The 72089-nt window shown below is 38.0% G+C and overlaps 1 protein-coding gene across 3 annotated transcripts; it reads right to left on the bottom strand.

Moving 5' to 3' along the window:
* Positions 1-11659: 11659 nt before the first annotated feature.
* Positions 11660-26608, bottom strand: LOC128741455 (putative gustatory receptor 2a). 3 transcript variants are annotated; one of them, XR_008412215.1, is made up of 8 exons: positions 26236-26608; positions 25933-26171; positions 25636-25801; positions 14212-14391; positions 12708-12776; positions 12321-12407; positions 11902-12120; positions 11660-11824 (listed from the first exon to the last, which is right to left on the bottom strand). XR_008412215.1 is itself a non-coding variant. In XM_053837281.1 (7 exons), the coding sequence occupies exons 1-7, from the start codon at positions 26587-26589 to the stop codon at positions 12010-12012; spliced, it is 1206 nt and encodes a 401-aa protein (XP_053693256.1). In that variant the 5' UTR covers positions 26590-26608; the 3' UTR covers positions 11660-12009. The 3 variants fall into 3 exon arrangements, 2 of the variants coding, with proteins under 2 accessions (XP_053693256.1, XP_053693257.1); XM_053837281.1 differs by having other exon boundaries at positions 11660-12120; XM_053837282.1 differs by having other exon boundaries at positions 11660-12120; positions 26228-26329.
* Positions 26609-72089: the final 45481 nt, after the last annotated feature.

Raw genomic sequence — 72089 nt, 5'->3', positions numbered from 1 at the left:
AACCTCGATGCATCCATCGATGGAATTCCTCCTCCTGGCATGCTGATAATTGCTAGCTGCTCGCTTGATTGTGTTTACTCTAGCGGAAAAGGGGAAACCGGACCGCGTGTGAAGGTGTGCGAAGAGAGTTGGCGAATTGGCGTGGTTCAATTGAACCGGATTTCCCGCGAATCCCAAACTTGCTTATGCACGGTTTGTTTGTTGAATGTATTTAAAAATTTACATCATTGCTCTAGCTGTGCGGCAGAAACAAAATTTAAAAGTAAAATTGTGGGAATTTCCAGCCTTCTTCATTTGTCGAACGCAAACAAAATGCTGTTTTAAATAGAAAAACTATTTAATCAGCACATTTAAAGAGATTACACGACTTCACGATACAGCATAGTATAAACGTCCCATAGACAGTGACCGTGACAGTGAGGATATGAACAAATTAACGTGGGCAACGTTAATTAGACCCACATTATGAAATTCAGAAGAAAATTTGGAAACAAGAGTAAATTAGATGTTTCTCGTTTCGCACATCCACTATGGACTAGGTTGGACCAAGCATGAAAAACCTAGAACAAAAAGTCAGAAACTATCTTTCAATTCTACTGGCAGCGGGAATGATGCTTGCTTACACATTTCCCATATTCAACAAATAGCATCGAGCTGTAAAGCATAAGTCTCGACGCAACAGCTACATAACTCGAAGTTCGTTCTACGCACGGAAGCCGGTTTTCTAACTGCTAGCTAAATGGCTTGATTTTTCTCTAGGGAACAATGAAGGTAAACCATTCTCGCGCGAAGTGAGCGTTGAAATGGTTAGAATGAATAATTAAGTGCACTGAACATGCATTGTGGAACTTGTGTGGTGAAGAGGATCACTTATCAGATACGCTGCTTCTGAGAACAACAGCTCCATTCTGCGTTCCGGGAAAGCAATTCTACAACATTCCTTTCACAGGATACTTTTCGTTCTTTTTGCTAAAAGCATTGTTCAGCCACGTTTTGAAATATGCAATGATAATAACCTTGATACTATGTTTCGCTGTTTAATAAAACATTCTCAAAAGTGAAGGCTAAAGCATTACCGCCCTCAAAATAATCGACCCATATGAATGCAATTTTAACAACTAGTGCAAGCAATAACGCACTTTGCTCAATCAGCTAACGATGTTCCGGGTGAACATTGAAAGCATCCAAACCATCCAGAGTTAACACAGATACACGGTTCTTCTATTTCCAGAATGGCAGCCATCTAATGAATAATCCAATCGAAGATATCGATTGACGATTTTGCTTGAATGTAGCTCTCAACGAAGCATCGCATACGGCCGCTCGGTACTCGAAAAGTGTAGGGTGTAAATGGCGAATGATGTCAACCGGAGAAGTCAGCGAGTTTACTGTCGACAGGCGGAACTGGTATTGTTAGAGAAAATACATTTTTATCTGTGACGAAACATTCAACCCATTCGAAACATTCGAGCAGTGCTTTCTACTCTGGACACTAAATTAGTAATATAGAGTGTGTAAAGCAATTCATTTAGTAAACCAAAATCGTCCTTGCATTTTTCCGGTAAACTTCACTCCATCTAACGGTAGCGTAAGACGCGAACGGTTTGTTCCGTCTCGTCGGATGTCATCGAATTTATTCCTGTATTTCTTGAGCGAGAAGAGGTAACAGTGCAACTCATCGACAGCAGCAACGTCTTTTCGAAACGGATTAGAACTGGGCTGGCGGATCGACAGACAAGATTCGACACCACACATTATCTAATTTTCCCTCCGGGAACGATAGATAGTGGATAAGTGTGAGGCTTGCTTCACATTTAAGGACGAAGCCGTTTCGTTGAATTATTGAACGGATGCGAAGGCTTGTTTCGGCTCGGCGTTGAAACGTCGAAGCAGGAAAACTGGTAGAAGGATTAACTGATTCTTAGTGTGATGAAATTGCAACGCGATTGCATTTTGCAAACGAGGTATATTTATGAAGCCAAATTTAATGGAATTCCGCTGTTTTAATATTCAATCAAGTTTAATTCAGCTTCGTAAAAGAACTATTCATTTTACAAAGTGGACTTCTATCTTTTAGTAGGAAACTGTTTATTGTCGGGTTGTTTATGTCACTGATTTTTTTCGCACCGCTGCAGACCACATTTACTTGAAAATGTTTTGACATTTTTGAACATAATCAACTTTTTCAGGTCTGAGCAAAGTCGCAGCAGCTGTCTCTGTCTGTCTTGCTATCTTTCTGTCTTGTCAACTTTCTGTATTGCCAACTTTCTGTCTTGTCAACTGTCTATCTGGACAACTTTCTGTTTTCTCAACTTGCTGTCTTGCCAATTTTCTGTTATACCACCATTAGGTATTGCCAACTTTCTGTTTTATCAACTGTGAAAGCCTAAATTATTGCCACAAAAATCACCCAAGTCTTACTCATTTAACCAGCTGCAGACGACTGACCCAGCTCAGTAGTCAGGTTTTTGAACGCGGTCGGAATCTAGACGATACCGATGATTACTGACACGCACACGATGATGCACGATGGGTCGATTCACAGCAGTCTATTCGGTAGCACAATGTATCGTTGCCGAGATGGTATATTGCGTGTGGTATGATGCTGAGATAAGTGTTATTATATACCAAGGGCATTCAACCCTCTCTCCTCTTCTCACAAGATAAAATATCATCAAAAAACTACTTATATAATCTGAGTTTCTTGATATTTTCGGTGAAAATTAGACCAATACTGTGTTTTCAGCGGACGTGTTGATGCGTAGTCAATGACCGAAGAATAGTAGGTCGAAACGTCCGCTGAAAACACAGTATTGGTCTAATTTTCACCGAAAATATCAAGAAACTCAGATTATAAAGCGAACGGTGACTAACTCAAACAATAAAAAACTACTTAATATAAAAGCACCAAAAATGTCTAACGCACACGCTTCAAAACTGTGTTTATTGACGAATTTGAATTTATTATATTTAATTGGTGATAAAAGCAGGTTTTGTCATGCATTTAACTGGTACTTCCCAAGCGAACGAAATCCTGAAGATAGTTCTTCCTAACGAAATTGGAAGTGAGTTTATGGCGGAGGTTAATCCATATAACTGATCATCCAGAAGATACAACAGTTTCGCGCAAATACCAGCACTGGTTAGATGTACCTGGTGAAAGCAAACGGATACCCTAGCGCTTTCCCCACATGTCATTAACTTTTTTCTGATAGGAAACACAAGAATGAAGATGATTTGACTAGTAGGGTAGACCCAAGATGAATTTCCGTACGTCGCAACGTGCTCCAACCTTTGTCTGGACAAAGGTTTCTTAATACAAATGAATACCTTTGTTCAGCTCTTAAACATCTGAATCTAGTGAATTTATCAAGCTTTGAGTTTCTTAGTGGGTGTTTTCGAAGCTGCAGTGAAGCTTATCAACCGGTTTTGCGTAATGCTGTCAATTCTATTTTCAGAATGTGAAATGATTTTGCAACGCTTCAGCCACTTTATTAACGTCTCTCCAACCTTTGTGCAGCTTTAAAAGTCTATTTAAAAAGGATAAGCCATTTTATCTGCCAAAAATCCAAATCAATCAACAGCTGAAACCTGCATAACTACTTATGCTTATAATCTGGTACTTGATTCACACTGAATAAAGTCATCATTTCGATGATGATCGCACAAAACCATTTAATTTTTATCAATAGTCGTATTTCACGCAAATTTTAGTCGTCTGTGGTCTTACCGATCCATATCTTTCCATTTAACTAAATTCGTACCGAACCATGTACATCATTCAACAATGACCGTGCCGAATCATTTGATTTATCTATGGTCGTACCGAACCATGTACTTCCCCAGTAAACAATTTAGTTTGTATATCTCGGTTGCAACTGAGAAATACGAAATTATTTTCGCACGAAAAAGTTATATTTCACACCACATTAGAACATATAAGCACGAAAGTAGAGGCAATATACGTGCGAAAATTTTGACAATCATTTGTAATTCTATCGTGCATTTTAGCCATAGACAAGCTACGGTAGATAATGCACGAATACGGTTTTCCGAACAAACAGACGCGACTGATCAGAGCTACATTGGACCGAGTGATGTGTTTCGTACGCATCTCTGGGACACTCTCGAGTCCCTTCGAAACGCGGCGAGGGTTGAGACAAGGTGACGGTTTATCCTGCATGCTGTTCAACATCGCTCTTAAGGGGGTGATCCGACGAGCGGGCATCGAAACAAGAGGCACGATTTTTAACAAGGGTAGCCAACTTCTAGGCTTTGCAGATGACTTCGATATCATAGCCAGGAACTTTGCGACGGCGGAGGCAATCTACGCCAGACTGAAAGCGGAGTTTAGGAGAATTGGGCTAATAGTCCTCTTCAACAACCCCACCGGCCCCAGGAACAGGGGGGCCCAACGTGCACGATGGCTCGACCAGGTCGAAAGCGATTTGACTTCTGAGACGACTAGGAAATTGGCGACGAGTGGCTCAAGACTGAGTTGAATGGAGCCGAGTGCTTGAATCAGCACGAGTCACCCCGGCTCTATGCTGCTGAAGAAGAATAATCTTGCATTTTATACAGTGGTTTTTAGAACTCGCAACTTTATACTCCTGAATATATGATTCAATTATAACTCAATATTATATTCATCTACACTGCTTTAAAATTCACGAGCATGAGTTGTATATGAGGACACGTACAACTGCAAAACAACTTATTTATTCACTTCGGTTTGATATATTCTAATCAATATGCAATACCAACACAATATTGACATGCATACGACGTAATGTGAACTTTCTATTACGATCTTGTTTTATCTGGGTTATCAACAATGATCATACCGAATTATTTAGCTCGTCCATGGTCCTATCGGACCGTGTGCATCATTCAACAATGATCATACCGAATCATTTAATCAATCTATGGTCGTCCCGAACCACATACTTCATCAACAATTATCTTTCCAAACCATTTCAGTTTATGATCACACAGGAATATTTTTGCTACTATAGGGCGTACTGTTTCATTACTTTTTATATAACTACTAGCTGACCCGACAAACTTCGTATTGCCACAAATTAAACTATGTCGTACATAAATCATGAATCTCGGATGATCTTTGTCACAAACTCGAGTTTTGCAAGTTTCTGAGGAGTTCAACCTTAGATGATTCATTTTGGCAGTTACGTAACTATGAGAGCATCCCAGGTAGCCTATAAGCACCAATGCTATTCAAATGCAAGCCAATGAGCATTTAAGTCGCCTTAAATGCTACTTAAATGCTATTTTGGCAAAATATACAGCTACTTTACTACTAACTTTCTTATAGTGCTGACAAGGGTAATTTGCAGCTATTTACCGACACGAAGAATTTGAATAGAATTTTGGATGCCAATTTACAGCACCTATGCAGTCAAAAAGCTAATATACAACATTGCTTAGCCAGAAAGCGGATAGAAATATTCGCCGTGATTGTACAGCATTTCACCGAACACCATTTCGCGAAAAACCTTAAGTGGAATGTACCATTTCACGGAAAACTTATTCGTGGAAAGTACCATTTTGCAGGGGTGATCCTCTCCTTACTCGCTGTCGCTCATTCGGTCCCAACTGAAGGAAAGTAATAGAGGTCAGTAGACCTAGGAAAACAAATAAACCTAGACAGTGGTGATTTCTGCGGGGGGATAGCCTCCCCCCAGTGACCGGCGCTTCCGCCGGCGGGTCGCCGGCAACAATCGCGGCCGTCTCGCCCTGAATGATCTAGTGTTACTATAGATAGTTTTTGTGGTCTTGTTATTATTGACTGATGTTTTACGGAAGGGTCTTGAATTTCTCGAGTTCGATTAGTTTTCGAGTTACGCAAAAAATTCTGTTTTATTTGTATGAGCGTCCTTATCCCCATACCACAGGGGTGAGAGGTCTCTAACCATCATAAAATAAATTCATGACTCCAAAATCTCCACATACCAAATTTGGTTCCATTTGCTTGATTCTTGAGATAAGAGGAAATTTGTATTACATTTGCATGGAAACCCCCTCTTAAAGGGGAGAGGGGTCATAATTCCCTTCCTAAAGAGGGCAGGGGTCTCAATTCACCATAGAACAAAATCTTGTCTCCAAAACCACCCACATGCCAAATTTGGTTCCAATTGCTTGATTAGTTCTCTAATTATGTAGGAATTTGTGTTTCATTTGTATGGGAATAATTCAAAGGAGTCTCTAACTATCATAAGAACCTTCCCTGGCCCCAAAAACCCCTGCATGCAAATTTTCACGCCGATCGGTTTAGTAGTTTTCGATTCTATAAGGAACGTACGGACAGACAGACAGACAGACAAACAAACAGACTGACAGACAGACAGAAATTCATTTTTATTAGATGGTCGCGTCAAACTATTCGATTCTATATTTAAAATATGGACCAAGTCTTTCATCGAAAGGAAATATAATTAAAGGAAACGCAATTATAAACAACCGTAATAAAATATACTCTACAAGCTCAGTTTTCAAGTTATATTCCAGTGCCATTTGGAATGTTTCTAAAAAAACTAAAGTGGAATTCAGTAGTACTGTATCCCTTCCCTGCCCCGCAATTTGTCTAAGAGAGTGGTGACAGTGGTGGGATATCAATTATGACAAAAGAAAAATGAATTGACAGAATGGCCAAGTCATTCAATAACTCGCATCATTAAACCAACGAAACTCATTGAAGTTGTAAAAGTACTGCTAGTAGCGCGAGCTACTGAGTTACTTTGAACATTCTCTCCAGTACAGATCACCTAGAAAAAATATGGAGATTATAATTGAGAGGGATCAAAAACCATTCGAATAAATTTTAAATCACGAATCGTTGGAATTCGATGAAATGAAAGCAATGGTTGTTACCATTCAGGCACACCGCTTCATATGTCCATATAGAATTTGTAAATATATATTGTCATCTTGTTTATAAAATAATTGTATAAGTGTATAAATTGTAATCTAAATAAATATATGTTATTATAAGTAGGGAAAATTCGATATTAGCTGAGGGAAATACAAAAATACACTCCAGTCAGAAGTCGACTTTAGAAGATTAAAATGATATCGCATGGTATACAACCCTGTCACTGAGGAGGATCAATCTGAGTTGCCCGATTAAATGATTATTTTGATCGATAAGAGAGGAATTTTTGCTGAATTAGAGAGGTACCTGGGAAAGCTACTGGGTTGAGCAAATCACGAAGGTCTTTTCCACTGTAACCATCGTCGATGAAACACCGAATAGTGAGTGCTAAGAGCTATTTAGCCAGATATATCGAAGAATCGGATATCGATCCGATAGTGAATTTGATACTATAAATTATAGAAAGTGGATCAGAAGTGTACCTATAATTTGCAGCTTTGATTGATCAGGTATGCTTCGTTTTGGCTGGAGGAATTTAACGCTCCCAAGACCTATAACCCAGTAGCTCTAACGTTCCCATTTTCCTACAATGCTTCCTATTCAGGACCCGTGAGTTTTATCGCAAGTTTTCCACGTGGTCGTTCGGACACACATCAATCACTGGAAAACGGCCAACTTTTGCCTCTCGACCGTCCAGTGATACCTTCCCAGCTAGCACCAACTCGTATTTAAATGTACGAAAATTATCGTAAATATCTCCTAACAAATTCGAAATCGCAACTAAAGCTAGATAAAGTGGGACCAAGTTAATTTTCTATCGTATATAATGATAATAACTGTCATACATACGATTTTCAGCACAAAATCGTATAGTAGTATGGAGCGACTCGCGCTTAATTGGATATTATCGTATATAAATACTTATATAGTCGTAACGCTCAAAATTATTCGTAATCACGTATATCGCCTCCAAAATAGTCCGGATATGCCAATTTTGCGCATCAAATACGATTTATTAGCATGTATATCTATACGTAATGCTAATTTTTATCTTTTTTATACATATGAAAATGCTAGCTGGGTTTTGGCGGGATTTCACCTGTACCACGTGTCGATAAAGTAACCAATAGTACGCGGTGAAGGAGTTCAACGTCTGGACGATTGCTCGGAAGCATCCCAAGATTGTGAATTGTCCACCGATTATCGTCCTCGTGGCTAGCAGCAAGCCCGATAGCCGTCACTACGGGCACGGCAGCAAACATCGTAGTTATATCGACGGAGGAGAAAATTTCATACGGAAAAGTAGCAGTAGACGGAGCCGGCTGGCCCAATACTACATTGCGATTGAGTAGGTGAGGTTTAGGTAATGAATGGTAATTGTAATCGATAAGGAAATTTAGTGCCTGCACACTCATCCGAAATCCTTGATCAGCGTAAAATTGTTTGAGCCGATCCTGAGAGCAGGCGTGTTGCTCACGGTCGAGGTAGTCGTTTCGGAAAAGCGTCTGATGAATGCACACCCTCAGATCGCCGATGGTGTCTGACCAGCGATCGAGGGCTTAGACTAGCTGGTCTTCCACCGGCAAATAATATGGTACGATACGGAAGGCTAAACTATAGAAAATGTGAAAACATTAAAATAATAAGTAACCCAGCATAAGTAAACGAACATTTTAACAAATGACAATTACTAAGGAGTAAAATTAGGGGCCAATGTAGACGACTGCGCCCTGACTACACAATCTTTCCAAGCCTAAGCATCGATAGGGTGCTCATGATTCCACTGGTCACGCTGTACCAGGCCAGTCGAATCCATGTAAATTGTAAATTGTCTAATCAACTATTTGGACGGTAGAAAGACCACTACCCAATTGGGCGATAGGCCAAGGGGCCCATACTGAAGTTTGAAACCGATACGATGCCAGCGTTAGGCGCACTAGACCTAGCAGAAATCAACAACAGGCGCAGCCAATAAGACACGGGAATACGAAAAAACGGCAACAAAAGAGTTACGATGCCACGGTGACCTGATGATGAGATAGAAGAATCTGCGCTGGTCCGACGCGCTTAAAATTTCCGCCATTCCCCAAAATCCTCTGAGCTATGTTTGAGAAGACGAGCGGAATCCATGAAATTGGTGGCCTGGACCGGACGATGACAGGCTACGGTAGTAGCAATTAAAAACTAAGCAATGCGTATATTGTTAGCAAAGAAACGAACTTTTCGAAAACTTTACCCAATGAAACCCTCTAAGAGCACTGACAGCAGAAGAGAAACCATGTTATACTACAGATAGTGATGAATTAATTGCTCTAATTTACGGTTGATACGAATTACTTAATTAGAATTCTGTGGTCGCTCAGAGCTTTGCGCTTCAGGGGGTCTCGCGGTTGGTGATGACTGGAGAAAATGTTAAAAATTGTAGTGGACAATCCTTGGCTGTATATAACACAATTGGCTGCTCAGAATTATTTGCATGATTTCCATTATTTTCTTTCCTCCTTTGTTTCAATGCAGAGTGTAAAGTGTTAAGAATAAATCGATGAAATTAGGCCTCGCTGTTTTAGAATGCTCGTTACATAATTGCCAGACAACTCGACTCTGCTTGCACACTGATTCGAGTATTCGATTACATGGGCACTTAGCTCTTTGGACCCATAAAATCACCAGATCCGGATGGTATTCTACCCACTTCCTTACAGAAAATGGACAGCGTTATAATTTCCGAGCTCCTGGTTTCACTTTGGGACATATCCCGGGGAATTGTCAGAAAGTAGGTAGATACTTAAAGGCATTATCCAAGGCAGATAAGAAAAAAAAATCATCAATGCATAAGTCATTCAGAACAATAAGTCTGACATCAACGCTTTTCAAGGTGATGGAGAAAATCGCGGGTAACTATATTCGCAATGAGTTTTCAAAACGTTGCATGAAAATCACTGTTATTGCACTGCGTAGTAAAGCTAATCGAGAAAACGCTGAAATATCAAGAGACGGTATTTTGTGCTTTGCTTAATATTGAAGGCGCTTTCGATAACATGCCCTTTACATTAATTATTACGCTTGTAGTGTAATCGTGTGTGGCTCTCTTTCAAAATGAAATCGCTCTCACTACAATGAGCAAGATTCAAGAAATGTTTTCGAGCAGAGAAATGATTGCATCATTGGGAGAGACGTCACTCACGATTTTGGCAATGAAAGGAAGTCCACAAGTAGTACTGGTGGCTGATACATTCATTCACAAACTATCGCAGCTTGGTTATGAGACTATTGCTTATGCCACCAAAGGAAACCACACAAAAATAGTCGTTATATCATTCAATAGGCGAAAAAAACATAATGTTACTCCCCCTATAGAACGTGCTGCTCGAGCCAGAGATGCTGATACCTGATACCCCCTATACTGATGTCTAACTTTCAGGCTGAGCTTCAGTAATGTAGTGAATGCAGTCCGTAAACCGTGACACCAATCGACGCCTGTCCCAAAAGATGATCTTTAAGACTGTCGCAGTGGCGTTTTAAGCCAATTACCTTCTGGCATGCAAACAAAAAAGGCCTCGTGCGCTGTAACGCCGGCTCCGGCACGACGCGCACATGAGCGATAGCATATCTGCTCGACTAGCACTAGTCGCTCCCGGAAGCGGTAGCGTTCCCCACCAATGGTAGCTAAAGCCGAAAGAAGCAGCATTTCCCGAAAGCGAAAGCCAGCTCCAATAGCAGTCACTTGTAGGTCGAGTTGTTTCCCCTGCGCAGATCCAGCAGAAGCAGCCGGCAGGGACCGACACACTAACCCACACATTGCAAGTTAGGTTTAATAAAATTAATTAATTAAAGTGAGAGTTCTTTTTAGGTCGCCGTGTGTCCCTGTACGGTATCCTAAAACCGACCTCGAGACCGATCTGTTGGTCTTCCGACCTACAAATATTGCCACGACAGTTCACTATTTTACTTACACTAGCAGCTGCTTGCAATATTCTTTTGAGATGACTTATAACTCTGTAAGAGGGGGGAGATGTAGCGCCCTTACCGTCGCCGTCGTATTTTCAACATAATCTGAACCTAGATTTTATGGTCCGCACAGCAATGACCTAATTTGTCACTCTATTTAAAGTCAACAAAGCACTTACGGTCGCGTTTCATTATTTTTTCGCTTCTTAAGCAGCGCGACAGTAAAAATGTTTTTGTTTATAATGCCGAGCCACTGTTCGCACGTTCCTCATATGTAACGTAAGTCATAAGTCGCTCATCAACCCCTAAGGTTGCTCGGACTAAAGGAAATCCGCCTTTTCTTTTCCTAGTCGATGTTTCTGAAGGGGAGAAACCCCCCTAAGTACTCTCCACGGATGTCTCGGAGTCGGTTAAACTCACTGTGCTCTAGAATATATCCGGAAAATTATGCCAAATTCGTTAAAGAACAATCGGATGTGGTTCTTTTAAGACTAGTTACATACAAATCTAACAGAAATGAATGGAAACAGAGAGGTAGTAACCTTATTTCTGATATCGAAAGCGTAACAGATGGGCCTCCAGCACATTTGATAAACTGGCAAATACCTTAGCGCATATTCAGTTTTTCAATACCATTTCGAAGTTCTCCCAGGCTTCCGATAATAAATCATTGTTTCGGGTTTTAATCCAGCTGAATTGGTTGTTTAGCTGTAAACGAATTTTTGGCTTTGGTATTTCTTACCTATTTCAACCTTTATTTTTCAGGAATATGAGTGTTACAGGAAAAGAAAACAGAATCTTCTATTATTTATTACACTTTATTTTAATAAAAAGTTATCCAAACACCAAAACATCGAAGCCGATACACTTATTAACAGAAACAAGTACTTTCTATGTACAACAGCTCGAACATGCGGCGGTTTTCGTTTTGCCAGTCAAATTGTCACCGATAGTGTGCCGAACATCACTCCCCGCAGGGGAGTCGACCTAAACGTAACAAAAAACAAAAACTACATGACGTTGTTTTCACAGGTGTCTGAAATTCAGTTCAAATTGAAACGAACGTATCCTCTGTTTGACAGTTGCCGGCTGGCTGGGAATCTTCCAGCTGCGGTATCGATCGTTTAGTTTGTGGATTCTGTAACAGAGCCACGTGTGTACCGAGCCTTTGTCTATGTTCCGGCAGATCCGTTCGATGTCGTTCCATTCACGTTCACCAGATTCGGGAATGATACGTCGAACTGGATTAGAATGATGAGATACGTCGCGGTGGCACCAATCATCTGTAAAAGGTCAAAACAGATAGCGCGCTGCTGTTAGCGGGTGGAGTAAATTCTCGTTAATTTTAATTAGGATATCAAAAAGTCTGAGAGGTAGTTTGTTAGCGCAGTTGTCACCACTTGCATTACTCTCGGCGGATTTCACTTTGGTCATTTGTCAGTTATACACGGGTCCAGGAAAAAGAATCCAATTATTATCTCACCGTGTACAGCAGCGTCCAGTCGTACACGAACAAACCACACGTAATCACCGGACTGCGGTGCAGTAATTGCTGGGAGAAAATGTTCAACTGCAAGTAGAGAGTTTGAAAAAAATATAATAATAATAAAAAAAATTCACGTCTGTCAAGTCCGAGAACAAAACGGTTCTGTGAAAGGTTAACGGTGGGGTAAAAACTGTTCACTCGGCAAAAAAGAAAGGTTAAACGAGTCGGAACTAAGCTCAAGGTTTATACCGCAAGGGGGTTAAAACAAAAGGGTATCTATGGAGCTCTAAGGATCATCACTAAACTGTGACGCGCTGACGACGCAACGCGGGGGGGGGGGGGGGGTGACGGGTGCGTTTAAGGACTCATGGTAATGATACCTACCTCGTTTATGACCGCACTCGAGGTAGAGCAGTTGATGGCCTTGTGGACCAGCACTCCGATGCGTTTGCCCTAATGATTGTGGAAAGTTGGTGAAGTTTAAAGGAGAAAAAAAAAGAAAAACGAACAGACGGTGCGCTTTAGTGAGTGTTGTAAGTTGAAGGAGAAAGTTTTTTTTATCGTTTTGGTATTTCGGAAATAATTGATTTCATTTTCAACTTAGACATAGGTGGTTTGTGATGTAGATCCACTTTATAATGCAGCAGTGAGGTGAAATTTAAACTTTTCGATCAACCGAATAAAACTTACTTTGTATTACCATAGCAATACACGGAAAACTCAATAATCATTAAATGTATTGAATATATTATTAAAAATAGAGAACTAAAAGTTGATGCAGACCTTCCCTGTATGAATATTTCTACCATCTCCGAGCAATTCTAACACAATTCTCATCCCGCCCATAACAGTTAGTCTAAACGGTGAACTTTTGTCCGGAATGACTCGTCCGGGTACGGTACAACCCATATCGAATTAATTAACACGTGTCAAAGGATCTGTCGCCGCATCGGTATAATTGCCTCACAGCAACTAAAACCATTCTATCCGCTCAAAGTAATGATTGTTTTGCCTGCGGTTATCAGACAGACAGCGCACGGAAAACTCAGACGACGTCGACCGACAACGTGGCCGTCCGTTCGAAAGTGTTCCTACGTCCTCAACAATGACTATATCAGTCTTTTGAACACAATGCGGACCAAGTATAGCTACAATCGTCGCTCTTGCCTCCCACGTGGCTGCCCACGATCGAGCTAGGAAATTAAAACCACTCCGAGCCTGCTTTCAATGTCTGGAAAGTCCCACTAGTGTCGTTATCCTGCCGTTCTCGGAACTATCCTGGCAGCGACGCTGCTGCTGCTGCTGCTGCTGGCAGCAGTGGCAAGGCAACTTCAGAAATACATCACCGACAGCAAGGAAAGGCACCGTGTTCCGTCACGTCGATTTTAAATTTCTCTCTCGAGAACCACCAATCTAGCAAAACAAACATGACACTTAACCCTTTGATGCCGTTGGGTTTTCCACATTCCAATTAACATTTTGAAGTATGCCATAATCGTTCTTTAAAAAGTTGATTATTGGACTATGCAATAAATAATGATTTTCAAAAATGTTTAAATAAGTTTAAATAAATAACGCTTGTTCAATCGGTCAGGGTTAAACCAACAGCAGAAAAAACCCCGCCCGGGGTGAACCGGAATCCACAATCCAGGTACAACCCGCAAGGATTATGACAGCAACGACCGTAATGACGATGATGCTTGATAAATATCACTACACTGCGTCTGCTGGCAAAGTGGCAAGAATTAGGAGAGGGTGGCTGCTCAGCTCAGCCACGGCAACGTAGCTGTGTAGAGTGTAGTGTAGACACAGCAGACAGCTACGCCCTCGTCGCTGCCGAGACCCGAGACCTGAATCGAAAAGCCATGGGCCGTGTGTGTGTACTTACCTCCCGTGTAATTTTACTTCCGACGGCGATGAAAAACAGAACAAAGAACAAATAGTACATGTACCAGATGAAGTTCAGTACTCCCATGTAGAACAGCTCGTTGCGATAGATGAAAGCTCGGAACAGCCCGAACGAGCAGACGACGCCGATGACGAAGCACAGCCCGACGCAGAATGTTATCTGTGAGGAAGGAATGGAACAAAACAAAACGACGGTTGTGATTAGGTTTAGACAGGCTGTGGATGTGTTTTCTTTTTTTACGCAAGTTGGTCATTAAAGTGAAGATACCACCAGTTGGATAAAATGGTTTTAAGCAATTTGCAAGCTTATGACTATAGCGGTGGTTCGTTCACTAGACTTTTGATTTTAGACCTACGGTAGACCAGTTTCAACAAAAATGGTTTAGAATTGTCTTGAAGTAGATTTTTTTTTCAATTTTGAAAAATGAAGATTTTAAAAGCTGAGAAATATTCGATAAGATATACGATGAAATAAATATTGTCAAAAAAAAACTGCCATTTTTTCAGCTGCTGAAGAGAATCACCACCTCGCTACTTTAAGCGTCGCTACTTTAAGACGTGTGAGCGCTTGCGTCATTTGAAGTCATGGTCACAAGCTTATACAGGTGATAATTTGGAACTGCTTAAGAAAGCACTTGGTGATTAAAAAGCGTACCGGCTGATTGAAATTAGTTCCAGCACCTCAATTTTTAAAGTAAATAATCAGAAGTTTAGCTTAATAATAGTGACTTTTAATGATAATAGCTTGAAGAACTAAAGTTAACGAGAAGGTAGGTACCTATGGTGATCTTAGTCAACTCATCGCTTATAATAATGAAAAACAACCAGACGCTTAGATGGCTTAAAATAGGTTTCCTATCCTAGTCGCATTAATTATAAATTCAAAATTCAAAATTCAAAATTCAAAATTCAAAATTCAAAATTCAAAATTCAAAATTCAAAATTCAAAATTCAAAATTCAAAATTCAAAATTTAAAATTCAAAATTCAAAATTCAAAATTCAAAATTCAAAATTCAAAATTCAAAATTCAAAATTCAAAATTCAAAATTCAAAATTCCAAATTCAAAATTCAAAATTCAAAATTCAAAATTCCAAATTCAAAATTCAAAATTCAAAATTCAAAATTCAAAATTCAAAATTCACAATTCAAAATTCAAAATTCAAAATTCAAAATTCAAAATTCAAAATTCAAAATTCAAAATTCAAAAATCAAAATTCAAAATTCAAAATTCAAAATTCAAAATTCAAAATTCAAAACTCAAAATTCAAAATTCAAAATTCAAAATTCAAAATTCAAAATTCAAAATTCAAAATTCAAAATTCAAAATTCAAAATTCAAAATTCAAAATTCAAAATTCAAAATTCAAAATTCAAAATTCAAAATTCAAAATTCCAAATTCAAAATTCAAAATTCAAAATTCAAAATTCAAAATTCAAAATTCAAAATTCAAAATTCAAAATTCAAAATTCAAAATTCAAAATTCAAAATTCAAAATTCAAAATTCAAAATTCAAAATTCAAAACTCAAAATTTAAAATTCAAAATTCAAAATTCAAAATTCAAAATTCAAAATTCAAAATTCAAAATTCAAAATTCAAAATTCAAAATTCAAAATTCAAAATTCAAAATTCAAAACTCAAAATTTAAAATTCAAAATTCAAAATTCAAAATTCAAAATTCAAAATTCAAAATTCAAAATTCAAAATTCAAAATTCAAAATTCAAAATTCAAAATTCAAAATTCAAAATTCAAAATTCAAAATTCAAAATTCAAAATTCAAAATTCAAAATTCAAAATTCAAAATTCAAAATTCAAAATTTAAAATTCAAAATTCAAAATTCAAAATTCAAAATTCAAAATTCAAAATTCAAAATTCAAAATTCAAAATTCAAAATTCAAAATTCAAAATTCAAAATTCAAAATTCAAAATTCAAAATTCAAAATTCAAAATTCAAAATTCAAAATTCAAAATTCAAAATTCAAAATTCAAAATTCAAAATTCAAAATTCAAAATTCAAAATTCAAAATTCAAAATTCAAAATTCAAAATTCAAAATTCAAAATTCAAAATTCAAAATTCAAAATTCAAAATTCAAAATTCAAAATTCAAAATTCAAAATTCAAAATTCAAAATTCAAAATTCAAAATTCAAAATTCAAAATTCTAAATTCTAAATTCTAAATTCAAAATTCAAAATTCAAAATTCTAAATTCTAAATTCAAAATTCAAAATTCAAAATTCAAAATTCAAATACTTAGGAGTGAAAAATTTGAGGGTCCATTAACTCGAGAGTCAAAAAACTAGAGGGACCAAACACCCGAGGGTCAAAAAATTCGAGTACCCAAAAACCCGAGATTCCAAAAACTTCGAAATACAAAAACCCAAGTCCAAAAACTTGAGGGCTCGAAAACTTAAGCATCCAAAAATTCGAGTGTCAAAAGCTCGAGGGTCCAAAAACTCGAGGTTCCAAAAACACTAGAGTCCAAAAACTTAAGGGTCCGAGAACTCGACGATAAAAAAATAGGGTACAAAAACGGCACGAAAACTCGATTCTAAATTTCCGAACTCTGATTCCAAAAACTCCAGAATCCAAAAATCCGGGAGTCCAAAAATTTAAGGGTCCGAAAACTAAAGGGTTCAAATATTCTAGTGTCCATGTCCAAAACCTATAGGGTCCCAATATACGAAAGTCCAAAAATTAAAGTGTCCGCAACTCGAAGGTAAAATAAACTTGAGGGTTCAAAAACTCGAGTGACGAAAACTAGACAGACCACACACTCGAGGGTCCAAAAATTCGAGTGCCCAAAAACTCGATAATCGAAAAACTCCAGGATAAAAAGCGTGAGGATTCAACCACTCGAGACTCAAAAAAACGATATTCCAACAAATTGTGGGTCCAAGAAACCGACGGTAACAAACCTCGAGGTGTCAAACACTCGAAGGTCCAAAAACTTGAGGCTACTTGATTCCAAATATCCGAACTTCTATTCTAAAAACTCCAGAATCCAAAAATCCGCTAGTCAAAAACTTTACAATCCTGAAGCCCGGGTGTCCACAAATTTGAGAGTTCAAAAATTTAAACGTCCAAAAATTAGAGAGTCAAAAGCTCGAGTAACTTTAAACGCGAGGGTCCAAAAACACGAGAGTCCAAAAACTTAAGGGTCCGGAAACTCGAGGGTCAAAACTTGAGGGTTCAAAAGCTCGGGGGTCGAAAAACTAGAGGGACCAAACACTCGAGGGTCCAAAAATTCGAGTGTCTGAAAACTCGAGGGTCCAAAAACTCCAGAAACCAAAAACCCGGAAGTCCATAAAAACGAGAATCCAAAAACTGGAGAGTTTAAAAACTTGTGGGTTTAAAATATCGAGGCCCAAAAGGCTTGAGAGTCAAAAACTCGAGGGTCTAAAAACTAGAGGGAGCAAGCACTCGACGGTTCAACAATTCGAGAGTCAAACAATTTTTGGGTCCAAAAACTTAAGGGTCCGAAACCTCGAAGCACCAAACACTCGGGGGTTAAAAAATTCGAGTGTCCAAAAGTTGGCGGGTCCAAAAATTTGACAGTATAGAAACTTGTGAGTCCATAAACACGAGAATCCAAAAACTAGAGGGACCATACGCTCGAGAGTCCAAAAATTCGAGTGTCTAAAAACTCGAGTATCCAAAAACAAAAAATTCGAGGGCCCCCGAAAAAACAAGAATCCAAAAACTTGAGGGTCCGAACACTCGAGGATAAAAAACTTGAGGATTTAAAAATAACTCGAGGGTCAAAAGGTTTGAGGGTCCAAAAACTAGAGTGAGTAAGCACTCGAGGTTCCAACAACGCGAGAGTCAAAAAACCCGAGAGTCCAACAATTTGTGGGTCGAGAAACTTAAGGGTCCGAAAACTCGAGCGACCAAACACTCGAGGGTCCAAAAACTCGAATGCCCAAAATCTTGCGGGTGCAAAAGTTCCAGAAAATAAAAACTCAAGTTTCCAAAAGCTAGCGGGTCCAAAAACTCGAGAGTATAGAAATTTGTGAGTCCAAAAAATCGAGGGTTCAAAAATTTGAGAGTCCAAAAATTTGAGGGTCCGAAAACTTAAGGATCTGAAACCACGAGTTTCCGAAAATTCGAGGGTCAAAAAACCCTAGGGTCCAAAAACTTGAGGCTCTAAAAACCCGAGGGTCCAAAGGCCCGAGAATCCAAAAATCCAGCAGTTCAAAAACTTGTGTGCTCGAAAACTCAAGCGTCCAAAAATTCGAGTGTCAAAAACTCGAGGGTCCAGAAACACGAGAGTCCAAAAACTTGAGGGTCCGAAAATTCGAGGGTGAAAAATTTGAAGATTAATCCCGAGTAATCACCTTTTAACCTTCGAAAGGTTTTAAAGTCCAAGGGGGCTCTAGTGTATAAAAACTGGAGGGAACAAAAACTCGACGGTTCAATAATGCTGTTACAAATAGTTTATAAAGTTTTTGTCCTTCTAGTGTTGGGCAACTTAAGGGGGGGGGGTCAAAAAAATAACAAAGAGATGCTCGATTAGAGCAAGGAAAAATCATGCGTTTAAGTATTTTTACTTTAAGTTTAAACGTGAAAACCAAATGTATTGTTGCTTTTCATATATACGTATAACTATTTTGCGGGTGCAAAAAATTCCAGAATCCAAAAGCACGGTCCTAAAAATTGAGGATCTCGAAATCGAAGAAAAAACTCGAGGCTCCAAAAATTAGAAGAACCCAGCATAGGAGGGTCCAAAAATTCGAATGTCTGAAAACTCGAGAGTCCCAAAACTCCAGAATCCAAAAACCCGGCAATCCAAAATATCGAGAATTCAAAAACTGGAGAGTTCACAAACTTACGGGTGCAAAAACTCTAGAGTCCAAAAGCTTGAGAATCCAAATGGTCGAGATTCCAAAAGGTCGAGAATTCAAAAGGTCGAGAATCCAAAAGCTCGAGAGTCCACAATCTCGAGAATCCAAAAACTCGAGAATCCAAAAACTCGAGAATCCAAAAACTCGAGAATCCAAAAACTCGAGAATCCAAAAACTCGAGAATCCAAAAACTCGAGAATCTAAAAACTCGAGAATCCAAAAACTCGAGAATCCAAAAACTCGAGAATCCAAAAACTCGAGAATCCAAAAACTCGAGAATCCAAAAACTCGAGAATCCTAAAACTCGAGAATCCAAAAACTCGAGAATCCAAAAACTCGAGAATCCAAAACTCGAGAATCCAAAAACTCGAGAATCCAAAAACTCGAGAATCCAAAAACTCGAGAATCCAAAAACACGAGAATCCAAAAACTCGAGAATCCAAAAACTCGAGAATCCAAAAACTCGAGAATCCAAAAACTCGAGAATCCAAAAACTCGAGAATCCAAAAACTCGAGAATCCAAAAACTCGAGAATCCAAAAACTCGAGAATCCAAAAACTCGAGAATCCAAAAACTCGAGAATCCAAAAACTCGAGAATCCAAAAACTCGAGAATCCAAAAACTCGAGAATCCAAAAACTCGAGAATCTAAAAACTCGAGAATCCAAAAACTCGAGAATCCAAAAACTCGAGAATCCAAAAACTCGAGAATCCAAAAACTCGAGAATCCAAAAACTCGAGAATCCTAAAACTCGAGAATCCAAAAACTCGAGAATCCAAAAACTCGAGAATCCAAAACTCGAGAATCCAAAAACTCGAGAATCCAAAAACTCGAGAATCCAAAAACTCGAGAATCCAAAAACACGAGAATCCAAAAACTCGAGAATCCAAAAACTCGAGAATCCAAAAACTCGAGAATCCAAAAACTCGAGAATCCAAAAACTCGAGAATCCAAAAACTCGAGAATCCAAAAACTCGAGAATCCAAAAACTCGAGAGTAAAGAGTAAAGAGTAAAGAGTAGAGAGTAGAGAGTAGAGAGTAGAGAGTAGAGAGTAGAGAGTAGAGAGTAGAGAGTTGTGAGTGGAGAGTAGAGAGTAGAGAGTAGAGAGTAGAGAGTAGAGAGTAGAGAGTGGAGAGTAGAGAGCAGAGAGTGGAGAGTAGAGAGTAGAGAGTGGAGAGTAGAGAGTAGAGAGTTGTGAGTTGAGAATGGAAGTCTTAAAGCTTCGTGTGTCGTAAATGCCCAGTAAGCCGTAAACAAGAGTTTAGAAGTAGATAAAATTAAAACCCGAAAAACCACAAAAGTCGGAAGAGTCGGAAAAAGAAAAATGTAAACTTTTCATAAAAACCGGAGAGTCATGTGATTGAAAACTCGAAAAATTGAAAAATGGAAAAGTGAAATGTCTAAAGTCTAAAGGTAAAAAAGTTGAAAAGTTAAAAAGTCGAAAAGTCGAAAAATCGAAAAACCGAAGTCGAAATGTCGAGAAATCGCCTGGTCCAAAATAAGAAAAGTCGAAACTTCAAAAAGCCGGGAAGTGGAAAAGTCGAAAGGTCAAAGAGTTGAAAAATCGAAAAGTCGAAGTGATGAAAAGTCGCTAGGTCAAAAAGAAATGAAAGCCGAATATTCGAAACGTCGAAAAATCGGAAATTCTAAAAAGTGAAGGGTCGAAAAGTCGAAAGGTCGAATCGAAAATTTGAAACGTCGAGAAGTTCGCCATTCGAAAAATCTAAACGTCGAAAAGTTGAAATGTCGAAAAGTCGAAATATTGAAAAGTCTTAAAACCGTAAAGTCATACAATTGAAAAGTAAAAAAGTTGAAATGTCAAAAATTTCAAATTATGAAACGTCAAAACGTGGAACATGAAACGGCAAAAAGCCGCCAAGTCGAAAAGACAGAAAATCAAAAATTTGAAGCGAAAAGGCGAAAAGCCGATTGTGAAACGTCAAAAAGTCGTTAGGTCGAAAAGTCTGAAATACGGAAAGTCTAAACGTGGAAAAATAGAAGTGACGAAAAGTCGAATTGCCGAAACACAGAAACGTCGAAAAGTCTAAAAAGCGGCAAATCGTAAAATTGAAAAATAGAAATGCTGGAAAACCGAAAAGTCGAAACGCCGAAGATTTGAAAAGTCGGAAAGTTGAAAAGTAAAAAAGCCGAAAATTTTAAATATCGAAAAGTTGACAAACGGAAAGCCGAAAATTCGAAGCTTCGAACAGCTGAAAAGTCGAAAAGTTGAAAAATCGAAAAACCAAAAAACCGATACGTTGAAACGTAAAAAAGTCGAAAAATCGCTAGGTCGAAAAGACAGAAAACCGAGAATCAAAAAGTCAAAAAGTCTGAATTTCGAGAAGTCTAAATGTCGAGATATTGAAGTTTCGAAAAATCAAAAAGTCGAAAGAACGAAACGTTGAAGCGTTGAGAAGTCTATAAATTAAAAAGTCTTAAAATAGAAAAGTAGAAATATTGAAACGTTGAAAAGTCGAAAAATCGAGAAAACGTCGAAATGGCAAAAAGTCGAAAAATTTAAGCGTCGACAGTAAAAAGTCGAATGCTGTCAGGTCGAAAATTCCAAATATCCAAAAGACGAATAATCCAAACATCGACAGGTCAATATAATTTGAAGAAACCAAAAGTCAAAGTTGAAAAACTGACGGGCCAACAAGTCAAAAAGTCTAGAGGTTTGAAAGGCGAATATTCGAAATTTCTACGACAGGTCGAAGGCACAAAAAGTCTAAATGGTCTAAAGGGCAAATGGTCGTAGTTTTGATTAATTCAAAAAAGAGCTTGACACGTTAAAGATAAAGTCATCTTCATAATTTTTTTTTGCTGATATAAGAAAATTTTCTGATGCGTTATTGTATTAGCTGTAAATTAATACAGACGTCAAGGTGTTAATAGTTTTGTTAGAATCGTGGAAATAAGGGTGTTAATACTTAAAACTGTGAGAGTTGATACATACAAATTTTGTAATTACGGCGGCCACCAGAACGTTAACAGCGAGTTTTTATGATCATTGTGTGAGTCGATTTTATTAATTCGGCGTTTAAATCCAATTCCAATTCAACGTAGAGGTGAAGAAGTTACAGTTACAGTTCGATTAGCTTTGCATGCTGCTGAAGTGATTAGAAGCGCGCTAACTGATTAAGGAGCAATTCAGGGGTAGAGTTTTTCTGTTTTTGGATTCTGATTAAAAAATAGTTTTGGATTGTATTTACCCGAGGATCTAAATAGTTGAATCTTTGTGACCAACTTGATTTCAATTTACTGATTACAACAAAATTTAAATCAACTTGAATGCATTTAATACGTGAATAACACCAAAACTTGATTTTTTTTAAATCCATTCCAAATGTAAAGTTATTGAGATGCACTTAGAACTGTTTATTTCAGTATTTTATTGTTTTGAATAACCTTAAAAACAAAAAAGCTCCGTACTAAAGTCGTACTGAACAAGGGGACTCCATTGATTTTAACGAAAAAGGAGACGCACGGTCGTTTTGCCTTTCTACTATATAAATATATAGTATAAAGGTATAGAAATCACTTGGAAAACCGGAAATGGAAAGAAGGTCCTGCGGGCCGAATGTCATATACCATTCGACTCAGTTTCAAAAACTGAGCATTTTCTGTGTGTGTGTATGTATGTGTGTGTGTGTGTATGTGTGTGTGTGTGTATGTGACGCTTTTAATCTCACTCACTTTTCTCGGAGATGGCTGGACCGATTTTAATGTTCTTAGTGTCAAATGAAAGGTCTAGGTGTCCCATTGGTCGCTATTGAATTTCATACTGATCGGACTTTTAGTTCAAAAGTTATGTATAAAAATACGAAAAATATGGGACTTCATTATCTCATAGGTCTCTTAACCGATTTGAACAAAATTGATTGCATATGAAAGAGGAGCCTTGCAAACCCTTAACTTCCAAATTTCATGACGATTGGACTTGTAGTTTGAAAGTTACATAAAGAAATGTGAAAAAATAGTATTTAAAACATATTTATGAAACATATAAGCATTAATTTAATGAAAAACATCACACATTTTATGATTATTTGAAAATTACTGCTGAGATCTATCAAACGAAACCGAGTTATTTAAAATCGGACGGTTCATTCAAAAGTTATTCAAACTTTAACACTTAAGCACCGTATATTAAACCGTTAAAACGTTTGAAATCAAAACATATCAATCAAATGTTGATTGTATTCAATGTATGACATGTGTGTGATGTATGTGTGTATGTATGTATGTATGTATGTATGTATGTATGTATGTATGTATGTATGTATGTATGTATGTATGTATGTATGTATGTATGTATGTATGTATGTATGTATGTATGTATGTATGTATGTATGTATGTAGGTATTTATGTATGTATGTATGTATGTATGTATGTATGTATGTATGTATGTATGTATGTATGTATGTATGTATGTATGTATGTATGTATGTATGTATGTATGTATGTATGTATGTATGTATGTATGTAGTATGTATGTGTGTATGTATGTATGTATGTATGTATGTATGTATGTATGTATGTAGTATGTATGTATGTATGTATGTATGTATGTATGTAGTATGTATGTGTGTGTATGTGATGACAATTTGCATTTTTTAAATTTGCAATGAAATTCAAGAAAAGTGAGAAACATGTCAATTGTCTGAAGTTTTTGAAGCCTCTTTGTGGAATACGAACTCTGAAATCAAAGAAAAGAAAAAAAAACTTCGATACTGATGAAGCCTGCACGTCGTAGGCGAACTACGTATCTGTTGCAAATAAATATTAAATAGTGGGATTCAATTGAAAAGTGTTTTCTTTTCTTTGATTTCAGATTTCAATTGTCATTTTCTTCAGTTGCTGTTATTCACAGTTGTACAAGAAAAGCAAAAAGCAAAGAACAGAAGTTAATTTAAGCATGTAGATATAGTGGTATATTGGATTAAAAATACTAGTGAGTTGATTTTTCCAAATAAATTTATACAAATTTCAAACAAATTTTGCGCATCAATAGATACTCTTTTCAATCAATAGATACTAGAGCTTAGAAATGTTACATGAAAAATAGGAAGTAAACGTTGCACGGTAGTAATTTTGTAAGATTTGTTTTCGTTAGTAACATTTTAAAGGACAGATGTCTTATGTCATGTATCATGTTTTAATAAATAAATCAAAAATGACAAGCACTGGACATCATATCGATCATATTTCCCATTCTCAAGCATGTTTATGGCGCAGCTTTTGCACTATTTTTCGACCTCATCTTGTTTTCCTAACCCTCTAACATTGTAAAAACGATGCGATTAAGCTAATCAAGACTATCTTTTCATGAAAGTACATTCAAAAGAAGCTTAAGTTTTGATTTTCATGCAAAAATAGTTATTTGAAGGAGCGCCAGCTAAGAAAAAGTTCAATTTCTCTTTTTCATATCTAATGCTCTATTCAGTTATTTTTTTCTAATTCAGATATATTGAAAAATTCAAGCCAAGCAAACTAATAGTAAAATTTTGAGATTAATCATTTTGTTGTCGATATCCTTTTTCTTCAAAAGCGAAGTATAATAATAATTTTTCTGAACTCTTGTTTTTCAAAGATGCTAACTTTTGAACGCATGGTATTAATCAAAATATCAAAAAATCTGCTATGAACACATATTTCATATTGTCAATTCAAAACAAGTTTCGTATGTGGCTCTGAAGCCCGAAAGTTAAGGCCAACCGATTATAAAAAACTAAACAAGGTGTTCATCAAGTAACATAAATGACGCTTACAAGTATTTACGCACCCAAGGAAAGAAAATATAATTATTCTACGCAATACGTTGTGAATTTTACTGGCAAATAAGGATTTTGAGGAATACGGAACGGATATGTAAAAATATAGACAAGTTAATTATAGATGTTCCTGCGAAATTAAATAATGATTATTGTGGCAGTAGAAAGGCTAGATCACGCCGCTAGGTGGATTAATTCGGGTTTTTCATTTTGTTGGGACTCATTTTGTTGAGAATAATACTTGTCGAAAATAGTAAACTAGATGATGAATTACAGATGAGATCGGAGATGAGTGCAAATGAAATTAAATAACCTCTTGGAATGACTGTATTGAAACGCGTCGTAAATTACTAGCTCACGCAACATACCCGTGTTACCCTCTCATTATCGTTCAATTTCAAGAGAATTCATCACCTAAGGATATTCACGCTGCATAAGTGTTGCACCATCTGATGAACCTGGGCAAACGTGGCTTCTGGTGAGATGCGCCGCATCTCGAGATGATTTTACGCCCTAGTGAATCAGTGTAGGTCTGACTTGTGATTCAGTAAACAAAGAGGTTGAACAGCTTGAACAGTGATTCAAACTGCTGCACTACATAGAGTGTCTCTGGATGCTGAATCTCAAAACTATGGCATTTGACTAGGCGCACCGTATTTACCCTAGCGTATAGTACACCGCTGCACTGGATGAGAGTATGTTTGTTCCTGTTAATGTCATTCAAATCTCGTCCCCATGTTCGTTCCCACCACAGCATAATTTGTGATCACACCGATTGCAACTCACCTGCACCGAGAAACAGTAATTAACCAACTCCACCACATCGTTGAGTTTGTCGTGCAATATTTTGATCTGTTTGAGGACGGTAAGCTGTTCCTTCTCACTGCACACGGTCGTCTCCGTGTGGACCGACGGAAACCCGCTGCAGGTTGGATTCGTCGGGAAGTACATTCTGCAATGAAACCAAACCGAGATTTGCGAATGAAAGAAACGGCCTTGAACGGTTTCGGTTGAATGATTTGTAATTCTATCAAAATCGGTTGATTGAAGATTTACTCCAATGCTAGTTTAGAATTAAATTACCTAAATACTTCTACTAAGGCGCGGTAGCGTTGCAGCAACTGTAACGCAAGGATGATTGCATAATTGCATAATGTCACATAATGTAATAAGAAGAAAATGGCTCCTACTATGTATCGAAAGTCGTATACGACTTCATACATTGCGACCACAATCAAAGAAGCAGCTATACTGAATATCGTCAGACTGATGGTTACTTTCCAATGGTCATTGTAATTAATCCGGTGACCCAATGTCCCAAGCTAGAATCGTGCAAATTACAACATTTAAAAAAAAAATCTTATTAAAGTAAGCATACTTCTAAACCTTCTCGTCTGTTGCATGAATGCTTGCATAAACCCGATTGATGTGTTTGTTATGAAATCGATTACCAACTGTTCCACATATCGGCTGGAAGTAATACATAAAAATCGAAATAGCACCACTTTGACTCATTACCAGCGAGCCTCCTGAGGGAAGTTCCAGATCAGTTTTCATGCAAAAATAAGCCATCCAAATGATAATAACAAACGTTGCAATCAGCTGCAACTGGTTGAACAAACGGCGCCGAATGTTTAGATCTTCGTCACTATCGTAGGGCGGCACCAGCCCCAAGCACTTGGCCATTACCACACAGGGGGCGATTACTGCGTACACGTCTCTCGAGTTGGTCCGACACATCTCGGGACAGACTGTGGACGTGGTCGAACCGGTCCGTTCGGATGCAGGTTAGGTACTGAGCGGGAAACGTTTTTTTTTTCAGTCGAGCGATGAATTACTACTACTTCTGTCGTTGCTGATTCACACCCACGTTTTATTCCTGCTTATAGTATCACGTTGCGAATTAATAAGTGGAGTATAAATATTTATTTTTTTCCATTGATGGTGCCCATTAGTGTTAATTAGATTAACAGCACTATGCAGCGAGGGGGTGGAGTTTTACGCGACGACAGTTTTATTGTTTTTGTTTCATTTTAGTTGGCGTATGCGCAACAGTTTCGCGAGTTACTATTTTTCTGATGGGGGCTTGTTATAGTTCGTTGGATTCGAATCCAATATTAATTGGCTCCTTTTTTAAGTGAGTCCGACGAACTACCAATGTAAAAAGCGTGCTTCATATGGACTTTGCTTATACTTTTCCCTTCATGCCTTTGCCTTACTCTAGGGTAAATCAATTGGACCAAAAATTTTTCCGTCTTCTCGATTTTTTTACATTTTAAATTTTAAATTTTAAATTTTAAATTTTAAATTTTAAATTTTAAATTTTAAATTTTAAATTTTAATTTCGAATTTCAATTTTCAATTTTCAATTTTCAATTTTCAATTTTCAATTTTCAATTTTCAATTTTCAATTTTCAATTTTCAATTTTCAATTTTCAATTTTTAATTTTCAATTTTCAATTTTCAATTTTCAATTTTCAATTTTCAATTTTCAATTTTCAATTTTCAATTTTCAATTTTCAATTTTCAATTTTCAATTTTCAATTTTCAATTTTCAATTTTCAATTTTCAATTTTCAATTTTCAATTTTCAATTTTCAATTTTCAATTTTCAATTTTCAATTTTCAATTTTCAATTTTCAATTTTCAATTTTCAATTTTCAATTTTCAATTTTCAATTTTCAATTTTCAATTTTCAATTTTCAATTTTCAATTTTCAATTTTCAATTTTCAATTTTCAATTTTCAATTTTCAATTTTCAATTTTCAATTTTCAATTTTCAATTTTCAATTTTCAATTTTCAATTTTCAATTTTCAATTTTCAATTTTCAATTTTCAATTTTCAATTTTCAATTTTCAATTTTCAATTTTCAATTTTCAATTTTCAATTTTCAATTTTCAATTTTCAATTTTCAATTTTCAATTTTCAATTTTCAATTTTCAATTTTCAATTTTCAATTTTCAATTTTCAATTTTCAATTTTCAATTTTCAATTTTCAATTTTCAATTTTCAATTTTCAATTTTCAATTTTCAATTTTCAATTTTCAATTTTCAATTTTCAATTTTCAATTTTCAATTTTCAATTTTCAATTTTATTTTGTTTTCTGTTTTCTGTTTTCTGTTTTCTGTTTTCTGTTTTCTGTTTTCTGTTTTCTGTTTTCTGTTTTCTGTTTTCTGTTTTCTGTTTTCTGTTTTCTGTTTTCTGTTTTCTGTTTTCTGTTTTCTGTTTTCTGTTTTCTGTTTTCTGTTTTCTGTTTTCTGTTTTCTGTTTTCTGTTTTCTGTTTTCTGTTTTCTGTTTTCTGTTTTCTGTTTTCTGTTTTCTGTTTTCTGTTTTCTGTTTTCTGTTTTCTGTTTTCTGTTTTCTGTTTTCTGTTTTCTGTTTTCTGTTTTCTGTTTTCTGTTTTCTGTTTTCTGTTTTCTGTTTTCTGTTTTCTGTTAACTGTTTTCATTTAACGGTTGGTGGGGCTCACTCCCACGTTCTTTCTGTTGATACCCGAATGTTTTACTCACTAAACTACTGCTGCACTCTTATATTAGTTTGTCTCCAACCTAGTTTTGTTTTACCTAATTTTATCATTCACACATGCACACATGCACCGCACACCCGCTTCGGCGACGATAATTAATTTCTGTTTTCTGTTTAATGTTTATGATAAGTAACCATGTGAGAAAATTGTGCAATCCCTTTGGAATATGAACAGATTTTATTCACACATAGCAGAGTTGCAATGTATAATGGCACAATGTAGCGTAAATCATTACCTCAGACCAAAATTTATCCTCCGAAATCGAACGTAAATCAGCTGTCCGGTAGAGATAAATTGACCACTAACTGCAATCATATGTAATGCATCGTAAAAATAGGCAACGCTTTCGAGCAAAACTATGTTGCCGCCTAAAATTTCATATGAAATTGTTAACATTCCTACGCAAAGTGTGCAATGGCCTATCAAATAAGTCGCCAAGTACCAGCGTTGCGTTTGGTGGTTTACTGCTGGAATGGTGATGGTTTTTAGCTACAAAAATAATGTTTACATTAATTCAAACTATTTGAGTGAAATGTTACCGTTAGTACCGCGTTATCGAACGCATTCACCGTATCGATGATTGTGCGATATTTTGCTCGCAGTACTATTCCCATTGTTAGAGAAAATATTGGTTGAGAAAAGGAAAAAGCACGCAGGATGTTGTTAACTTTCTCGAGAACCAACGGTAGATCCCCGAGAGGTTTAGGCCATAATAATTTTAGAACTGCCACTATCGTTGTGTAGTTAAGAAGCACCACGATCCAATTGATCATTTGTTGCACCAGTAAATGATTTCGCGTGTTTTTCAGCAGCGGAAGGTTCATTGGTAACAGACCAAGCCCTTTGAGCAACCATTCCTGCGGCAGTAAACTATCGTACACGGTTTGTTCGTAAGGGTGCATAACGGACTGACTGCGGAAGGTATTACAAGTAGAGGGGTTAGCATATGCAATAAATTTTCATTAGATGTCCAACGTCTAATTGTGAAATTTATTGAATTATTAGCTGTCAGTTTGGAGTGCCTTCATGTGAAGCATGAGTGATGGCAAAAGCAGCCATGTTTAGCCTTCATAGCCTTGCAGAACAACTTAACTGCAATAGCGCAGTTAGTAGTATTGGTCATTACCAGATTACAATTTTCTGATAAAGTTTAACACTGAAATTGCTTCGAACCGAAACTTTATCAATTGCACAGTCTTTCATAATTACCTTAAAACATTGTTGACCTCACGGAAGCGAAACAAAATTAGCCAAACGGTTGCAATAAATTGGCCACTGGTCACAATCAGGTATAACGCATTATATAGGATAGTGATTACGAATGCTACCAATGATCCTTCGAAGCTTAATTTAGTTAACACCAAAAGACCGACAGTAACAGCTTCGTAGCACAACAGATACGCTAGTATCAATCGACGATGAGCGTTGTGGTTGAGTGTTGTTTGAATGGTTATTTTTTTAAGCTTAAAAATACATTTTAAAATATATTTCAGCAAGCACTAACAAAATTAGAAGAATCGTTTACAAAAAAATACCGTTTTATCAACCCCATCGAGCACGTCAATTATCCTTCGATGCTGGTTTTCCATGGCTAGACAAAGAGTGAACGTGACTACGGGTTGAAAGTACACAATAGCACGAGTAATGTAAGTGCATTTTTGAATAACAAATGGAATATGTTGATCGCCAAATGGTTTCAGCCACATTGAATTCAGTATCGTGCCCCATATTAGAAAAATCACTAGTATATAGGACCAATTCACAAATCGACACCGTAGGGAGGTAGTTGCCGGAATAAGACGAAACATGCCACAACACTTTAGCAGCACTTCAAGCGGCCGATAACTATCGTACACGTCAACGGCTTTCGGAACCATATTGTACCACATGCAATAAGCATTTGCACTAAACTGACGGGCGGGAGGCAAAAGATTTGCCTTTATGCAGGATAAACTGCATTGCTGCCAGTGTTTAATTAGATAAATTGCAATTCAAATAGCAGGAGGTGTGCGGTTTTAACATTATCATTCGCCAGTGACGTAATATGGGTAGGACTGTGAACTGTGAAGTGCTCTGATAACGCATATTAAGTGTAAATATTTAGTTATATATAAATAACAGAAGAAAATTTTGTTTATTTTTTCACAACCGATATTCTTAGTTATGCTGTTTGTTTCCGCATAACCAGAATGTGGCTTTTCCATATAGAAGGAGGATTTAACATGTGCCCTAATGCTTTTGGTATTCAGATCCCGATATGGGAATTTGAAAAATTATCGTACAAAACGAGACGAAGAGTTACAAAACTTCATGAAATATTGTACGCGAGCATCGTTGATGGGTTCTAGCCTAAACAAAGTGATGGCATCATTTACACTACTACACATCATGGCAGAAACGCCAAGAACGTTTCTAGTATATTGAGTAAAATAGTAAATTAATTACATTACCGGTTTATTGGCAGCACTTGAAAAACGCCAACAAATAGGGTAACGACACCAGAAATCGCCACAGCAAACAAGAAAACCGAGATTCTTTGCTATATAGTTCCATAACGATGGGAATTGTTTAGCCTACATCAAACAGAAACATGTTTGCTACGTTTTCAGCACAAAACTTAAGCTTAAATATTTGAAGAAGTCGGTTTAAGCGTAAAATTTGTGATGCATTTGTGTTGAGGCACCAGTTTTCGACCTCCAAGACCCAGTTTTCGCCATTTCTGTGCTCCAGTTTTCGCCACCCCCAGAAGCATCGTTTGTATCTTGTTCTAGTCTAACAATTTATTATAATGTTTTTTTTTATTTGGAAAGTGTGGACGTGTCTGGTACGAAGAATGATAAATTTGATGAACTAGAAAACATAGGCCAAAACCATATTGGGTCGTTTAATGGCGTAGGTGTGGCTCGCTCCAACGTTCTTTCTGTTGGTACACGAATGTTTTACTCACTAAACTACTGCTGCACGCTTATATTAGTTCGTCTCTAACCTAGTTTTGTTTTACCTAATTCTATCATTCCGCACACATGCACCGCGCACCCGCCTCGGCTACGATAATTAATTTCTGTCTTCTGTTTAATGTTTGTAAATTGTGCAATCCCATTGGAATACGAACATACGATTTTATTCACTCATAGCAAAGTTGCAATGCATAATGGCACAAAGCAGCGTAAATCATTACCTCAGACCAAAATTTATCCTCCGAAATCGAACGTAAATCAGCTGTCCGGTAGAGATAAATTGACCACTAACTGCAATCATATGTAATGCATCGTAAAAATAGGCAACGCTTTCGAGCAAAACTATTTTGCCGCATAAAACTTCATTTGAAATTGTTAACATTCCTACGCAAAGTGCGCAATGGCCTATCAAATAAGTCGCCAAGTACCAGCGTTGCGTTTGGTGGTTGACTGCTGGAATGGTGATGGTTTTTAGCTACAAAAATAATGTTTAAATTAATTCATACTATTTGGGTGAAATGCTACCGTCAGTACCGCGTTATCGATTGCATTCACCGTATCGATGATTGTGTGATATTTTGCTCGCAGTACTATTTCCATTGTTAGAAAAAATATTGGTTGAGAAAAGGAAAGAGCATGCACAATGTAGCTAGCTTTCACGAGAACCAACGGTAGATCTCCGAAAGGTTTAAGCCATAATAATTTTAGAACTGCCACTATCATAGTGTAGTTAAGAAACACCACGATCCAATTGATCATTTGTTGCATCAGTAAATAATTTCGAGTGTTTCTCAACAACGGAAGGTTCGTGGGTAACAGACCAAGCCCTTTGAGCAACCATTTCAGCGGCAGTAAACTATCGTACACGGTTTGTTCGTAAGGGTACATAACGGACTGACTGCGGAAGGTATTACAAGTAGAGGGCTTAGCATATGCAATAAATTTTCATTAGCTGTCTAACGTCTAATTGTGAAATTTATTGAATTATTAGCTGTCAGTTTAGAGTGGCTTCATGTGAAGCATGAGTGATGGCTAAAGCAGCCATGTTCTGTTGAGCCTTCATTGTAAAGTTATTATCTCATTGAATTGAACAACTTAACTGTAATAGCATAGTTAGTAGTATTGGTTATGCTAATTAAGGCATTCCAAATATAAATAAAACATTTTTGAACCCTCAGGGGGGCGAAAACTGGTGCCGTTACGCTAGACGAATTGACATCATTTTAGCAATGTGCCTTCCTTTACTAACACACCAGAATTCCTACTTTTAGCAGTCAGAGGATTTTTTTTTCATAGTCCTGGTGATTCCCTTACTGGCTCTAAATTGCTGAAGAATTTTGTGTGTGCAAGCTGAAATCATACATTTCAATGGAGCAGCATGGCTTATTCCCAAGCCTTGTTGGCTTGTTGTTGCACCCAAAGTTAATAGCACAAATTTGTTACAGTTTATCTCGTTTTGTTCTCGTCATATGGAGAGAGCTTCTAAAATTGATATTGATCGTAAAACTGCTTTCGATCGCATAGATCACCAAATGCTGCTACGAACACTAAACCGGCTAGGGGCAGGGCTGTCATTCGCTCACACTATGCGCCCAATGTTCCAATATTATGCCTTGTCGCACAGAGCGATTCGGAAACACACCTCTACAGCTAATATGCACACAGCGCATGAGCGAAACCGGAGTGGGAGCGAACGACAGCGCTCGGTAAAAATCGCCCAGTGAGTGATCATCCAAACAGCACTTGGTGCTGCCGTTTGCCACACTCCGTGCGGAATTAACGCAAAAAAAATGTTTTGTATTTACAAATTTTCTGCCTTTTTAAAAGAGCAAATACACGCTGCACTGAACAACTAATATGGTCTATGTTAAGTTAGTACGGATCAGGCGACGCAACAGTAAAAATGTTTTTTTCAATCACATCGCTTCAACTGACCCAGCGCAGGGTGTACAACCCATCCGCGCAGAGTGCGGCTCTTGGTGTGGTAAAGCACGCAGCAAATTTATCACACTGCGTTTGCGACTGCCTTTTCTTGGTGCGCGTAAAACATGAAAGAGCGTGTTTAGCAAAAGAGACACTGAAGGGAATTTTTGGGCGAACACACACCGCATGGCGAGTGTTGTGTTGTTTAAGAATGTGTGTCTTTTGGTCTGCGCTGCGGTTTATGCCATCTCTGGCTAGGGGCTTCTGATGAATTTGTTTACTGGCTCCAAACATATCTAACGAACCGCAGTTAGCAAACCGAGCAAACGGTTCAACCGAACCATTTATTGTCAGCAACAAGTCCGGTACTCCACAAGGAAGTAATTTAGGACCGCAATTTTTCATCATATATTTCAACGATGTTTGTTTCGTAATTTTGCCACGATGCAAAATACTATATACGTGCCTTTTGCACGAAACTGTACCAATGAAAAGAAGAAGACGAAGTAAACATAGTAAATGGCCTGTGTGGTTCAACCCACATCTAAAAAATCTTAAAAATAGAAAACAAAAAGCACACAAAAAATTCAAAAATGAAAACAATACCATTAACTTGAATAATTATCTCAATATTAGCGAAGAACTCAACTCGGCCACTAAAATCGCGTATGAAGAATATAATAGTAAAGTCGAAAATGAAGTCAAATCATGCCCAAAAAATTTCTTTAACTATGTAAATACTAAATTGAAAAGCAGTAATTTCCCATCCCAAATGAAACTTGACGGGCTTATTGGAAATAATACTAATGAAATCTGCAACCTTTTCGTAAATTTCTTTCAAGAAATATATACAACATTTACCGAAGAACACCGCGACCAAGAATATTTCTCATTTATCCCCGAATTTTCTAACGACATATCTGTCTCTCAACTATCAGAAATTGACGTATTTGAAGCACTCAAAGGCTTGAATGCGTCAAAAGGGCCGGGGCCTGACGGAATAGCACCCATATTTCTCAAAAACCTGGCCGAAGAACTTGCTACACCATTACAACGCCTATTTAACATGTCTCTGAAAAATGGAAAATTCCCGAAAATATGGAAATCTTCGTATTTAGTCCCTATCTTCAAATCAGGAACAAAATCAGACATCCGAAACTACCGTGGAATTGCCATTATCTCTTGCATTCATAAACTATTTGAATCAATTATAAATGAAAAAATTTATCAACAAGTAAAACACAAAATTACAAATCAGCAACACGGCTTTTTTAAAGGCCGCTCTACTGCCTCAAATCTTCTGGAATTTGTAGCTTTTACTCTTAATGCAATGGACATTGGCAACCACGTAGAAGCTATTTACACGGACTTTAGTAAGGCATTTGACAGAATAGACATACCATTATTAATCTTCAAATTAGGCAAAATTGGAATAGAACCGAAGCTCTTGAAATGGCTTCAATCATATTTAACGGAACGTAAACAAATTGTTCGCTTTCAAAATGTCCTCTCGGACCCTATTCAAGTCACCTCTGGGGTTCCCCAAGGTTCCCACTTAGGGCCACTTCTTTTCATTTTGCACGTAAATGACATTTCCTACATACTTAACCACTCAAAAGTACTTGTATATGCAGGCGACATGAAAATATATATGGAAATAAAAAATGCCCATGACGTCGCAGTATTTCAGAATGAAGTCAATGTATTCAACACTTGGTGCAACAAATCTTTACTAAACCTCAATGTAAAAAAATGTAACTCAATAGCATTTAGCAGGAAAATTCAAACTCCCTCTATTGACATAATCTTAGGAAACAACATTGTACCAAAATGTAAAATTGTAAGGGATCTAGGAGTAATCTTAGACTCAAAACCAACATTTACAGAACATTACAATACCATTATTAACAAAGCAAATAGAATGCTGGGCTTTATCAAACGCTTCAGTCATAATTTCAAAGACCCATACACAATAAAACTTTTATACATTACATATGTAAGACCTATTCTGGAATATTGCAATATTGTAAGGCACCCACAGACTGCGTTACACGAAGGACGCATTGAATCTGTTCAGAAACAATTTCTACTATACGCGCTTCGAAAACTTAACTGGACAGTACTTCCATTACTATCTTATGAAGCGCGCTGCATGCTCATCCATATACAAACACTTAAAGAACGTCGCGAACAAGCAATGCTTTACTTTATCAATGACATTATTTCTCAACGCATCCAGTCCGCAGATTTGCTTGCTCAATTAAACTTTTATGCGCCGAGTCGTAACCTTAGAACTAGAAAAATATTTATGGAAAAATCATATAAAACCAATTATGCGAAAAATGGACCAGTCAATAACATGATGCGCCTTTATAATCAAAATTGCGAAAGAATTGACATCACTATGTCCAGAATCCAAATTAAACTACGACTTAGCCATAGGAATAATGTATAGTATATAAGTAAACATTGTAATAATATTATTGTATGTAGTCTACAAATTCTTGACGAATAAAACAACAACTAAGTATATGCGGTTGATTTAAAAAATATTCCTGTACAAGACAGCAAATAGCTACACGCTTTTGATAATCGATTTGCAGATTGGTGTCTCATGAACTATTTCACTACAGGGTACGTGACGAATTTTTGCAGTAAGTGACATGTTTCAGAAAATTAACACCAGTTGGTCATATATGCGAGGAATGTTTTGTGGTTTATTTTCTTTCGTCGTTCTTTCGACGCTTCCGGAAGCTACCGCATGTACGTTTTACCATGTTTCGATCCATAGACGTCATCACCTCGATGATCTTAGCTTTGAGCGACCTAAGCGTAGTGTGAACCATCCTATAGGTACCCCGCTCGACGACACCCCACACAAAATAATCCAAAGGATTGATATCGGGACTGCTAGGGGACCAAATTTCCTCCTCCCAAAACTCCGGAACATTTTCAGCCAGTCAGTTTTGCGTTTTGTTGGCATTATGAGCAGGTGCTTCGTTTTGTTGGAAGATGAAATGACAGCCAGCAACAACTTCCTTTATCCACGGTACAACAACAACCTTCAGAACCTTCAGGTATACATAAGGCAGTTACCTTTAGTCCTTGTTCAAAGAAATACGAAGGCATTATATCCCCTCGCTGGAGACTACGCCTACAACCATTGAGCATGGGTTGGAAACTTTGTTGACATGACGATAGGAACCTGACTACGATCTGGTGCAAGCCACCTCCCAAGTCCTCTTGGTATTGCGCAACACCACAAAAAACGAAGGTTTTACCACAATAAAACTTTTATGAAATTCATGTAAAACCAAGTGGCTTATGAATTGTTACTTGGGCTGTTATTCGATTCACCTTTTGATCCTGATTAAAGTTTTTTTATTCGAGAAAAAGATGACAGAATCATTATGATGAGGGTGCTTCATTCGATTCAGAAGTTTTTCAGTTTTCTCTAATCACCGTGTGTGAATACTCAATGGCATAACAGGTTTCATGCCAGACGCCATTATAAATCGCGCTGTAGAAATCACTCGACGTGGAGAAGCGCTGTGTGAACAAAGTACGTCTTACCTGTCCAAGGGTCTGCTGGAAAAGAGGCCGATACGCGAGCAATGTTGCCAATGATAATCGCGCACTGTGACGGCTTCACATGACAGCGTTGCCAACACTTTCGTCGTTAAGGGGGAAGTAAAGTGACTATATATAGAGTCCTGCATGCACCTCACATACATGTATCTCACACCGTGATTTAGTCGCAGCATTCATAAATTGATTTCTGCATAGCGCATAGGACTTATAACCAAGGTTTTTGACCATTACTATCCGGACTGAGAAATGCGAACACCCGATTTCCCGAGACTTAGCGCTCATTGACCTCGCAGGATGCTTTTAAATCATTCTATCCACTTTTTTGATCCTGTTCTGTTATGCGGTAATGTAACGGCACTTGTATGTCTTTCGGGTAGGTATGTAGGATAGTTTATAACTTTCCCAAGCCTTCTGTTGATAGTACCAAAGTAGCACACTTTTGGTCGATTTAGTTGAAGCAACTGGATTACGACTGAAATTAGTCATATTTCGGTTACCACAAAGTTGTAACAACCGTGCTAGTAGGGTATACTGTTCTTTCCGACACTTTTACCGACCGAACTATCTCCTTTACGCTTGCATCGGCGCGCAATGAAACGTCGACGGCTGATCGATTATTTTCTTGTTGCGAAATCTTTCAGTTTACACAACACTGTTTACGTCTGACACCCAACGGTATAAACTATTCAGTGCTGCCAGATATATCTAAATATTGTTTCGCAAACATCAGAAATTGCTATTTGAAATATCCTGCAAAAATTCGTCACGCAGCCTGTATAAGCGTCATTAAATGTTCAGTGTATACTTCAGTAGAAGCTAAACTCCAATCATGTATGAATCCGTTCTTCAATGTCTCTCTACTGTAAACCCTTTGTCTGCACCTTGGGCTTAATTTGACCCCAGGCCACTTTGAGAAGCTAGAAATTTTTTATTTTTTAATGAATTATTCTACTTCTTTCGCGACTTGGTGTGTCTACCGGAGATATTTTATTACAGAAGTTGTTTGATCAAAAAATTCTGAAAACCTACGTTTGGCAATAATTTTATTGAATAACTTACGTTATTTGTACATTGGGGCCAATTTGACCCCAAAATTCAAACTGCTATATCTCTGCGAAAACTTGGCGAATTTCCGAATTTTCAGGTGTTTTATTTGCATGCAGGGGTTTTTGGGGCCGGGGAAGGTTCTTATGATGGTTAGAGACCCCTCCCCCCACTAAGAGGGGGGTTCCCATACAAATGAAATACAAATTTCTGCATAACTCGAGAACTAACCAGGCAAATGGAACAAAATTTGGCATGTGGGTTATTTTGGAGATAAGAGTTTTTTATATGGTGCATTGAGTCCCCTCCTCTCTTTAGGAGGTGAATTATGACCCCTCCTCACTTCAAGAGGGAGGGGGGGCCTCCTATACAAATGAAATACAAACTTCCTCATAACTAGAAAACTAATCAAGCAAATGGAACCAAATTTGGCATGTGGGAGATTTCTTAGGCAGGATTTTTTTATGATGGTTTGAGACCCCTCACCCCTGTGGTAGGGGAATAAGGACTCTCATACAAACAAAACAGAAATTTTGGCGTAACTCTAAAACTAATCGAACTCGAGAAATTTTAGACTCCTCCATAAAACAAAACAGACAATAACAAGACCACCAAAAACTATCTGCAGCCCTCGCACAAATCACCTCTGTCAAGGTTTATTTGCTTTCCTAGGTCTACTGACCTCTATTACTTTCCTTCAGTTGGATCCGAACAAACGACAACGAGTAAGGAGAGGATCACCCCGAGGATCGAAATTGTACTTTCAACGAAAAGGTTTACCATGAAATGGTACATTTCGCGTAAGGTTTTTCGTGAAATGGTATTCGGCGAAATATTATACGGTTAAATGTTATCAGGGCGAATATTCAAGTGCTATCCGCTTTATTCTATCTGGCTAAGTAATGGGGGGGGGATTGTTTTCTACTTTACTGTGAGGAAAAATTGAAAATTTGTAAATTAAACTACTCATGCTTTTATAGTGACGTAACTGCCAAAATGAGTTATCTAAGGTTGAGCTCCTAAGAAATTTGCTAAACTCGAGATTGTGACAGATTCACGATTTATGCACAACACATTTTAATTTGTGGCAATACGAAGTTTGTCGCGTCAGCTAGTATTTATATAATGGTACATGTACACCACCTGGTGGATGAAATCTGATTCACCAAGGTTTTATCTTCCATCGCACCCTGTTCACTTGATATCTTGTCAATCTAATCAACTTGAACGAGAACAAAAACGATTTACACGAGTAGAACCCAAAAACTTGTGATCAAAAAAGATTGATTTTTTCGGATAAACGCCTACCGAGCAAATCCTGTAAAATGCTACACGTAACCTTAGAGATCTCGTGTTCGCGTATCTTTTTGTAATAGGAAGCATTATTCTAGATGGCAAGGATTGTGTAATATAAACGTCTCAAATATGAAAAAATTCGATTTTGTCGTTCTAGTTTTACTGCAACACCTCCTTACACCTACAGTAAAAACTGCTTCCCGCCAACTCACCATTCATAATTTTATCATTAGGTCTATTAAATTAGCTTTTTAAAACAACTAATAATTTGAAAATCCGCCTAGTTTTCGCTGAGGTATAGCAGTTTTAATTTTGGGGCCACATTTTACCCTATTGGCTAGTGAAGCTAGGGAAAAGGAATGCTTAAATAAGCGATAACTTTGTATGGATAGATCCTAGATATTTGCAATCAAAAAAAGTGAAGTATGGAAAACTAATTTTTAAAGAACTTTCTAAGAAAACGTCCTATAGCCTGGTATCCGATAGAGTTAGAAATGTAATTTCTTCAGAAAAGTTGTTTGCCTTTATATTTTATACAACTTTGCTGAAGAAACCATGTCTCTATCTATTAATAAAAAAAAATATTTTTTTATTTTTATCATAGTAAGCCATGCAAACATGCATTCATGCAAACAAAAGTGCTGAAAACCCGAAATGCAAAAAGAATCACAAAATTGGTTGGTGAAATACCGACGACCACGAACCTGAAGAGTGAAAAGTGCTAGAAAACGAACAGAGATCGGAAAGTATTAATACAACCATTCTGAGCTAATGACATGCGCAAGTTTTATGAAAAGGTAACCCAAATTCGTAAGGGCTGCACACTGAAACCTGACGTTCATAAAGACGAGGGAGTAAATTTGATCACAAACAAGCGCGAAGTGTTCGACTGATGGAAGTAGTTCCTCGTTGCACACTTTAATGGTGAAGTCGTAGAAGGAGGCGGATCGGAGGTTAACCTAGAATGTCCATGGAAGATAATAATGTCCCTGCATTGGATCTCCAAGAAGTCAAATGAGAAATCGGGTTGCTTCAACAAAGCTTAACAAAGCCGAGGACGTCGCGACGGTAAGAACCGCTTACAAGCACAGCTTTATAGACATAGCCGACAATCGCTGGCAACGGTTTTACACAACAAGTTATTTGCAAGATTCAGGGGGGAGGAGAAACCTGAATTAGCTTCGAGGAACGATGCCAAGTCAGTCATTATGTTCGAATCTCGGTTGGGGGGCCTGCTAGAGTCAGTAGGATCGTTGCACTAGCCCCGTAATTGTCTTGTGCCCTAATAAACGACTGCGAAGTCTGTCAATAAGAAAAGCAATACTTGCTGAGCGGGTAGAAACTTCATCACGACGCAGATTCCAACACAGTAGTTACCTGGCTAACCAACAACTGTTCTTTAACGAAGTATTCAGAATTGCTAGCAGACACATGACTGTTTCACGCTCGAACTATCACCCGTAGTGGAATATCCTACCACGAAGCTGACGGCACATTTTTGGTAAGGTACGCCACCGTCCGCTTTCTGCATCATCGATCGCAGAAAACAGGGTTTATTGACTAGAGGCAGTTTATGGCAAATGTGTATCTTTTTTTACATGAGAGCATCTTTCGGGTAAAAGATGAAGTTACTTAGTAGAAAAGACATTCAGTTGATCTCGCGATAGAGGGTTTCCCATCGGTGCTCCTTCAATGTCTTTATAAAAATTACCTAAAAAATAAAAAAGAATTTCCACCCACGCAAAGTTGAGTTAGTTTCATGCAACAATAAACATTGCATTAAAAATAGTTTTCACTGTGCTGGGAATGGTATTAATATGAATATTGTGTCACAAAACTGTTGTTTCGAAAACATGGGTAAAATATATAATACAACTTCGATATTGTCATTCAATAATTACCTTAAGGCTTGATTTAGTTTCTTGAACCGAAGTTGGATCAACCAAATAATAACTAGCGTTTCGGCAGTGGATATCACTAAATACAACATATGACGAATATCCAACAATGAGGCGACTATAGGGTTTGGTCTTAAAAGGGCATTGTAGATCATTAATGGTGTAGAGAATATTATATATCCAATGACTGAGGTCGCAATCAAACATCGATGCATTCGGTAGTTTTGAACGGTGAACGTAATCATTCGTATCTAAAATTAAAACTATTGGTGACTGCTTAGGGTATAATGGCCTTACACAATAAACACCTTGTAATCGATTCCGTTGAGCTCCCGTAAGATTTGCCTCATACGGTCGGCGAAAATGAATCCACAACCTTTAGCCACCAATGATTGTAGTTGGGTAGGCATTTGAACGATTTCATTACTCCATACCCTGTCGAGCATGTCACGATCATACTGGGCATGCTCGTGACAGTTGATAATTAGTGCTACGATTCCTAGAGCGAAGATTGCCGCTTGATAGGACCGGTCAAAAAGTCGGTACCAAATCCTGCCGGATTTTGCCCCAAAGCCCCAATGGAGCGGCAGTAATCCTAGCGGTTTCAGTAACCACTCCAGTGGTCGGAACGAATCGAATACGTTCATCGCAGCTCAGAGCTGATTCTGCACTGGAAGGTTGTCAAATGTGAATATGTGTAATATACCTATTACGGTACTGCATTAGTCTAATGGTGTTCTGGTTCGGTTTAAAGATGTTGACAAATGATAATTTACACATGCAGCTTCAAATGGCTTTCGATTGGATTGGTTAGCTGCACTAAACTCTGAGTTGGATTTATTGAAGGGTTTCGGTAAGCTTCACTGTAGTTTCGTGTGCTTAAAAATACTTTTTAAAAATTAATTTTCATCAACTAGACGCGATTAAAAGTGACGCACTGACAGTGTAACATGCGAAAGTTTATAAAAATATGAAATAAACAAAAAAGTTTTTGTTTAATTACCTAAACATATTATTTATCCCACGGTAGCGCCATGCTATGAGCCAAACGTTGAAACTGAACTGACCGCAGGTTATAACCAAATACAAAGTATCGTATAGATTGCAGATGAGATGTTTGACTCCAGAATGCTTAAAGCTTATATGGGAAATCACAACTAGAACGGTGCTAACAGCTACATAACAACAGAGATAGGATAATATCAACCTGCGATGGGCATTGTGGTTGATAATTTTCCGAATGGTCATCTTGTTGAACTACAAAGCACAATTAGTAGAATATTTCAGTAAGCAGTAGTGAACCTACGGTCCAATGGTCACACAATATACCGTTTCATCGACACTATGAAGCTCATCAATAATCTTCCGAAGTGGGTTTTCCATGATTAAACAAATAGTAAATGCAATTGGTGCCTGCAGATATACGACGGTATTGATAATGTAGGCAATTTTTTCCATAACCAGTGGGATGGGTTGATCGGGAAATGGCTCTAGCCACATGGCCGTTTGAATGGTGCCCCAGATCACATACAGCACTAGCACAAAGAACCAATTGAAAACTCGAAACCGAAGCGATATTTTTCCGACTTTTGCCCGAAAAGGTTGCGACATGCCGCAGCACCGCAGTAACACTTCAATCGGACGGTAACTGTCGTATACGTCTACTGCTCGGGCTACCATGGCGTGTAGGTACTGATTGCAATAGGCCACCATACTAGACTGAACGCTTGGTCGACGGGAGCGTTAAGACTACCCTCCACAGTAGGTGGAGTTTGCTTCGCCCCACCGAACCTAATTAGATAGATTACAATGTAAACAGCGGGAGTTTGCAATTTTCGTTGGAGTGGTAAACGTTGCAAGTTGGATTTTTTCGTCTACCCTTCCATATGTTTCCTAGTTTACAAATGGTGCCTATGGAATTTTCGCTACTTTATAACATTCCCTTGTGACTTTTCATAGATAAACCAATTATAGGTTAATATTTCATTACAGGTTATATTTAATATATAAATTACCTTAAAGCTCGGTTAATATGTTGAAACCGAACCCAAATTAGCCAAGTCGTTGATAAATATTGTCCGATGGATAATACCAAGTACAAGATCTGCCGAATATCGAGTATTGAGGCGACTAGTGGGTTTGGTCTGTACGATGCATTGAAGAGTGCTAACAATGCGGAGAACGCTATGTAGCCAGCCAACGCAGTTTTAATTGCACGATGATGCAACTGATAATTGAGCCCGACAAATGTAATCGTTTGCATCTGTAATGAGAGCAATAGGTTGAGCCCCTTTGATGGTACCGAAAAGCCGAGCGATGACTAGATACCTTGCAATCTATGTTTTTAAGTTGCCGTAGAATCTGTTTCATGTGATTCGCAAAAATAAATCCACAACTTATAACCACTAGCGACTGTAATTCAACGAGCCCTTGAAGAAAAGCACTATTCCATGCGCGGTCTAGTAAATTAGAACCATGGTCGGAATGCTCCCGGTGGTTAATAACCACTACTACAATGCCTACAATGAAGGCTGCTGTCTGATAAACTCCATTGGTAAGTTGATAACGAAGTTTGGTGGGGGTTTGGTTGCTCCAATAGATGGGCAATATACCGAAAACTTTTAAAGCCTGCTCAAGGGGCTTAAACGTATCGAACACGTTCATTGTCGCGAAAACATGTTTCATACTGGAAGTACTCGGTTGCTTAAAAGTAGTGAGAAAATTTAGAATGTCTCAGTTATGCATTAGCTTAATTGGGTTCTGTTTTAGTTAATGCATTATGTAATGCTAATATTTTATTTATGTAACAATAAGCTGTTTCCGTGCTGCATCTGCAGCTGCTGACGGAACCATATATTTATTGCTTCAGCGCATGAAGAACATGCGCGAGCATTGCTAACTACGAACTTGCAACATTAGTGAGCGTAGGACGGAGAACCGAGACTATCTTACAGCTCTGTAAAACAATTGGTTCGAAAAGAACTAAAATATAAAATAAAATATTTATAACACTTTGCATGAATAAAACATATTTTACCTTTCAGAGTAGTTTTATGAACAAACAGTTGGAGCACCCAGAGGAACACTATTGTCGCCTATTCTATGTAAGCGAGTTTATCAAATGTTCTATGTAAGCGAGTTCAGCAAATGTTAACAGTGTATTAAAAAAGAAGATCCATAAGTTCATTTGTTAGAAATTGAATTGGTCAATAGGTAATATTCATGAGCAGTGATGCCAGATCTACGAATTTATCCGTAGTTCTTCGGATTTAGGAATATTCTACAGACCTACGGATCAAGTGCTCAAATCTACGGATTTTTATAAACTTTGCGGAAAAAAATGAAAGTTTGATTTAGTGACAAAAAGCAAAAGTACGCTACATGCAGTGAATAATTTAATGCAGTCAATAAGAACTAGTGTTGTTTATTTTGACGGCAGATAGAAAGTTTCATCATTACATGTGTTAATGGCATAAAATTTTCCACTTCTCTGCTTTCGCTTTCTGAACGTAGTGATATTTACGTTTATAGTAATACTGATATTTTCTTGATTAGAGTTCGGCAAAATGGAAAAGTATTTTCATTTCTTTTATTCCTAGATTTTGGCAGTTCATTAAAATGATTTCTGTAGTGCGATAGAATTTCAAAATTAAGCGTTAGGTTGTTCTTTATAATCAAGTAGAAGAAATCCTTATCCTATATGTATTAATGTTTAATTTGCTCTTTTTACGCACGCGATAAATAAAAACGCTTGGACATATAAACCTTCAAAAAGCAATGAAAAGATTACTAAAATATATAGAAAATACAATGCAGAGACGGCGAAATATTGACGATAATGTGATTCAAAGTCAATGGAACAGTGATATAAAGATAGCAAAAATACGATAAAAAGACGATGAAATATTGCTAAAATTGTGACAAAAAATGGGAGACATTTAAAAACGAGGCTACCCTATATGGCATAAAGACATTTGGCATAACGCCATTTGGCATAAATCCATTTGGCGTAACGGTCATTTGGCATAATGGTTATTTGGCATAACGATTTTTTGGCATAACTGATAATCTCGCCAGATTTTGTTGTTTGTTGCTTCGATCGCCTCACAAGGAAAGAGTGATCCGTCCTTACTCGCTATCGCGCGTTCGGACCCAACTGAAGGAAAAAACTAGAGGTCAGTAAGCCTAAGCCTAGGAAAACAAATAAACTTAGACAGATTAGACAAATAAACTTAGATAAACTTAGACCGTTGCCTGCGGCCGGCTCGCCCTGAATCATCTAGCAAAGCGAACATTAGGTCATAAAATAAGTTTGAGGAATTATGCCAAATGGCGTTATGCCAAATAGCATTATGGCAAATGACTTTATGCCAAATGGGCGGCCCCCTTTAAAAACTGCCAAACAAACAGGCGATAAAACATGCCTGAATGACTATGAATTGTTGGCGAATAAACGTCGTCAAAAAGACGACAAAAGACCAACGAAAAGACAAGAAAAAGACAATATTTTTGTTGTCCTGGCCACACACAGGACGAAAGATGATGAAAAGATGACAATAAAACGAAGAAAGGGCGGCCAAATCTCAAAAAACCAAAATACGATGGAAAGATGACAAAAGGACTATAAAAATACAACTGAGAAATGATAATGATATGCCGAATATGGAGAAAAGGCAGCGAAGCGATGACAATAAGACGACGAAAAGGTTTCGAAAAAGCAATGATAAGGTGACGAAAAGACGTTGAAGGAATGATGGAAAGACAGTAAGTAGACGACGAACAAACAGTGAAATGCCAGATATGACGAAGAAGTGAAGTCATTGTCTTATGGTAAGTGTCAATATAAATCTAACATTCTAATGTTTAAAGCATTACCTCAACATACCATAGCAAACTTCCCTAATAACATACTCATTATAAAACTATACACCTGGTTATATAACTAATGTGAGTCATTAATAAATTGATATAAATAAAAGTATCGTAAGTATGCTACTTGGGTAAGTTGAATAAGTATCATGTATCTCTAGGTGAGATATGCGCATTATTCAGTTTGCCAACATTGTCTATGATTCAAAAACTCTGTTTTGGGAAAATCGCCAAGAGAATACTATTTGCAAACATTTTGGTGTTCTTTTCCAGACCAGATAAGCCATTTTACCGTTTATTCGATATAAGCTGAGATATCGCATAAAGAAATATGATTTTACCAACTGCGACATCTAACGGGTCAGTTCCGAATTTAACCAATCATTTTCAAATTCGTCTTGTCTAGACACACAACTTTGTCAAAAACTGCAACCTTCTATCGTATCATGGTCATGAAATATCATCATAAGATTATAATTTGAGCACGTGCGCCACCTAGTGAGACAGTTTCAAACTTTGTTATGCATTACCAAAGGTGCCTTGTTCGAACAAATAACTTTGTAGAACACAGTCACATTCTATCTCGTCACGACTCTGAGATATTCCAAAAAAAATCAATATGCTCGTTATAAGCGCCATCTATCGTATCAGTTCCGAATTTTGTTGTCCACAGTCAGATTGATCTCGTCCAAATAAACAACTTTGCCAAAGACAGCAACCTTCTATTTCTTCTCCGTCTCGAGATATTAGAGATTCTAGAATCATTTCTTTTGGTCGCCATTTGCGCCATCTAGCGAATCAGTTCTCAAACTTTATTGTTCGTTTCCAGATGCTAAATAGATAAACAACTTTGTCGAAAACCGCAACCTTCTATCTCATGCCAGTCTTGAGGTATAGGGAGTATTATTCGCCGTGTGCTCAGTACACGACGCGACCGCTTACGTAATTTTTTTTAACGCGACCGCTCTAGGGTTAATCGTTTTTCGAACAAACCAGATGGAAACATCCGGTTTCTTTGTCGCATCGCGAATCAGCCGCGCTTGAATCAGACTCAATAGGGGAAAAGTGTATAATGTGCCCCCTCTAAGAATAAATGGATATATCTCCGTTATACTTCCCCAAATTAACGTTACAACTACGTGTATATGTTGGTACTTAAGCTGACAACCAATTGCAATTGTTTATTTCATTTAGTATTGTGGAATAAACATGCTAGGAATTATTTAATAAAAGCATCTAAATGTTGTGTTTCTCGTCTGCGCGGGGTAAAATGCCCCACCTGCGGTATAATATGCCCAATGCGGTAATTTGAGTATTTCTACCAGTGACAGACCAACTCTATTTTGTAGAAAGTAAAACTATTTCCTTTGTTTTGCAAAATATCGTTATTTTATGTAAAATAAACCTAGTTTGGGCCTTCTGGTGCACTTTTTCTTTTCTGCATGGGGCACATTATACGCAGCTGTGGCGTTTTGTACCGGGTAGTTGAATTACCTATAATTTGGACGTTGGTAATAAATTATTCCCACCACGGTTACTCTACAATACTAATTGAATTAAATAATGGCAATCGACTTCAACTTAGATCTGTTTACATAGTTTTAAAGCCACATTTGCAAGGGGGGCAAATTGCACCACCGCAAGTGGGGCATTTTGGCCTGCTTTTACTTATTTGAAAAAATATTAAATGTTAAAGCAAGTCAAGCGTTTCATACCGTTATTTTTAGCAGGGATGTCATTTTGAAGTTCACTTTACGCAATCGAATCGCAACAACCGGTTATTTACAGATTTTGACAAGAAAATAGCTTATGGAAATGACGCCAAAAGTTACATCGGAAGCTGCTCAAAAACAAATTTATTTTTGTTTTGTTTTTACAGCATGTGACAACTGTCATACTTGCATAGTAGGCTAGTTACATCAAATACTATGGTTTCTGGGTGGTTTTGCATTTTAATTTCGCTTGTTTAGCGAAAAACGAAGGGGGGGCACATTGGCCACGGGGGGCACGTTATACATAATTCCCCTACCTTCTTAGCCTTCATCGTGTCAGCTCTCTGAGTTTTTCTGTCGCTGCCTGGCCGCTGCTGGATCTTCTTAATTGATTTCACCACCCGGGACGCCGTCGAGTGATGAACTTTTAGATGTTTTCCGAATCACTCGTGTAGGACGCAGTAGAATTTTTCATGACGGTGTTCATTTGATGGCGGATCTGATCTTGCTATGGTGCCATCTCGATAACCACAACATTAATTGTGAAAATGTTTGATCTGATTATATGGAGAGTTGGAGAAATATAATCATCACGATCTTTACATTTGTCTAGAGTTGTATGGCTTGTATCTTTTGTAGCCCAAACATAGGGGACCAATAGAGGTGGTTTGGGGTAAATAGGTAGAAGACTATTTACAAGAAAAATGGCTAAACGTGGACAGAAAAGTTGAAAAATATCCTTGAAAACAATAAAGAAATAAAGACTGAGAAACAAGAACACTGAAAGAAAGATACAGGGAGATAGAGAATCGGAAGGAGATATAGTGGGAAAGAAAAGAAAGAGAAGCACAAAGACAAAGACAAAAACAAAGACAAAGACAACGTCAACGTCAACGCCAACGTCAACGTCAACGACAACGACAACGACAACGACAACGATAACGACAACGACAACGACAACGACAACGACAACGACAACGATAACGACAACGATAACGACAACGACAACGACAAGGACAAAGACAAAGACCAAGGCTAAGGCTAAGGCTAAGGCTAAGGCTAAGGCTAAGGCTAAGGCTAAGGCTAAGGCTAAGGCTAAGGCTAAGGCTAAGGCTAAGGCTAAGGCTAAGGCTAAGGCTAAGGCTAAGGCTAAGGCTAAGGCTAAGGCTAAGGCTAAGGCTAAGGCTAAGGCTAAGGCTAAGGCTAAGGCTAAGGCTAAGGCTAAGGCTAAGGCTAAGGCTAAGGCTAAGGCTAAGGCTAAGGCTAAGGCTAAGGCTAAGGCTAAGGCTAAGGCTAAGGCTAAGGCTAAGGCTAAGGCTAAGGCTAAGGCTAAGGCTAAGGCTAAGGCTAAGGCTAAGGCTAAGGCTAAGGCTAAGGCTAAGGCTAAGGCTAAGGCTAAGGCTAAGGCTAAGGCTAAGGCTAAGGCTAAGGCTAAGGCTAAGGCTAAGGCTAAGGCTAAGGCTAAGGCTAAGGCTAAGGCTAAGGCTAAGGCTAAGGCTAAGGCTAAGGCTAAGGCTAAGGCTAAGGCTAAGGCTAAGGCTAAGGCTAAGGCTAAGGCTAAGGCTAAGGCTAAGGCTAAGGCTAAGGCTAAGGCTAAGGCTAAGGCTAAGGCTAAGGCTAAGGCTAAGGCTAAGGCTAAGGCTAAGGCTAAGGCTAAGGCTAAGGCTAAGGCTAAGGCTAAGGCTAAGGCTAAGGCTAAGGCTAAGGCTAAGGCTAAGGCTAAGGCTAAGGCTAAGGCTAAGGCTAAGGCTAAGGCTAAGGCTAAGGCTAAGGCTAAGGCTAAGGCTAAGGCTAAGGCTAAGGCTAAGGCTAAGGCTAAGGCTAAGGCTAAGGCTAAGGCTAAGGCTAAGGCTAAGGCTAAGGCTAAGGCTAAGGCTAAGGCTAAGGCTAAGGCTAAGGCTAAGGCTAAGGCTAAGGCTAAGGCTAAGGCTAAGGCTAAGGCTAAGGCTAAGGCTAAGGCTAAGGCTAAGGCTAAGGCTAAGGCTAAGGCTAAGGCTAAGGCTAAGGCTAAGGCTAAGGCTAAGGCTAAGGCTAAGGCTAAGGCTAAGGCTAAGGCTAAGGCTAAGGCTAAGGCTAAGGCTAAGGCTAAGGCTAAGGCTAAGGCTAAGGCTAAGGCTAAGGCTAAGGCTAAGGCTAAGGCTAAGGCTAAGGCTAAGGCTAAGGCTAAGGCTAAGGCTAAGGCTAAGGCTAAGGCTAAGGCTAAGGCTAAGGCTAAGGCTAAGGCTAAGGCTAAGGCTAAGGCTAAGGCTAAGGCTAAGGCTAAGGCTAAGGCTAAGGCTAAGGCTAAGGCTTAGGCTAACGCTAAGGCTTAGGCTAAGGCTAAGGCTAAGGCTAAGGCTAAGGCTAAGGCTAAGGCTAAGGCTAAGGCTTAGGCTAACGCTAAGGCTTAGGCTAAGGCTAAGGCTAAGGCTAAGGCTAAGGCTAAGGCTAAGGCTAAGGCTAAGGCCTAAGGCTTATAGTTTCAACGTAATTCATGAATATTGTTCAGGTTTGCGCTTAGTAGCTAAATACCTTAAATCAAAGAAGATTTGTATGCTTTCTCAAAATGGTTTACGATTGTAGGTACAATTTATCATTATTAATTTTAAAACGCCCAGAAGAAAGCACTCATGAAATGGTATCAGTAATTCCTATTAATACTTAATTTTAAATAGGATATATTTAATTAGATTCAAATCACCTTAATATTCGCTTAATCGATTGAAATCGTGCAATAATCAGCAACAGTAACATCATCGGTTGAATCCACATCTGTCCGTAAACGGTCAAATAGAAGAATTTCGTCAGCCGGAAAATTAGTCCTACACAATTCATTCGTAAAACGATCGTTTTCGTTAGAATGAAATGTAAAATCGCATAAGAAATTGGAACGAATACGACGGTGGACTGCAGAAGGCGGACAAGCTTGATGGTTTTGCCTGCCTCATTGGAACAGTAGCGGTTACTGCACAATTGCACAATTACTTTACTGGCTTCATCTAACAATCGTAGCAAATGGCAAATTTTATCAAGTACTAACAAACAATGCACAAACACTCCTATTATCGATACATATCGAACGACGTCAAACAATGCCAGCAGTTTGTCCATTATAACTGATCCATAGTTCAATTTAATTATGTCCGAATCCAGTGTATATCGGTTCAGGACATATCCATGTAGTGCGGCATTACACAACAATATTAACAAATTGACAATTCGGTGCCAATTGCGGTAACTGGTTTTGTTATCTGTCAGCACTGGGTATAATCCCAAACACTTTGATAGGATGGATATTTGCTGGTAGCTTTCACACACAGAATGATAAATTCTTTTTCGACGCATCTCTTAAAGTGGGAGCTCTATGGGAGCACTCAGTTTCAGCGTCGAGAGGATACTGAAAAAAAATCAGCAGCATTTGATGGCATCAACGAGGCCTAGCTAATTACGTGGGCGGGAACATTTTTATAACAAGTCGTAAATGGCTAAATTAATAGCTAAACATTCAACATGATGGATTATGCGTAGCATTTGATGAATCGTCAGCCTCTTGAGAGAGAAAAGAAGGAGATAGAGTAACTAGGTTTGGATTACATAGGGGATAGTAATTTTGAAAGTTCAAAATTATGAAACTATTGTGTGGGTAATGACTTTACCAGCGCTTGACGGGTCTAAAGGCTCGTTTAGACTGTTTGATCTGTCTTAGTCGGCTTCATCTGCCATAATTAATTAGATAGTCTTAAAGGTTATAGGTAGGTTCGTTTACATTAAGAAGAGGTGTATATTTCAATTTTGAGTCACATAGTTTTAATATCCATGATGGAGATGAAACACTCCACTAGTTTGCCACTAGTATTTCCATTTCCACCAGTCTACTGCTAGTGTCGCTCAAAATTTACAAAAAAAAAATTCACTCTGGAACTCGCCGAACATAGTTTTGAGCACTTTGACCTAAATAATGAAGAGTTTTCTGAAGTCATTCCACATTATGTTCTAGTCTTGTAACTGTTTAGGCCTATTTATATTCCAGTTGAAATGACGGTTGCGCTCAGTTTATTATGTCGAAAGTGTGCTAAAAATAGTGAATATTTCTGGGGACCATAATCGTAACTGAAAACATTCATTAGTTAGCATGCTAATACCGAACAAACATTACACAACTTACTTTGAACTTTAGAGCGAACAAAAAGTTTACCTGATTATTCGGGCCAATCCTTTAAGTCTTGTATAAATCAACAATAACAGAAACATCGGCTGAAGGCTCATCTGCGCGTACGATACCAGGCAAAGAAGTTTAGTTAAACGAAATCCAACGTCCACCTCCATTAGGGGACCGGTCAGTTGCAGTATAACGCGAAAAATTGTTCCCAATGTCATCGGAACAATTAGAGCTGTAATTTGAAGAACATGCACTAATTTGGTTACGTTTCCCGTTGATTTGTAATTCGAGTGACCACTCAGTAGCTTATGTACTCTGTCAAATTCATCCAATGTTTGAAGAAGTCGATGAATTTTGTTCCACATTAAGAAACTATGAATGAACACTACCAGTATTGACACATAGCGCGTGATCTCGAAAATAATAAGCAGCTTTTCTATTATAACGGATCCCGTACTAAGTTTCGCGAGGTCCGTATCGAGTGTGTAGCGATTCAGGAGATACCCATGTAATGTTGTTACACCGCAAAAGATCAACAAATTCGCCAATCGGTACAGCATCCGGTGACGGCTTTTGCAATTTGTAACCACCGGATGCAGTCCCAGGCATTTTGAAACTATCGCAATTTTCCTATAGGCATCGGAAACTAGAACCTGATTAGCGCACTTTCGCATGTCGTAGCTATGTTCGAACGCACTGTCACAACGGTACTGTAAATTGCTATCAGTATTCAATCGAATGGTAAGCGACCTTCTAATTTTTGGGGGAGGGAGTGTTGGTTTTGTTATTAGTAAACAGTGACCGGAAGGACAGAGGGAAAATAAATACAGAACCGAATGGTGCAAACATGTTTGAATTTACTCAATAATATGAGCTGAAAATGGTTGAAAATAGGGTAAGGAACGAGTTAAGCAGTATTACCTATTTTAATCGATTGAACATAAATGATCCGAAAATGCACTTTTTTATTCATATTTTCAAAATATTTTGATAGGATCATCTTCACAAATCACTTAACCATACATTTGATTCACACAAACTCAATTTACTGGGTTTCCGACAAGAAATATGATGAATTAAAAATTGTTGTCCAAAAACGTACATTTTCCAGCTGCTCTTCAGCAATCGCCACCTCGCTACTAACGAATTCATCAAATTTTCAGCACTGATTACAACCACTCTGAAAGTCAAGCACTCAATTGTCACATACCATATTATTCAGTCTCTTTTTTTCTATTATCTAAGGCTTTGTCACTAGCCAAAAGTTTTATTATTTTCTAACAAAACTGAAAACAAATTCTGAATTGACGGAACCTGTTCACCAGTAGCAGCAGCTGCAGCACAACTGATGAACTATCGTGTTGCCAAGACACTGTTTCGGTTCTGGAAATAAGAATTTTAAGTTTGAAATTAACTGAAACCTCCTATGGTGAAAACGTGGTTCAATACTTTCAAGAGAAATGTATGTTCATAATTAATTTTTCTTTATTAAAAACAACACAAAAGACAGCTTTTTCAATAACTTTCGAAGATTTTCTCAGTGATTTAATAAAGCAACGATGTGTTTCAATGTTATTTGCTTTGACAACACTGTTCTGATCGTTTGTACTCGGATCGTTTGTACTGCTATATGTTTACCTCTTTTGTTCTCCCACCATCCTTATGAACAGCGAGTGAGACGTCAAACTCGCAGTTTCCCATAAGAACACCAGAGAATAAAAGAGACGACGAATACCGTTTGCCGAACGGTGCGGTGAGTGTATGCCCCGATAAACAATTTAAACAGATGGCATTTTACGCATCTATGCCGATACGCTATGCCGATTACGCATCAGATGCCGATTAGTAGGTCGCGGATAGGAACGCGAACTTACTGAATAGGGGGAAAAGTTCGAGGGATTTTTTAAGGGGACGTAAAAAAATTCAGATTTCAGGATTGCTTAAAAAAGCACCTTGCGGGTGAAAATAGGTTCGGTCTGTTCAAAATTAGTTCCGCCGCTCCAACTTTTAAAGCGAAAAATCAAAAGTTTAGCTCAACAATAGTGTCTTCCAATGGTAACAGCTTGAAGAATTAAAGATAGCAAGAAGATTGGTATGCTGATATCCCCCACTTAGTCAACCTATCGCTTGTAATAAGGTAAAATAATCAGTGACCCGCTTAGACTGCTTAAAACTAGTTCTTTACCCTATTAGCATTTTTTGAAACAATGGTTCTACAATTGATGAAGGGACGGTAGGGGAAAGAAATGAATTTTTTTTGGTGAAGGAGGGGAAGAGCGGAAAGGAAGGGGGGGTATTGGTAGCTATGCTTGACAAGTAGTCATTTTGACTCCTACCTTTTGTCCAATGCTGGAAGGTGCATGAGTCGAACCAAGCTGTAATCTGAGATTATAACTGGATTCGAACTCATAACACCCGCCAGGGCATGTGATTCGCTGGTACTTGTACCTTTGAACCATAGAGGCGCTATTCTTGAGAAGTGGATTTTGCGGTCTCCTTTTGTCCAGCGCCTCTATGGTTCAAAGGTACAAGTACCAGCGAACCACATGCCCTGGCGGGTGTTATGAGTTCGAATCCGGTTATAATCTCAGATTACAGCTTGGTTCGACTCATGCATATTCCAGCATTGGACAAAAGGTAGGAGTCAAAATGACTACTTGTAAAGCATAGCTACCAATACCCCCCTCCCCCTTCCTTTCCGCTCTTCCCCTCCTTCACCAAAAAATTTTCATTTCTTTCCCCTACCGTCCCTTCATCAATTGTAGAACCAGCGTTTCAAAAATTATTAATATATATGTATGACCGCATTTCAAGGTCAAGACTAAAATCTTGAGATTAGTCTATAAGTATTAGCAGCAGTTCACACCCATGGCAACTCCATGGAAAATACCTCGGACACGCGAGTAAGGACAACATATCATAATTCAAATTTCACTCTCAATAATTTTCAATAATTCAAGGGAAGATTAGCCTGGCTCAACATAAATTTTCTAATTTGTGATATCTCGGTTGTGCAGTCAGTAAACGACCCGAGCTCTATATTCGGTAGACTCCACAGAACACTGCTAGTGTACAGAGATCGGTCCCAAATTCACTGTCTTTAAAAGAAAAACCCAATAAAGTGATACACAGCGACAGACTTGCCTTGCAATATTAACGGCATATGAGCAGTCATTAATTTTTCATCAGAAAGCTCAATTTCGGAAGCAGTTTTTAGGTTCAAAACAGGGGCTCGGTTTTCAAAAATGTATTCATTGCATTCTTCTTGTCAATCTGAACAGAGTGAATATATTTTCATGAACTGAATTTTTATTTCAAACCAAAAAACCTTTTGAAATTTACAATAACGACTCATTTCACCTTAATGCAATGTGATGCTCCAAAGTTATGTAAATAATGTGCGATCCTTTCGTGGGTTAACAAAGGCTCCGGTACAAAAAAAAACAGCCGGAAATTCTGAAAACTAAATTAAAGTTTCAAAACATTTGTCTTATTTTCACTTTTTGACAATACTTAACCTGTCATTTGGGATGACATGTCGCACACATACTGATAAAAATATTTAAAACAGAGTTATATCCGTGTTTCAGATTCGGTCAAAAGCAGAACAGAACTGTCGAGCTGTTGTAAATTCGTTCCAAAAAAAGGCTCGAATAGTAGAACTGCAACTCAGCATTGCGAATGACCAGTTTTCGTTCCAGTTGTAAAATATACCAGCCCATACAAGATACAACAGCGTTGGGAACGGCCTTAATATCTTTAATATGTCAGTGAAATTCCTGTTACATAAAAATTAGCGAAAGTTATTCAGATAACTTAATCTAATAATTTGCAGGGAATTAATGGATTTTTTTTCGTAGAAATTACCTGAAGGTTCGATTCACTGCTCGAAAACTTGCTAGCGTCGCCAAAATCATATATATGGCATATAAAGTAAGCAACGTATACGTTATCGTGATGTACAGGGATATAGTCATGGTCAACTCTAATGGTTCGAAAGGAACTTTCAGCTGTCGTATGTTGCAGTACTGAACAACATATGCAAGTATTAACAAAAAAATTGCTGACAACATAATCCAAAGTATGCTTCGGCCTATTTTTGCCAGTCCAACCGTAACACAATAATGTCTCAAAACACAATCAACGATATCCAGCAAATAATGGATTCTATTTACTCTCTCGTTTAGCAGGTACCCCATTAACACACCAATTAGCACAATGAAGATCTCAGACATTAAAACGACGACCTTAATGACAGCCACAATTAAGCTCACGAAACTAAATAGAACAATTCCGTTGAACACCTTGTACAAACGGTTCCACTTGGTATTGTTCACTTCGGAGAATACCGGTACAATGCCGAAAATTTTACACATCACAATAAACTGTCCAAGGCCAGACCGGGAAGACCCGGTAGGTTCGAAATGAAGTTGATTCATTGCACGACCAAATAATGGCATACGGGATAACAATTGGAAAAGATCACTTTATTAACTAGATGCAAACCGACTACTGATTCGATGCTCCATCACCGTAGCTGAATAATATGCAAATTCGGAAAACAGCCTCCCAGTCGAGCGCAGCCTCCTTGTAGTGGCGATTTTGCTAATTGGAGCAGCGGATGAAAGTGTTCGGTGTTTTATAGTTTCGCACATAATGAATGACCAAGGCAGACAGGATCAAACAAATATATGTATTCACATTGGAGTGGTCACTCGCTAGCGTCTGCCTTATTGTATACGTTTGTGAATTGAATGATGTCGAGGGTGTGAGACATATCTGTGCTGATAGATCTATAGCGGGACACTGTAGCATCACCAAATTGTAATTTCGATGTGCGCCATGAATAATGGCAATCATAAGAACCGAACTAGTAAGATCGGTCATGGATTCCCGAAACAGCAAACGAAGCCAAAATGTGTAGGTATAGACACACAAATTCAATCAAAGGGATGAAGGTCTGTGCTGTGTATTATTCGGTCGCATAAAATTTCGTTTTTCATGTATGATATATCTTTCATTAAATATTTCCCAAGCTCCATAGTTCATTTTTCAACAAAGTTATTCCATTTGTTACAAAATATAAATTGTACTCATCGATTCCCGTCATCCAGTAACGGACACCGAGCCGTCACCCAATACCGTACAGCAAAATTCTTGAATAAAATCAAGATTTTGCAAAAAACCCGATTTAATCCACCTAGTGGTGAAAGGAACCATTGTTATACGGTCTTACTTGCTATTTGAGATAGAAATCGACACGTCTTCGGAAAATAATTCATCTATTGGTTAACGTTGCATTGTGCGTTGGTTTACATAAAATTTTTGGAAATTGAATAAGTTTACAAAATTTAAACAACATAGAAGCACTTATAAATTTTGATAGTTCCTTTTCTCATGAAATTACTGAGTAAGTTGTTACTAATGTGGGTAAGTGCAAATAAAAGTAAATTGTAAGAGGAAATCTTATTCTTTAACATATATATTGCCTAGTAAAGGTCTAGTTTATATGTTTTTGAACTATGCATAATTTCCTGTACTGCCATCCTATTTGATTCACATCAATAGAGTTTTCTTGAATAATTTTCATCAATTTTTATTAACCTTCGGTTACTCACGCTGTTGTATTTTGTACAACACCTGTAGGTTTTCCAACGCCATATTGTTATAAAGTTACAAATCGTTGTTTAACTAACGTATATTCTTCAATAAACTTGTTATAAGCAAAATGTCATTATTATTCGATGCATTAATAATTTAAATTGTTGGGAAAATAGATCAGCATAAACCGCCATCACAGAAACGAAGCAATCAGCATGTGAGGTGTACCAGAATTTGGCCCCAACTGGAATCTTCTCTTGTCTTTCATATGGAAAAATGGTATCTGTATGCAGCAAAACTATCAGCAAATGTAAAATGTTTAAAATGTATCCATCTGCTGGTAGTTGAGTAATTCGGAGTCAAAATTAGGGCATTTTTTATAATCAAAGTTCCACAGTTCCTAAACAAGCAAACATAGAGGTATACTATTTTCAGCAAAGTTGTGTATTTTTACTATTTATACAATTTAGTGGTACATGAAAAAGTCACTCAACAATTACAAAACGAGCAAACATAGTAAAACTGACTTTACAAATTCATATACAAAAAATAAAATTTTTCTATCTTCGCTACAGAGATAGAAGGTTACTGTCATCTGCAAAATTTCTTGGAATAATACGCTCTAAAAGTTTTCAGAACTCAACAATGTGTTGAAACTAAAGGAAAATAATTTTATTTTATTTCACCTTTTGGGGGATTAATCAAAATTCAGATTCTACCAGACGATAGAGCTTTCAATTTAAAGAAGCTATTCCAAAAATTTGATAAACTTAAAACCTAGTTTTCCTAGTCAAAACTCTAGTGCGCACGTTTTCTTTGGTTTGGGGTTATTGTGCGCGCGAGTAACTGTGTTACAATAGTTGGCGCATGTGTTCGAGAGTTAATTTCTCTTGACCGGTAAAACCAAGTCTTGTGAACACTGTGAAGTCTTGTGTCTTTTGCATATATATTCGTAGTGTCAAAACCTCTCGTTTGATATAAAAATAATTGAAATTAGGTAAATTATCTTGGTTAAAATCATTTTAAATTATTGTTAATTTTGGTGTGGTGTATACGATTGCTCATAACTTTCAAATTAAACGTCCAATCAAAAAATCATTCAATAGTGATCTATTAGGATCTATTACCTTTCAAATGAAACTAATAGTGCATAAATTGGTTTGGCCATCTCCGAGAAACAAGCGATAATTATTACCTTGCCAAAACAGGTTTTTTAAGCATAACTTTTAACATAACTACTTGTTTTTTTTTCAATAAATATCCCTGAACAATTTAGCTTTACCAAGAGCTTTCATTTCATTTGATACTAAGATCGTTGAAATCGGTCATGTAGATCCGGAGAAACCCGTGTCATGTAGTTTTCACATTTTTGCTTATAACTTTTAACAAATTTTACAAAGGTCTAAATGCAAAGGTATAAGTACGAACTATTAATAAGACCTTTGTTAAATTTCCAAAGTTTCTTTTGAAATAAGATTTGTGGACCAAAAGATGGCCCAACCACGACGACATTCCCCTACCTTTCAAACAAAAGCTATAGCGAACGATTCGGTTCAGCCATATCATTACATACACAACACACACACACACACACACACACACACACACACACACACACACACACACACACACACACACACACACACACACACACACACACACACACACACACACACACACACACACACACACACACACACACACACACACACACACACACACACACACACACACACACACACACACACACACACACACACACACACACACACACACACACACACACACACACACCCATCCAAATGGGCTTCATTTTAAGCCCCTTAAAATTTGTTTGAAAACTAGACAAGAGCTGAAATAGCTCGAAAACCCAAAAGGGTAGAGCTACGCTACTTTCAGCAAAAAGATGTATTTTCATAGTATGTATACATGAAGAATCGTATTATTACATACATGGATACATGTAACTATCGCTACAAAGAGACTTACGTGGTCCTACGTCACCTTTGCGGTCGTGCCTTGTGCACAGTGGGGGGCTTTGGTAGGCAGGAATTTTTTCTATAGCGAATTATGACCCCTCCTGCTTTAAGAAGGGGGGCTCCTATACAAATGAACCTCAAGTTTTCTCATAACTCGAGAATTTTTCCAGCAAATGGAACCAAATTTGGCATGTGGAAGTTTTAGGAGGCAGGAGGCATTTATTCAATAGTGTATGCAAATTTGCAAATGTCGTGCATTATTAAGCGTAATATAACAATGCTTTAAGCCAAAAATTGTGATTCTATAGTACGTACATTTCGGTAATACGTACGCTAAACGAAGCATGGGTGTACGTACTATCGAGGTAGACCTGTAAAACAGAAATTTTTGCGTAACTCAAACTAATTGAACCCGAGAAATTTTAGACACTTCCATAAAACACTCCTCAAAAACTTATAAAATTCGAGATTGTGATAAAGGTCATTCGAGATTCTGGATTTATGTACAGCACAGTTCAGTTGGTGGCAGTACGAAGTTTGTCGGGTCAGCTAGTATCTAAATAAAATTTAAATTAAGTAATGGTTTCCAGACTACAGCGGCCAACCAACGTAATAAATTAAATTAGGTAATAAAATGTTGAATTTGTCGGATTATTAATTCAATCATTTAATAATCGAAGCATAAGGCAATCGATTAAAAGTAAAAACGATTATTTCAGTAGATAATCGTTTAATTAGATTAATCGAGACGTAATCGGTCGTCACTAGCCAATGCGGCAAGTGTAGTGATTTACCACCACCCTGGAGTGTTTCTTTTATTTGTATATGACTCTATACGCGGTCATGATGTTAACTCTTTTGGACTTTTGGAAAGGGAATAAGTGACAGATGCCAAGAATAATTAATTAGATGAACTGGAACTATATATATATAGACCAAAAATATATTGAGTTGTGCAATGGCTATTGCGCTAACTGCCTTTCCAAAAAACAGTTTACGTCATGACAGAGGCACATACAAGTGAAAGAAAAAAAGCAATGTTTGACGTGTCTGAAGGTTAACAGTTTTGAGCTTACATATACTGCTACTAGGAGATAGTCAGTGTTATTATTCGCACCCCGCCACAAGGAAAGTATTTTCGTGATGTTAGAGACATACCGGCCATCTTTGAGAACATAGAGACATGTGGTTCATCAACGTACAGTTGATAAAGCGAACTTCAGATGGCTTTGTGGATATCTTTGCGGGGGAAAAAGGTGCTTCGGAGCACAAGGCCTCGGGAAATTGCGAAATTTATCATTGGCCATTATCGTTCGTGTCGATGTGCAGGCTATGGAGTCCGTTCATCGGTCTATACCCTAACAGAACATGTGTTATAAAGCAGTTACAGTCGTGACTAATATGTGACTGATACAGGTTTTCTTTTCACTGCTTTGGCGTTTATATCGTTCATATTAACAGGTGGGTTTGATCATCATTTAACAAAAAACCTAATTTAATCTACCTATTGGTGAAAGGAACCTTTGTTATAACTTTTAAAAATTAAAGATAGAAATGGACACGACTTGGAAACATAGTTCAATTGCCTCCCCGACCAGGAGCGAAGAGCAAAATAATATAAAAATAATAACAAACTGTGTTATAATGCTTTATTTTGTTATTGAACAGATATGGTGATACATTGATAACACATTTTGTTATTGAGCAGATATTTAAAACAGTGGTTGTAAGATGAGTTTAATAACTGATTTTGTTATCATATCTTATTTTGGCCTTAAAATGACATTAGATATATTTCATACAATTTTTTTTATTGATTTTAGATTATAAATATTTTATAAAATGATTTTTTAATATCTCATATACTACTGCATTTGTTATTCAATACCTAAATATGTTATTTTAAACTCTGAATACAGTCATGTTATTGCTTTGTTATTCAGATAGCACAAGTAGTTATTCTTTCGGCCTTAAAGGAGTAAAATTTTGATATTATTTTTTGTTATTTTACCAACTATGTCAGCCAAAACAAGACAAGTTCCATCTACTATAATAAACTGGATACGCCAAATGCTTAGCAACCGGATTCTTTGCTCATCATTGAGACTAGCAGGAATAAGGAAGCTGAGTATCTGTGGCTGCCCTCAGGGTGGTGTTCTGTCACCACTCCTATGGAACCTAGTTGCGGATAGCTTACTAAGCAAATTAAATGCTCTGGGTTATCCAACTTATGGCTTTGCGGATGATTATCATATATTGATCTCCGGTCTGTGCGAAAGTACACTGTTTGACTTAATGCAAGAAGCTTTGCATGTTGTTGAACAATGGTGTCGGGAAATCCGACTCTCAGTCAATCCGGGCAAGACTTCGATGATACTTTTTACAAATAAAAGAATAATAACTGGTATTCGTCCTCTGCAATTTTTTGACTCTGAAATCGTCATTACAGACCAAGTTAAGTACGTTGGGGTCATTCTTGACTCAAAGTTGAACTGGTCTGCTCACATCGATTCCAGAATCAAAAAAGCATGCATGGTATTTGGACAGTGCAGACGAGCATTTGGGAAAACTTGGGGTCTAAAACCCAAGTACATATATTGGATATACACAAGCATTGTTCGACCTATTTTGGCGTACGGCTGCCTAGTATGGTGGCAGAAAGGAGAAGTTGCTACCATACAGTCAAAGCTAAATCACCTTCAGAGAATGGTACTTATGGCAATGACTGGTGCTTTCACTACAACTCCAACTGCTGCTCTCGAAGCACTTTTGAGCATCAAACCTCTTCATGTTTTTCTGAAACAAGAAGCACTGTTATGTGCCTACCGTTTGCAGGTAACTGGACACTGGAATAGTAATTTATTATCTCGTAATACGAGTCATACACGTGTGTGGCCTCAATTAGTTTCCTGGGACAAATATGTTGTTGCTCCTAGTGATATTGGACTAAATTGCAGTTTTCCATATAAAACTTTTTATACTAAAATTCCTGCCCGGAGTGAATGGCAGTCTGGTTACTTAGAAAGAGAACTGGAACAACATATTGTTTGTTATACAGATGGATCACTGTTGAACGGTAGAGCAGGTGCTGGAGTCTACTGCCATGAATTGCGATTGGAAGAATCGTACCCACTTGGGAGGTACTGCACGGTATTTCAAGCTGAAATCTTTGCGATTATGTGCGGAGTACAATCGGCACTTCAACAAAACCTGTCTGGCAAAAGAATTTATTTTTGTTCTGACAGCCAGGCTGCTATCAAAGCACTAAATGCGACAAATTCTAAATCAAAAACTGTAGTTGAATGTCGGACTCAACTAGAAGTTTTGAGCATCTTAAATGCTGTTTACCTTATATGGGTTCCTGGTCATTCTGGTATATCTGGAAATGAATTGGCTGACGAATTAGCAAGAGCCGGAGCAGAAATCGACTTCATCGGTCCGGAACCGGCTTTGCCTATTTCCTGCTGTTGGATAAAGCAAAAGATTCGCTGCTGGGTTTCAGCTGAACACGCCTCCTATTGGCGAAATTCTGAAACATGTCGTCAAACTAAAGTATTTTTGGCAGAGCCTAATCTAGCGTTTTCAAAGAATTTATTAAAATTTTCTAAGCAAAATATGAAGATTCTTGTTAGAGCATTGACTGGCCATTGTAAACTCAATTATCATATGGCCACTATTCAACGTGCAGAGTATTACTCTTGTGATCTTTGTGAGTCCGATTATGGAACTTCATATCATTTGATATGTGTCTGTCCTACAAAAATGCAATTGCGTTTACGGGTCTTTGGACAACCCTATATAGAGGATCATACTGTTAGACAGTTGAAACTAAAAGACATTCTTATGTTTTTGAACCAATGTGGGAAAGAACTTTAGTTCTCTCTGAAGTTTTTGACTCGAAAGAGAAAAACACTTCTGATATATGTATGTGCCGTCGTTTTCCTAGTCCTCACTATTCCCATATCCTTACTACCTATCCCTATCCTTCCCTTCCCATCAGGAAAATGATGAGAGAGCGCGGCAAGGCACAAATTTCCTTATAAGTATGGGGAGCGTGCCGTTTGAGCCAAAATATTCTGATTCCTGATTCTTGCTTTGTTATTCAGATAGCACAAGTAGTTATTCTTTCGGCCTTAAAGGAGTAAAATTTTGATATTATTTTTTGTTATTTTACCAACTATGTCAGCCAAAACAAGACCAAATTTTGATATGAGTTTTTCGATTTCCAATAACACATTTTGATATTATTTTGCTCTTCGCTCCTGCTCGGGTCTTATCGCTGTGTTATAACTTGATTCAACTATTCAAAAAGATTATTCACTCATGCCTTTATGCCATGATTAAAGTATATAAAATGAGAGATAAATTGTTTAAGAGAGATTATATTGTGTTGATGACATACGACGCACTATGCTGTTTATGAGCCTTCCCTATACTGTTCCTTCCTTTTACGCGTACAGTAGAAATTTGTACGATATAAATTCGAAGATGCTGACTTTTTATAGCACGAGCATCCCAAGATTTCATGCCTGCTTAATTAGCCTAATGACAAGTTCTGCGTAGCATAATTTCTCTATCTATCTCGATCCATGCAAACTGGTCTCTAGTTCGGCGGGTACCCACTGCTCGCCAGATCTCGCTCCACCTGATCTTCCTAACTCGCTCGCTGTGCCCCTTTTCGTCTTGTTCCTACTGGATCCGATGTGAAAACCATTTTGTACAGAATAATTTTCTCGCATTCTAGCAACATGTCCTGCCCAACGTATCCGTCCAGCTTTAACCACTTTTTGAATACTGGGTCCGCCGTAGAGCCGCGCGAGCTCGTGGTTCATACCTTGCCTTGGTTCTGAACACCTGCCGTTCGAAAATTCCGAGTGTTCGTAGGTCCTCTTCTAGCAGTATCCACGTTTCATGCCTGTAGAGGACAACCGGTCTAATTAGCGTTTTGTACACTGTGCATTTTATACGGGAGCTCAGATTGTTCGACCGCAAGTGTATTTGGAGTCCGCAGTCCGCTCTTGTCGGTTTACACTATCGTATGCGGCTTTGAAACTAAGGAATAACTAAGGTAACTAAGGTATAACGTTCAGAAGGCACCGAACCGGAGTGACAAACAGAACACGGTGGCCAATACCCGCGCAAGGAAGCCGTACAGGAAGTGGTTCACAACATCGTTCTGTAGATAATTGTGATGAATGGTGAAACCTATACATTAAGGCTGGCACCAGACCGGGAAATGCCGGGGTAGAAATACTACCCAAGTAACAATGTGAGTTTTATTACACTCTTATTGCGGATTTCATAACCAATTTTGGCCATAAAAAATATCATAAGAGTATATTAAAACCAAATTGTTACCTGGTTAAGCTGCCACCTACTATGGTCATTTGTTAGATATCAAGGCTCTAATGTGATAGGCCCTTACATCCAAATGTAATCACTGTTAAGAGCTATCACATATGGCTGGCATGAGTCCCTTCATCATATGACCTTGCACGGAAGTGGAAATTCGAACAACGTTGCGATTAAAAAGTGGTACAAAAGCTCCACCGATTTTGTTTTTACATTTGAAAGTTTCCGCATAAAAAAGAATTTGTGTGCATTCGTGTGTTTTCGTAGAAAAAAGTCTCTCTTTACTGCCAGGCTTGCTAGCATTTGTAGAAGGTAGCATGGACGTGTTTGGATTTTAGCTTCTACTTCTGTTCTGTGTTTCAACCTTAAATTCCGGTGGAGAGGAATAAAGAGCTTGGAAAGATTATCTAGGTATTCCTAAGAGGGAGAATTTGGTCAAGTATCGACGAGCGCGGAATGAGTTGACCACGGTTTTGAGGAGGAAAAAGCGCTAGAAGGAGGACAGACATCATGAAGAGCTAAAACAATTACACCGGGCTAAAGAGACAAGTTCTATGAGAAGGTGAACCAATTTCGTAAAAGATAAACATCGACAGCGAGCTCAATATATGTAGGAACGATCTTCTTCGATCTTGGCATCTTAATGGTGAATAGAAGGAGACGAAACGGAGCTTACGAATACCTACAAACTATGACAGTGTGCGAGCTTCCGATCTCGAAGAGATCCGGTGACAAATCGGACAGCTGAAGAATAATAGAGCCGCCGAAAGGGACCGACTCCTAGCAGAACTCTACAAAAATGGCCAAGAACGCTAGCAACGGCACTTCACTGGATAGTTTCAAGGATTTGGGTTGAGGAAACTACCGGAGGAGTAGGTGCAAGTTGTGGTTTGTTCCAGCTCGCTGGATTGCTGTAATGACGCTGGTCAACGCTGCCTATAAGGTGCTCTCCCAGATTTTGTTACGTCGTCTACAGTGATGTTAAAAACTCGAAATCTCAAAACTCATCAAAAATCAAAATCAACTGTGAATCATGTCAACTTGATCCTATGCAGAAAAAACTCACGCGTGAGTTTATCTACATGTTTATCTAATTCTTATTAGGCTTTTTATTTTCTAGTTAAGAAAATGTCGATTCCCGCGAAGGAAAAATGTATATTCTGCCAATTTGTTTGCGATCTTAATTCATGAATGTGTGCAAGCTTTTTTCGCAGCTGATGTTTTCTCTGGTGGTTAATTCTCTTTCGCTCTGTGGTTCGTTGTATGAAATGGCAGCTGTGGAAGAAGTAAGCAAAATGCTCACAGTTGAATTTGGTTCACATCGCATAGCAACAGAGACATCGCATATAATAGCGAGAGAAATTCATATGTGAGTTTGGCGCTTCTGATCAAGGATGAAATTTCATGGTGTTTGAAATCTCAATGAGTTTTTTGCTGCTAAGAATTTTTCAACATTGCTCGTCTATTTTTGTTGTTGTCACAAAACCGGTAAGCGTGCTGATATCTCTCTTATTGAGACTCTTTTGAATACCTTAATACTTGACGTTATAGATGGTTAGAATGTTTGAGCGATTGTACGGCCCAAGTAGCACACGTTGTCACAATTGAGTCGCAGCGGCTGATATGCGACAAATTTAAATGTAAAACTTCGGTTACAGTAACCTAAAATATAACAGTTGTGTAACCGAAATAGCGCAACTTATGTAACTAAATCTGGTTGCATTAACAGTTACTCAATAACCAATATGTAACATGTATAGTTACAAAATGGTTACTATTGAAGTTACACATAAACTGTAAATTGACTTTCAATTGGTGGCAAATTAGTTATCTTGTAACTTTTATTGCATAGCGAAAATGTAGCAGGTTTATTATTTCAATCTATGGCTGTCAACGTCAAGCAGTAAATTTAACTGTTGAATATAGAAGAGTGTATAAATTATTATTTCAACACAAATTTTAATGCAGTTTCAAATTTATGGTGAAATGCATGATTCTAGCTTTGAAAAATTCACGCACTCTTATTTAATATAGCTTTTCGTTACTTACTTCTTTGAAAAATTGATGTTTTGTAAATCAAATATAAAAATTTTAATTTTTTGATTTTTTAAACTTATTCTTAGCAATAATGAATTAGTGGAGCATTCACCTAGAAACCATTAAAAATCAAGTTGTTTTCGCTATTACTTCTATCACAGTAAAATTCATAGCCATTTTGCCTTTGGTTCTAACTACTACACCATCGTCCTTGAAGTTTTGTATCGTTTTCGGCATATTGCATGAAATGATTTTAAGCAGCCATTGTTCATTGTTCACATTGTTGATATCGGGAAAAGGTATTTTTTAGTGATTGTTGTGAAAAGAAAGTGTTAATTTAATATCAAAGAATAGTTTCAGTTTGAATAAAACAGTTACCACCAGTGTTAATCATAGAAGGTTACATTTCAGTTACATTCTAGTTGTACGTAACCTTAGCCTTCGACCTGGTTACGGTATCGGTTATACGGTAACCAATATTAAATCTGTTGTAGTCACTTATTTCTTATGTCGTCATTTCTAAGTTACACTGTAACCTATTTTCATTGCCGGTTTCGTTTCGATGTAACTTGATCGTTTTGACGTTTGAGAATAATCATCATTTGTTTACTTAATACCAATGTCTGGGCGGAGAAGATTCCAAGTACCATCAATTAAGTAAATAAACGCATTTACAAGAGCATTTCACAACCCGTGTACCAGTTGTTTATCTTTACCATTAGCAATATTCCTTAATCGTTTTTCCTTAATCCATTGTGTTTACAAGGAACAGTGAACAAATTGTTGCGAAAATGTTACTAGCCGACTTTTTTTGACTTCGTAACTGCTCGTAACGGAAAATTAACTGTTTTGCGACCAGCAAGTTGATGACAGTTTGGAAAAAGGTTTCATTTGTGTCACTTGATAACTATTTGGTAACTCGTAACTGAAAGGTGACTGTTTTGCGACGACCAAGTTGTTGACAGTTCGAAAAAAAGGTTTCAATTTGGTCATTTGGTAACTACCTGGTAACTTTTTGAGATTTTTGTCACTAGAAAACTAAAAAGTAACTATTTTTAATTTTATGTAACCTAACTCGTTACAAGTATCCTAAATGTAACTGCTGTGCAACCTTTTTGTATTTTTTTATTTTTATGATTAGTTACAAGTGCTACTTGGGGGCCATCCAATTGACCATGACCGGCTCTCTCATAGTTTCAGCTCACTCTTCAGAGTTGGAGCCATCTCGTCTTTCGACTCACTACGAGTCGGCGTATTGGGGATAGACCAGAAGCAGGGCTAGATGTTCCTCCCCTATGCTCCTATTCTCCCTTCCACCTCTTTCGGGTCTTTGTTTTTTCCGGCAGAGGGAGCATGCACGGTAAGAAATCGTCCACTGCATCAGTGACCGGCTTGATGCACCCTGGTACTCCACAGGCTCCGTTGCAGGGAGAGAATTTGTAGAACCCCCTACACCATTCATTCCTCGGCACGGGTCGCGTCACACCTTGGATTAGGGGTTTATCCATTCAAGTTTTTACATAATAGCCATGGATTACAGCTATTAAAACCATCTCCTTTAGGGGCTTTGGACTGTCTGCTTTGGTACCTAGTAGTTATACTTTCTACAAGGCCTAGTCTGCAAGCAGACGATCTGGACGGCGACAATCTACGCCAGATTAAAAACGGAGGCTAAGAGGATTGTGTACAAATCAATACGTCAAAAAACAAAATATATGGCAGGAAGATGCTCTAGAGAAATCAACTGTTCGCCACTCACGGACAGTGACTATTGATGGCGATGAACTGGAAGTAATTGATGAATTCGTATATTTGGGAGCTCTAGTCACCGCTGACAATAATACGAGTAAGGAGATCCAATGACGCATTCATGCTGGAATTCAGACCTACTTTTGCCTTCGCGAGACGCTTCAATCATGGAGCATGGAGCGCCGTACAAAGTTGACGTACAGACTACCTAATATATCGGGCGGCAGTAGTTTGGTTAGTAAAACATTCGGGTACCAACCGAAAGAGCCCTACCTGCCATTGCATAACGCAGTATATTTTTGGTCTATATCAAAATTTTCCAATTTATTTAACTAACTTTAACTTTTAACTCATTCTTTACATCAGATCACTGCATTATTGCGTGGAAAGATTCCCATCGTACACCTGGCGAAAGTAGTCCTTCTAGTCCTTCTAGCCGCTTTTTTCAGTCAAACGTGAATTGTAATTCACTAGGAATCCTCAATAAGATTTGGAATAGCACTTTGTAAGCAGTGCGGTCAGCATTACAACACCTCTATCATGCACTCCTCTACGAAACTTCGACACTTTTTCTCCTCTCAAATATTAAAAATAACTTAGTGAAGAGCAATTGTCAGCACTTCGCTACCGTGTTCATAGAGCTCTGTTGGGAGTTTGTCTTAACTGAAAACTCCGTTGGTATTCAACGATTCGATTTCTCGTTTCACTTCTTGGAATTTAGGTGTTCTAAAGAAACTTGTGTTAGATAAATTTGACATGCATAGTATTTTGTGAAAATCTGAAAAAAAGTGAGCAGAACCACTACACAGATGGAATAATTGATTTAAACTTAAATAATGGTTTTACAGATTGCAAAAAATATTCCCTGAATATTACTATATTTAACTAACAAAAAACATTACCTGAAAGCTCGATTTACCGCTCGGAAACGTACCGACGCTGTTAAAACCATGAATGTGGCTAGCACTAGAAGCATTGCATACGACACCATAATGTACAGGGATCCAATCATTGCCATTTTATTTTCCAAAGAAATTTCGGTGTGCTGCCGCAGAAATAAGAATCCACCCAGGTGCATTACTAATGACGAAACAAAACCCAGCATCGTGAGACTTAATATGGTTCGGCTAATTTCTTTCAGCTGAACCGTTCCATAGAATTTCTCCAGCACATTATCAACGGCCTCCACCAATTTGTTGATTCTGTTGATTCGCTCGTGCAGCCCGTTACCTATCAGCACGCCGAGTAGCATAACAAAGTTGTAATTGTGGTGTGTTCCTTCCATAATACATATCATAAGTATGGATCTGGTGACATCGGCCATCATATTCCGGAAGGACAACCGAAATAGGAACGTATATAAGCACAGAAAACCAATCATTGCTACACCGTTAATCACTCGAAGCTGACGGTTCCATTTCTTATTCTTCGTCTCGCTGAAAATCGGAATAATGCCGAAAATTTTACACACCAACGTGAACAATTCGAGGCCTGGTGACTTGGTGACGCAGGTTGGCTGACGGTCGGATTGATCCGCCTTAGTACCGGTGGAGGTGATTTGATTCATGACTCGCAAAACGGACTCCGGACCGAACAACGGTTCACCTTCGCTACCCAGATGAGAGGCAGTTACTGATTCGTTAATTTACGCTGGATGTCGTCCGATCGATGCGAATGCGGTGCGATGCGATGGTTAGAAGAAAGGCGGAGTCCAGACACACCCACCCACACACACACACGGTGCTAATTTGTGTAATTGAAACTGGGACCCGAAGCGGACGCCTGGTGGTTTGGGTAAGATACCGCTTGGATATGTATTAATACCGGTTGATGATTATGGGAGTGGCCACCCGCGTTGGGTGCTTAACGGTAAACGTCTGCTAATTGGATTAATTTGTTCAAATTTGTCCAGTATATTGACATTAGGGTGAATGTGCTTAATATGTTTTATGTTGCAATAAAATTTCTCCTACATAAAGATTAGCGAAAGTTATTCAGACAAATTATTTTAATTAATCTGCACTTTTTAAACATAACACATACAATTTTTTGTGTAAATGACATTACCTGAAGGTTCGATTCACTGCTCGGAAACGTGCTACCGTAGCCAAAATAATAGATATGGCATATAAAGTAAGCAACGCATACGTTATCATGATGTACAGGGATGCAGTCATGGTCATCTTCATTGTATGGGAAAAGTCGATTATCTCTCGCAAAATGTAGTATCCGCCGTAATGTACAAGTATTGACATAAAAGCAGCTGTCAACATAATCCAAAGCATACTTCGGCCTATTTCAGCCAGTCGAACCGGAACACAATAATGTCTCAAAACACAGTCAACGATATCCAGCGATTTATGGATTCTATTAATTTTCTCGTTCATCAGGTACCCCATGAATACACCAATTAGCATAACGAAGTTGTAATTCTGATAAGCTTCGTCCATAATGGAAACCAATAGGAGAGATTGAGAGATATCGATCATCATATCTTGAAACAACCCGCGAAAGAGGAGCACGTATAAGCTTATGAATATAAACAGAACTATTCCGTTGAACACCTTGAACATTCGGTTCCATTTCGTATTGTTTGGTTCGGAGAATACGGGAACAATGCCGAAAATTTTACACACCATAATAAACTGTCTAAGGCCAGACCGGGAAGGCCCGGTAGGCTCGAAATGAATTTGATTCATTGCACGACCAAACAACGACACACGGGGGATAACAATCGGAAAAGGTCACCCTTACTAACTAGATGGAAACCGATTACTGACTCGATGATCCATCACCGTGGCTAAATATTACGCAAAATCGGAAAACCGCCTTCCAGCCGAGTGCGTCCTCCTCGTAGTGGTAATTTTACTAATTGGAGCAGCGGATAAATGTGTTCGTCTCGTGTTTTATAGTTTGGTACATAATAAATGACCAAGGCAGACAGGATCACATAAATATATGTATTTATGTTGGAGTGGTCACTCGCTTGCGAGTGCTTTATTGTAAACCTTTCTGAATCGAATGATGTCGAGGATATGAAACATATCTAGTTGCAGAATTATTATTATAGGACAGTAGAAAAATTACCTAAACATTAGATTTGTAGTTCGAAAACGAACCGAAACGGCTAAAACCACCGAAATGGCTTGCAACGTAAGCAACGCGTACGAAATCATCATATATACGGATCCAATCATTGACAGTTTTGCTTCGTTGGGAAAATCGATATACGGTCTCAAAATCAGGTACCAAGCCAAATGTACTGCCACCGCCATCAGAACACTCAACACCACAGTCCAAAGCACTCTCCGAGTGATTCCAGCTTGTTCGACTGTAGCTCTGGATCGTCTCAAATCACTATCAACACAGTCCAGTGTCCGGTGAATCCGGTTGATCCTACTCCACATGCAATGGCCAATCAGCATTCCCAGCAGCGTCACCAAATTATAATTTCGATGCGTGCCTTGAATAATGGCAATCATAAGAACCGAACTGGTAAGATGGGCCATCGATTCCCGGAACAGCAAACGGAGCAAAAATGTATACAGACACACAAATCCAATCAA

Source organism: Sabethes cyaneus, chromosome 3 (assembly GCF_943734655.1).
Source record: "Sabethes cyaneus chromosome 3, idSabCyanKW18_F2, whole genome shotgun sequence".
In the NCBI taxonomy this organism is placed as follows: Eukaryota; Metazoa; Arthropoda; class Insecta; order Diptera; family Culicidae; genus Sabethes; species Sabethes cyaneus.
This window is presented reverse-complemented; position numbering and strand designations above follow the sequence as displayed.

What these genes read in the sequence shown, in the direction of transcription:
- LOC128741455 (XM_053837281.1), bottom strand. Translation starts at nt 26,589, where the DNA reads ATGTGTCGGACCAACTCGAGAGACGTGTACGCAGTAATCGCCCCCTGT. An exon ending in GCCTTAGTAGAAGTATTTAG is followed by an intron (nt 25,802 to 25,932) that starts GTAATTTAATTC and finishes GTTTCATTGCAG; the next exon opens with AATGTACTTCCCGACGAATC. An exon ending in GAAGTAAAATTACACGGGAG is followed by an intron (nt 12,777 to 14,211) that starts GTAAGTACACAC and finishes CACAATCATTAG; the next exon opens with GGCAAACGCATCGGAGTGCT.